Source organism: Mustela nigripes, chromosome 1 (assembly GCF_022355385.1).
Source record: "Mustela nigripes isolate SB6536 chromosome 1, MUSNIG.SB6536, whole genome shotgun sequence".
Classification (NCBI taxonomy): Eukaryota; Metazoa; Chordata; class Mammalia; order Carnivora; family Mustelidae; genus Mustela; species Mustela nigripes.
The window spans coordinates 120,603,921-120,675,143 of record NC_081557.1 but is presented as its reverse complement, the minus strand read 5'-3'; the positions used below and the strand labels follow the sequence as shown (position 1 = coordinate 120,675,143).

Here is a 71,223-nt window from a genome sequence, read left to right as displayed (position 1 = left end):
CTCCCAAAGGGAGGTAACAGTTCTAGAATTTGACAGTAATAATCAAAATAGCCAACCAGGTGAGTTAAATGACCCCTTGACATCTTTTATTTGCTCCATCTCTGACAGCATTATGGCTGAGTCTGGAAGTACTGGTCATTTGTCCCTATTAGATCAGCTACTATCCTCTTTCTGGGCAAAATCTTCAACCAATATTCAACTGCTACTTTACTACCCCAGCAGAAGGAAAGAAGACTTTTTCCTTGCCCAGTAAAAGCCCAGGCACTGAGAAACTGTCACAACTCAGCCAAAGAAAAGTCACTACATTTCAAACTTCTAGTCTATCCCAATGGACTTTTTGTTTATAATTACCCCTCTCAATTCCCTGCTTTTACTATAGATTGTCCCAAATTGCAATTCCTCTACTAGTCCCAAATAAGCCCATTTTCCTGATAAAATAAGTGGCTGTTTTACTTTTAAGGTCCACAGTATCAATGTTAATTCCTTACTTTGGGCAAATGTACCATGATTATATAAAATGTGAAAGTTGGGAGAAATTTGAGTGAGGAGACTGCAGGAACACTACCACCTCTGCAACTTTTCTGTAAATCTAAAATTATTCCAAAATTAAGTTACATTAGAAAGAAAAGGCTTGGGTAAGAAGTTTTCAGTTTAAAAAAAAAAAAAAAAACTCCCAAGAGAGTTCTATATGCTTCCTTCTTTTCTAACAATAAGTAACCACAAGTTATTGTCCTTTTGTTTTTACTTTTGCTGTTCAGATGCCCAGAGCCAAATTCTATGCTGGATTACATCAGCTGCTTTAGTCCTTAGAGCTCTCGTATTGTTTTCTTCATTTCCCTTTTTCCCTTTAATATAAGGAATAAAACCTAACCTTATAACATCTTTTGACTGATGTCATCACAAACCACTTCTAATCCTTTTAGGAAGGAGGCTTTCCATTAATTAGGGACCTAAAAATTGTCCAAAGGCAGGGAAGGAAGTGTGTGAAGGCTCAGGAAGTCATGGGTCATGATGAACAACTGAAGGGATCAGCCTCCTTTAGGCAGAAAAAAGACTCAGAGGAAAGATGATGGTTGTCGCCAAATAACTGAAAGATTGCCCTTGAAGAAAGCAGGGAAGACCATGTTTGTGTGGCACCAAAAGGCCAAACCCTAACCAATGGGGTACACATCACTAGAGGAAGACTTAGACTCAGCATAAGGAGGAACTAACAAAGCCAACCAGTGGGGGAGTAGTTAGAACCACTGCCCTACTCAAGGGTGTCTAGATTGTTTTAACAGGATCTCCTATTTTAGAAATCCTACTAAAATGCAATAGGTCTGATTCAATGGATAGCAAGACTCGAGTCTAGACTATCTGCTAGGAATTCCTCTTTGAATAGGTTAAACTATACCCCTGGGGATAAAAATATATGTTTATAAAAAATAAAAAATTATATTAAAAAAAATGAATAGGTTAAACTAGATCTCAAAAGTTTCTTCCAGCTCCATATTCTGAGGTGATAGAAAAGTAGTTCACACTACAGTTCTGTAATGTGGAGTGAAAAAACAGAACAGTGGGTGACATTCATTAAATGCTTACTCTGTGCTCGGAGCTAATGAGTGCATTTCGAACCCACTACCTCTTAACCTTTCAACAACTCTTCAAGCGGGCAACAGGAGAGCTTATGTCTTCCTGGCCATGCCTTTTCACACTGCTGTCATCTGTAGCAGCAGCATTTGTAAGCTAGCTGCATCATGATACCCCAAAGGCTGAGTCTAAATAGTTGTGTCAGTTGGAGAGAGGTACAGGTGAGTCAAGTGACCCATTTAATCAATAGCCATGGCCTCAGCAATCAGCTTAATAACCTGTTGAGAAGATGCCAGATCTAACTGTTCAGGAAGGAAATCTTGATGTTAGCACAGCTAGCTTCAATCATAACTTCCTTCTTTCTGTATTTGGGTTAATATTGTATATATATATATATATTGCAACACCCACTAGCTCTGTGACTCTGCGCCAGTCCCCTAACTTCTGTCCACCCCTCACACTCTCCAGAGGGGGGTCAGACAATTCTTCCTAGGATCCTGAATTCTAACATTATAGATGATAAATGGAGGTGAATACTTTCAATAGCACCCAAAAATCAAACGATGAGCCAAGGATCATCTAAATGTTTTATCTTGAGGTTTAAACTTTTATTTGTAAGTGCTTGTTTGCCCATAATTTTATTGTTATCCTTAATACCCACTGAGAAGCAGTTACCAATGTCCATTTTTAACATCTGCATATTGGGGATAGGGTCCTTGTCCAGTGATTCATCCCTTCTGACCCTGGTGGGTTACCACGTGGAACTAAAGATATCATCTCTTATCATACATACAAGGGAACACTGGAAACACAGTAGCATTGGCCCTGTGGAGAATCAGGACTTTGCGAAGGGACCTTGGTCCCCAAGATGAATAGCATGTAGGACAAAAATGAATGATGCTAAAGTTTCAAGGCAGAGAGTAGTAACAGTTATAATGATTTGTCCCAGAGACCCCAGATACTGTGTGGCATACAGAGATCAACCAGATACCAACCCTGTCCTCAATTACCAGCACTTCGTGAAGGAGAGAGAATAGAACCAATAAACAAAGCAAACTGGGCTACATGCAAAAATAGTGCTATGGCAGCAGAGGAGCGAAAAAAGAAAACGAATTCTGCCCAAAGAAGTTGGTCAGCTTTTTGAATAAAGTATCATAAGAACTTGCCCTTAGGGATGGTAAGAGTTCTATAGCTGAGGTTGGAGGGAGGGAGGAAAAAGGGGGTTCTAATCTAGAGGACAAGCTATAAATTAGGACACAGAAGCAGCAAAATTAAAACTGTGACTTTCTGTAAGACCAGGGAGAGAAAGCATACAGGACCTATGAAGGAAAAAGTAATCTGGAGGGCTTAGTGCTTGCTAAGGAAATCAGCCACACTTGAAGGGGTTGGGGAGATGTGAAGAGGTTGTCAGCCAGAGGGGAGAAATCACAACTGTATTTTAGGAAGACTGCTCCAGACACTGTGAAGAAGTCATAATCAGAAGAAGGAATTGAGGCAGGAAGCCCAGGTAGGAAGCCCATAGAAGAGTCCAAATCACATTATTAATGGACTCAATTAGAGGCAGGGCAGTGAAATTGGATATGGTTCATTACGGAGCTCTTTGGGATATTACCAGGGTTTGAGGTCCAGCTTTGAAGGTATTGATGACATTAAGCAAGAGTGGACACATTCGTGCAGCACCTCCCCTTCCCTTTTCTCCTAGCTATGTTCCACCACTTTCCCTCGTGTGCCACTCCCCTACCCATCAGTCTTTTCCACATGTGGTCCATTCCCAAGAGGCTGCTAGAGCCACGCTTCAAATGCATGTTCCCACTGGTTCAAGAACCTCAAGTGGTCCTCACTTCAACCTCTCAGATTCCTGGCAGAAAATGGAGAGGAAGGACTTCTGATTACAGTCAGAAGGGCTGTCCTATTTCATCCATGTTCTGTGCCCCCTTGGGCTTTGCTGACCGCTAAGGTACATTTTCCAACATATATGAATGACTGTCTGGGTCCTGCAACTGGTATTTCTTTATGTCATTTGCCTGACTCCCTTTTATTAGTCTACATTCCTCTTCCTCAAAATCCAGCCTGCAACTCACCTCCAGGAAACCTAGGATTAACATACAGATGACAATTATCAACTGGACATGCCCCACTTTTGGCTTCCTTTCTCCCCTCCCATCACTGAAGACCAGCAGCACTAGAGATTGCCCTTCTACCAAGAGAGACTTGTTCTACTCTCCCCAACCCGGCAGGAATCTCAGCTCCCTGAATCTCTCCCCAGCAGAACTCCGCATGCTACAGAGGCTTCCATTTCTCAAAGTCCCTGGTTTCCCCTTTATCTTCCACCTGTTCTCAGGGGCGACAGGAGACAGAATGTTCTAGGACGCCAGCCAAGGCTCCCACCTCAACTTCATTTCAACCTGACTGCCCAGAGAACTCGCAGGTCCCAGGATGACCTGCCATCCTTCCCACCAGCAACCTGCCAAAAATAGTGACGATGCCAAAGTTTCTTCAGCTAGAGGAAAGAGGATATTCAGCCACACAGAGAAAGATAAAAACTGTAGATAAAGGGATGAAGCGCTTGAAATCACTCAATGGCACAGCCATCTTTTAATTACCTCGGGAACAGGAGATAAGAATAATGGAAAGCTACAGATAATCCATTCAGTTAAAAAAAAAAAAAAAAAAAAAAAAAAAACCTTCCACATCAAATGTGCAATTTAAAGTTGATGCTTACAAGACACAAAAGAGGCCAGTGACAGGTTTTCAGGAAGTAAGTAAAATCCAAAGGACAGGAAAGACACAAAAACATTGTCAGTAAATGCTAAGGACGGGACACTGCAGTTATTAACCACAACTCTACACCCTTTCCCATTAATGGAAAGGCTAAATCTTTTCCAAGTGTGACAAGTGGCGTCTGATCACTCCCTAGGGATTCTCTGTTCTTTAGCCACTTAACAGTCAGAGTAAATTTTCTGTGGTTCCATTTAAAACATTATTCTCCAGGGGGTATTCTAGTTTACTTTGAACAGCCAGTGACAAATATCCCCAACCAAAAGCAAAAATGCTTAATTCAACCCACCATAGGAGGCAGAAAAGTCTGCCTAGCCCAGGTAACTTTGAGCTGGGGAGTGCCTTGCTTGGAGGCTGGCTCCAACTCCTACTGGGCTCTCTCACTTTTGCAGGTGGGAAGGATGAGTCTGAGGAGAGGCAAAGACGTGCCCGGGGTCACACAACTAATGAGCAGCAAGTCTGCACCAGGATCTGCACCAGATCTGGGTCTCTTAAATCTGAAATCACACCTAATTTAATATAGAAGTTTCCCCTTCATTTTCTGTTCCTCCTACAATAGCCAAGGATAGTCATGGACATGCACACCCAGACTCCCTTTCAGAAAAGACTGCTGGTCCAGTTGTGGGAAGTATGGTCAGCACACAGCCTACAGTTCTCAGTGCCTTCAGGGTCTGCCTCAGCGGTAGAAGTCCATGCCACCCAAGGTCACACCCTTCCCAGGGCAGCCTGAATCCACTAAATGAGGCAGGGTATAAAGACCAAGACATTTCTGCCTAACAGGGCCAATGCTGGTGGACAGGATTCACTCCAAAACTTCCAGTGAGCTTGTTAGGGTTTTATCAGACCTGCATCACACTGTGACTTCTTCCTCTGCCCAATCTGGCTTTCTTCCTTCTCTTTCACAGATGCTGGTTCCTAATAAATATCTCACACCCGGGACTCCTCTTCAGCCTCTCCTTCTGAAGCAGCCAAGCTGCCCCACCTGCCTCTCCCCGCAATGCCACACCCACACTCAACTGGCAACCACCTTGTCCTCGACTTTTATTCATCCTTGACTTGCCCACCCTAATTCTTGGCATGAGTTATAGGCCACCCATTCAGGGCAGGATTTCTTTTCCCACCCTTACCCCATGTCACTCCCTTCACCTTCAACTCTAGCTCTCGAGATTATGGTCTTCCTGCTTCCCCAGCCCACAATGCAGCACAAAAGAGAAGCCTAGGACAACTGGACAGTCTCTCTATAGGCCTATGCCCATTGACCCAAACCCATTCTGGGGCTTCCACTCACATGGGATGAGCCAGGCTCTGGGAGATGATCAGGTAGTTGTATGTAAGTAGGCAGGTGCCCCTGTGCCTTATGGTGAGAAGCTGTAGATCACTCATATGCTGATGGTTCTTTTAGCAGTTGTGGGGTTCACTTTAAGAGATGAGAAGTTTAAAAATTAAGCCAGGATTTTGGTGGAAAAACATAGGACTCTTGGGGTGCCAATGAAGTTTGACTATGTGGATAGGGTGACCATATACCCTGATTACCGGGAACATTTCTGATCTACGCCTGTCATCACAGTATAATTATTAGTAGTATTGTTTATCCACTCCCAAGTGTTTCTTTTTGGTGTTGCCTTTCGGTCTCAAGTGTCCCATAATGTGGTCACCCAGTACATAGGACATGTTGACTTCAGAGCAAGTCTGTCTGGCAGTCTGTTCCCTTCCCCAATGTTAGACACACTGGGAGAAAGGGATATGGTGGTGGTGTGGGTGGTAAGGGGAAAGAACATTGTCCCAGAGCAGACTTGGGTTTGAATGACCTCTGGGCCAGGCACCAGCTAGGGACCCTATGGATGAGTTCCTTACTCTGTTGCTTTCTCTGAAAAAACTGAAGTAATAAAATATGCTCAGTGTATTATACTTGGCTGTTGAGAGTACCAAGTGAAAAAATGGATAATGCTTTGAAACAATAAGGCCCCATTGGGATGTCAAAAATGGACAAAATACCAACACAATAAATATTTGGTGAATGAATGATCGATTGACTGGCAAGAGAGAAATGTTAAGTATAATGATTATCAATATGTGGTAATGTAAAGCAGCATTTTTTTAAGTCAGTGAGCCTCCTGTCAAGAGGTAGAGTCTACTTCCCCTTTCCTTGAATTGGGCTGGACTTAGGGACCCACTTCTAATGAAGAGATGGGCAAATGTGGCATTGTATGACTTCCAAGGCTAGGTCATAAAAAGTGCTTTAGCCTGGCTCTTCCTCTCTTGGGGTGCTCTTCAAGCCCAGCCACGATAATGGGAGAAAACCCAAGCAAAATTGAAGAGGCCAAGTCCTCAGCCCCAGTCTCGGTCCTAACAGAGAACATTAACATCCTTTGAGATAACTCCAGCTCCAGTCACTATCTGATGGCAACCTTGTGAGGTACCCCAAGTAGGAACCACCTCCGAAGTCCAGTTAACAATAAATGATTGTTTGGGGAAAGGAATGGAGGGAGGGAGGCAGGGAGAGAGGGAGGCAGGGAGGATAAGTGGGAGGGAGGGAGAGATATGAGAAAGAAAAGAAAAAGAGAAGAAGAAACGAAAAGGGAAAAAGAAAGAGAGGGAGGAAGAACAGGAGGGAGGGAGAAAGAAAGAAATGGGCCTGTGTTCTGAGTTGCCCCTCTTGAGGCAGACTGCCTCCCAAGAATGTGAGAAGGGCCATTGTAGGTTTGACTCTGCCTAAGCAGCTGGAAATTCTGGCCCAGACAATAGCTTCTAGGGGAGTGCCACTCAAGGCACTTGGTTTTCTGTAAGAGCCAATTATGACTGTCATCTCCACATTTATCTTAATCTTTGAAATTACTTTGTCAGGCACTACCACCTCTTGGGATAATGGTTCCATAAGCTTCTTCCCTATGAAACTCTTCCAGAACTGGAAAACAAATGCATATTCAATGGATCTACCACTCCTACCATTTCAGAACTTAAAATCACATTCACTCTTTTTTTTTAAATTAAATTAATTTATTTATTTTCAGAAACACGGTATTCATTATTTTTTTTTACCACACCCAGTGCTCCATGCAATCTGTGCCCTCTATAATACCCACCACCTGGTCCCCCAGCCTCCCACCCCCCTCCCCTCCGCCACTTCAGACCCCTCAGTTGTTTTTCAGAGTCCATAGTCTCTCATGATTCACCTCCCCTTCCAATTCACATTCACTCTTAAGCTTCACCTTTGCAAGTTAAAGAGTCTAGAATCTCTCATCACATCCCCTACTGGCAAAACAATTTGGCACCTGAAACATTCAAGGCCTGTGGAGTCCGTGCAAATTCCCAAAGAAATGGGGTATAACTTAGAAATGGATTTGTTAGTATGTGTATGGTTTTAAATGGCTTTGAAGACAGCATGTGGGTTTTTACTTTATTGAAAAGAATGAAATACAGGGACGTCTGGGTGGCTCAGTCATTAAGCCTTCAGCTCAGGTCATGATCCCAGGTGCTGGGATTGAGCCCCGCAACAGGCTCTGCTACCCACTCAATGGGGAGTCTGCTTTTCTGTCTCCCACTCTCCCTCCTACTCCCCCTGCTTGTGTTCCCTCTCTTGCTAACTCTCTGCCAAATAAATAAATAAAATCTTAAAAAAAAAAAAAAAGAATGAAACACATATTGAAGGACTAGAAAATAAATACATAATTCTCTGAACTCAATATTAAGATTCTTAGGTGCAATTTTTATTACATGTCAAAAACTAATTTTGTTCCTTGGGAATACAGCTTCACAATTATAATAGAAAGCACCCAGGGAGTGTTTGCACGCCATCATGCCACCCCTGCTCAAAACCTTTTGGAATTACTGTGTCATGACTTATAGGATAGAACCCACATTACTCAAGTGGCTGGTAGCCATCATCAGCCCCCTATTTTCTAACAAAACGTCAGTTGTGATAAATCCGATCTACTCACCAACTCCCATTGTGCAGCACTGTGTTGCCTTTCCCTGTTGTGTTTCCTAGCCCTGACCCACACAGCTGGAAATCCCCTTTCGTGTTTTTCTGAATTCTAACTATTTATGAGGATTGGTACTTTATGACTGCCTTCTTTCCTAGAGGTCTTCCAAAGATTAAAAATGGGATTTACATATTTTTTAATTACACAAAACTTATTCTAGCTTGCAATTACCATATGAAGTGTTTTATCCAAGAGCAATGTGTGTCAGATCAAATGTGGGATCTTAATGATCTTATTTTTTCCTGTATTTTTGAACACATTACTATTCCATTACCTGGAATTATTGTTACTCATCATCCCTCATCATTACTCATAACTGTTCCCAACTATACTAAAAATAATCATAATTTTTACATGGGCAAATGATGGAATTGTCAAGAAAGATGAACCAGTAGTGAGGAAATCACCATCCTTCAGTTTTTCTTACTGCTAAAAGAAATGTATTATCTTTCAAAGGGCATAAAAGTAGGCAGTACATACCATCTTTGTAGTCTGCATTTAGCCTTCACTGAAAACAAATGACAATTCAAATTTTTTCATTTTCTACTCTTAAAGGCAAAGAAAAGAAAATGCACAGGGGAAGACACTTCAAATAGACAACCAGAAGATGAAATTAAAAGAGACAGCAGCACTCTAGACTCTAATAATGATAGTAAAATTTATCCTTTAAGTGAAATCTCAGACAGCGAGTCCTCAGATGGCAGTATTCTAATTCTAATGATCTTTCTCAAATTTAAGAATCAACATATGAAAATGTATTTTTTTTAAGATTTCTTTATTTGAGATAGAAAGTGAGTGGAGGGAGGGGCAGAGGGGAGAGAAAGAATTTCCAGCAGATTCCCTGCTGAGCACAGAACCCAACATGCGTCTCCATCCTAGACCCCAAGATCATGACCCGAGCCAAAATCAAGAGTCCAATGCTTAACCAACTGAGCCACCCAGGTACCCCTGAATGATGTATTTTTAAAGACATGATGGGAATACAGTATTTTCATCCAGTTAGTCAATCATAGGAAGGACTTCTTCATGCAATAATTTGTGACAAGAATCTGGCCTATCCCATTTTGCTAAAAGGATATGTAATAGCATTGTTTCGTTTTCAATGACGTTTGTGCCTCAAAATTTACTTGCTATGAAGAGGTTTACCATGTTTTGATTCTTTTTAAAAATCTAATAAAGCTGTTTCTCACTATCCCTTTATTGTCACTTCTGTATTCACAGAATGACTTAAAAGATAAATAAGCCATTGAGCCTTCTTGATGATGACTATTTTTCCTTGTGTCTTGAGAGTTCAGGTCCTGCTAGAGCTCCACCTACCTTCTGAAACCTTCCCTTCTGTTCCAGCCCACCCTGAACTTTCCCTCTCCAGAATTAATGTTCCAAGAAGCTCCTCCATTGATCGAAGGAGAGTGCAGTGAAAAAAAGTCATAGCTTCAGGGTGCAACAGAATTGGATTTGAATTCTTGCTCTCACTACTTCCTATTTGTAGGAACTTAGGGAAGTTTCTTTGTGCCTCTGAACCTTGTTCTCTGAGTCTGAAAAGTAGAGGTTCTATTGCCTTCCTTGAATAGGTCTGCATTAGCTTGCTAGGGTTGCCGTAACAAAAATACCACAGACTGGCTACCTTAAAAAAGAGAAATTCATTGTCTCACAGTTCTGGAGGCTGAAAGTACAAGAGCAAGGTGGCAGCAAGGTTGGTTTCTCCTGAGGCCTCTCTCCTTGCCTTGTGTCTTCTCCCTGGGTCCTCACATGGCCTTTACTCCAAGGGCACGCAACTCCAATGTCTTTTCTTCTTCTTATGGGGACACCAGTCATGTTAGATCAAGGCTCCACCCTTACAACCTCATTTAACTTTAACTACCTCTTTAAAGGCCCTACCTCTAAATACGGTTACATTGTGGGTTAAGGTTTCGACATATAAACTCTGGAAAGACACACCCCATCCAGAGCAGGGTGCCATGAGAATTAGGGAATATGCCATATATTACATACCTGTTTGTCGTGTAAGCCCTGACCATTGGCTTTTCTTTTTTTGTAAGCTTTGACTTTGGAAGCATCTTCAGAAGATGGCTATCTCGAATAAACACATCACCAGCCGCATGAGTAGAGGAAGAGCCAGGCCACCTCCTGCAAATGAGGCTACTTTGTTTTAGATATCTAGGTTGCTTTCAATAACTGATCATTTAGGCCACTTGCTTTTTTCTCTTCTCTCACTTTAAATTCCCACTCATACTTTAAAATCACCAATAGACTTGAACCTGTAAAACCCTAGGCCCCCACCCTTTACCCCAATGAAAGCTGAACCCCAGGCCCCACTCTCTCTACCTATGACCTCATTTTGTGGCCCTGGGTATGCTATGAAATTTCCAGGTCCTATAAATAATAAACATCTGTTTTGGGGTTTTTTTTTTTAATTTTCCTGATGGTTATTGCTAAAGGGCATCTTGCAATCATAATAAGAACCACAAGGGCTGGTCCAGCCACAACAGTGGTTATTGATAGGCTCAGATTAGCACACAACACTGGTACACAGAAGATGCTCGATTTAAAAGTATCTAAAAATAAATAAGTAAGCAAATAAATAAATAAAGTATCTAATTTATATACAACATTTTCTTTACCCATTCTTCTAAGGATGGACATTTGGAGGGGTGTTATTTGCAATAGACAATATGGAAGTAACCTAAGTGTCCACCAATACATGAATGGGTTAAAAAAAAAAAAGATGTTGTATATATAAAGCAGAATGTTACTTAGCCGTAAAAAAAAAAGAATGCCATTTGTGGCAATATGGAGGACCTATAAAGTATTAATCTAAGTGAAATAAGTCAAACAGAGAAAGACTAATACCATATGATTTCACTTATAAATGGGACCTTTAAAAAAAATCAAATGAATGAAAAAAACACAAACACACACACACAAAATTGAACAAACAACAAAAAATACAGAAAACAAATTGGAGGTTGTCGGAGAAATGATTGGGGGATGAGCAAAATAGATAAAGAGGGTTAAGAGGTATAAACTTTCACTTACAAAATAAGTAAGTCACAGAGATGAAAGATAGAGAAAGGAAATAGAGTCAATAATATTATAATAACATTGCATGGTGACTACACTTATCATGGTGAGCAGTGAGTAGTATATAGAATTGCCAAACCAATATGGTGTGCACCTGAAGCTAGCATTACATGGTATGTTAATTATATTTCAATTAAAAAGAGGGGAGTATCTAATTATCATTAAAGTCTTTTGGCTTATAGGTCAATAAATTTTTTTCAAAATCTTTAAACAAGTTGAAGTTGTAATAACCATGGTTATTACAGAATCTATTTGTTAGACATTCTTGTGACACATTTTTCCCATTAACCTGCACTTGTTTCCTTATATGAATCTTTCCATGTTTGTCTCTCCTCACTCCCAGTGAGGAGAGTATAAAGTTCTGAATAGTGGGAATCATGCCTTCCACTCATTTGCTATATTAATGAATTTAACACTCTGCACACACTCAGTGCCTAATAAATGATATATCCTTGAACGTGCCTGATACATGGGTAAACACATAGTAGGTACTCAGAACATACTTGGTGATTGACTGTATCAGGGCATCAGGTTGTTTTCACATACAGGGTTCCAAGATACAGGAGATCCCCACATTTGGGGTCTGAAGAATGGGTTTAAGTCTGGACTTTGCTACTTACTAGCAAGTGACTTTAAGCATGTTACTTAACCTGACATTCCTTTGCTCACATGTAAAATGACAACAACAGTATGTATTTGGCATGGTTGCTTTCAAGTCTAAATGAGATAATGTCTATGAAATCACCCATCAAGGGATGCAGTGGGAGATCAGCAAATACTAGTCTAGTTTCTGAGAGCCTGTCTGAATGTGGATCCCTACGGAGGTGAGGGGCCCAAATAAATAAAACTATTGTGCTCCCATCAGCATTTTCAAACAGGTAAAACACAGTTCAGATGAAATTCAAAAGTAGGTTTGACGTGGAAAGATGGGTTGGAGATGTCCCAAAAAGGTAACAAGAGGAACACTTGGGCTAGGCACTGGCCTCAATCTTGGTGTCCTGGAATGTTAAACCTTCAGATTTTTCCAGCACTCAAGGGTATCCCTATTCCCACCAGAGAGACCCACACACACCCATGCACACTTACATACACATACATATACACACTCAACACACTCATATACATATAGGCAGGAAGATTTGTTCTATGGGGCCCTTACTCCATTTCCCATGCCCTCCATAGCCACTGGGGCCAAAGATGAGGGGTAACAGATTCATGTAAAGTCATTTAGATTCTCTCTTTTGGTTGATTCCTGATCTGGGGCAAGGAACTGCAAATAGTTCTGGAACATTTTGTGCCAGACCACACAGTGTTCAAAGATTAACAGCATTGGCTCAGAACATGAAGAACTCTCACTGGCCAAATTTGGAAGCAATCTGAGTATCCAAAAAGAAAAATTAATGTGAGTGTTTACAATACTTTGAGGTTGGGTTTGTTTGTTTTTTTTTAAGATATACATTCTAAAACACTCTTAAAGAAGAGGCGGGCGGTGTGTAAGAGAAGGAAAATAGCAGACAGCTCTTCAATAAGAATGCCATTTTAAAATAAAGAAGGAATGATAGACGGGCGCCTGGGTGGCTCAGTGGGTTAAGCCGCTGCCTTCGGCTCAGGTCATGATCTCAGAGTCCTGGGATCGAGTCCCACATCGGGCTCTCTGCTCAGTGGAGAGCCTGCTTCCCTCTCTCTCTCTCTGCCTGCCTCTCCATCTACTTGTGATTTCTCTGTCAAATAAATAAATAAATAAATATCTTTAAAAAAAAAAAAAAGATTCTTTAAAAAAAAAAAAAGAAGGAATGATAGAAAATTATTATTTTGCAACCTCCAAAATAATAACTGATTCAGGCAAATATCATCAAAAAATATCTGCTAAAACTTGTAAGGACACAGTCTCAAAGTTATCACCCCACATATTTCTTATTGATTTGAAGGTCAAAATGTATCATTACAATGGAAAGGCTTCACCAAGCCTTATTACTTATATTACTTATTATTACTTAGTACTTATTACTTATATATTACTTATGTTACTTATTACTATATTAACCCTGTAATCAAACTTGGTATCACCAGAAGTTGCCTCCTGATGTGATAAAATAAGAAGTGCACAGTATCACCTAGATAGCTATTCTACCAAAAAAAATATGTTTAATCTGGATCTAATCATGAAGAAACACCAGTCAAAACCGGAATCCAGGATATTGTATATGACAACTGGACACAATGTTTCAAAGCAATCGATATCAAGAAACACAAGAAGGCAGGATGACTGTTCTAAATTTTTAAATGACCAAAATATACAATATAAAAACTTTTATTGGATCCTTGATTTAAAAAAAAAAAAATTGTAGGGGCACCTGGATAGCTCAGTCAGTTAAGTATCCAACTCTCGATTTTGGCTCAGATCCTCATCTCAGGTCCTGGGATTGAGCCCCGTATCAGACTCTGTGCTTAGCATGGAGTCTGCTTCAGGATTCTCTCTACCTCTGCCCCTTCCCCTGCTCTCTCTTTCTCTATCTAAAATAAATAAATATTTTTTAAAATTACAAAGGAAAATGTTTGACTCTTGGGAAATTTTTAAATCTTTTTTTTTAATTTATTTATTTGACAGATAGATCACAAGTAGGCAGAGAGATAGGCAGAGAGAGGAAGGGAAGCAGGCTCCCTGCTGAACAGAGAGCCCAATGCGGGGCTCGATCCCAGGACGCCAGGACCATGACCCGAGCCGAAGGCAGAGGCCCCAACCCACTGAGCCACCCAGGCGCCCCGACTCTTGGGAAATTTTTAACATATGCCAGACTTCAAATGACGTTGTTTAATTACTGTTAATTTTCTTAGGTGCAATAAAGATATAGTTCAAAAGACCATCTCTCCCTTAGGAGATCATGCTGAAGGATTCAGGGGAGAAGTGTCATGGTATCTACAACATACTCTCAAATGGTTCAGCCAGCCACAGACCTCTCTGGCCAGACCACCTTGAATGTACCTGATTATAAATGTTTCACCCAAAAAGCAGTGTGTTTGTGTTTGGGGAAAGAGAAAGCACATGAACATGGAAAAATTCTAACAATTGATTAATTTGATAGAAGGCTTATTGTTCTGTTCTTTCCAATTTTCTATGGGTTTGAAATTTTTTTTAATAATAAACGAGATCAATAACCTCTTTCTTGGGTATTTGTAATTGGGATTTAGAAATGTTAAGTCATTCTAGGTTGGTCACTTAAACCTAAAAATTGAGTTGTTGTTGTTGTTGTTGTTGTTGTTGTTGTTGTTTTTAAGAAAAAAAAAATATAGGGGCAGCTGGGTGGCTCAGTGAGTAAAGCCTCTACCTTCATGGTCTCAGGGTACTGGGATTGAGCCCCGCATCAGGCTCTCTGCTCAGCTGGGAGCCTGCTTCTCCCTCTCTCTCTGCCTGCCTTTCTGCCTACTTGTGATCTCTCTCTCAAATAAATAAATAAAATCTTTTAAAAATAAAAAAAGAAAAAAGATTTAAAGGACAAGTCAACCCAGAAGCTGAGGGCAGCCACCTTCTACCACATGCTTGGAAAATCAGAGAAAACAAGCCCCAATCAAAAGATGAAAGAAAGAGATACCCAGAATGATGCTGAAAAGAGAGAGACCATGTAATCCTAAATGTAGAAAAGACAAAGATCCCTAGAGAGTTGCTCCTTGTTTCTGAAGCTTTGGTTCTTGGTCTCTGTACCCTAGAAAGCTAGTGGCAGTCCTTCCATCAGGTTCTTGGAAGTGTTTCTGTATCCAAAGTCCTCCTCTTTGTTAAAACCAATTTGAGTGAGGTTTTCTGGCACTTGTAACCAAGGTGTGTGTGTGTGTGTGTTTGTGTGTGTGTGTGGTGGGGAGGATGTGGTACAGTTTTATTTTAATTGAACATATTTTTTTGTTGTGATGGTAAAATACACATAACATGAATTTTACCACATACATAGCCTCCCCCACTATCAACATCCCCTACCAGAGTGATACCTTTGGCATAATCAATGAACCTACTACTCTGACACATCATAATTGTCCAAATTCCACAGTTGACTTTGAAGTTCGCTCTTGGTGTTGTATATTCTATGGGGTTAGACACATGTAAATGCTGTGCATCTGTTATTTTAGTATCATACAGAGTATCTTCACTGTCCTGAAATCCTTTGTGCTCCACCTGTTCATGCCTCCTCCTCCATCCCAACCCCTAACAACCACTGATCTTTTCACAGTCCCCACAGTTTTGCCTTTTCCAAAATGTCTTGTAGTTGAACTCATAAAGTAAATAGCCTTTTCAGATAGGCTTCTTACACTTAGTATTAGGCATTTAAGCTTCCTCCGTATCTTTTCATGGCTTGAATGCTTTTTTTTTTTTTAAGCACTGAGTAATATTCTGTAATATTGTCTGGATGTGCCACATCCATTCACCTACTGAAGGGCATCTTGGCTGCTTCAGGTTTTGGCAATTACGAATAAACTTGCTATAACCATCTGTATGCAGGTTTTTGTAAGGACAGGTGTTTCCTTTTTTTTTTTTTTTTTCAGATTTTATTTATTTGACAGAGAGAGATCACAAGTAGGCAGAGGCAGGCAGAGAGAGAGGAAGTGAAGCAGGCTCCCCACCAAGGAGAGAGCCCGATGCGGGGCTCGATCCCAGGACTCTGGGATCATGACCTGAGCTGAAAGCAGAGGCTTTAACCCACTGAGCCACACAGGCGCCCCGGGACAGATGTTTTCAGTTGCTTTGGAGAAATACCAAAGAACACGACTGTTGCATCATATGGTAAAAGTATATCTAGTTTTGTAAGAAACCGCCAACCTGTCTTCCAAATTGGCTGTATCATTTTGCATTCCCACCAGCAATGAATGAGAGTTCCTGTTGCTCCATGTCCTCACCAGCATTTGGTGATGTCAGTGTTCTGGATTTTGACCATTCCAGGAAGAATGTAGTGGCATCTCATTGTTGTTTTAGTCTGCATTTCATTGATGACATATGGTGTGGAACATCTTTTCATGTGCTTGTTTGCCATCTATATATCTTGGTGAGGTATCTATTGAAGTCTTTGGCTCATATTGTAATCAGGTTGTTTGTTACCTTATTGTTGAGTTTTAAGAGTTCTTCGTATGTTACAGGTAGTAGTCCTTTATCAAATGTGTCTTTTGCAAATATTTTCTTCCAGTCTGTTGCTTTTTTTCTCATTCTTGACATTGTCTTTTGCAGAAAAGAAACTTTTAGTTGTAATGAAGTCCAGCTTACCAGTTCTTTCTTTCATGGACTGTTCCTTTGTACCATAGCTAAAATGTCATCTACATATTGAAGGTCATCAAAGTTTTCTCCTTTGTTATTTTCTTGGAGTTTTATGGCTTTGTGTTTTACATTTAGGTCTACGATGGATTTTGAGTTAATTTTTGTGATGGGTGTAAGGTCTATGTCTGCATTTATTTTTTGCGTGCAAATGTCAAGTTATTCCAACACCGTTTGTTGAAAAGACTATCTTTGTTCCATTGTATTGCCTTTGCTTCCTTGTCAAAGATCAGTTGACTTATATCTATGTGGGTTTCCGGATGTATTTTTACTTTTGTTTTTATGCTTTTTTGGGGTATAGTCTATTTTTTTAGCATACTTTCCTTATGGAGTCAGAAAAATGACAGTGTTAATTTTGGGGGAAAATACCACTTTCTATTCCATAAGTTGTCTTTCCATCTCTGGAAATGATTGAGATAATTGTTTGTGTGATGAAACATTCATTTAGCAAATATTTCAGTATGAGAGGATACTATGTTGCTTGCAAAGACTCTGGATAGATCTTGAAGGTCTTCTCACCTAACCTTAAGTATTTTCTTCCCATTTTACTATGTAAATGTTACTGTAGCAGCATGAAACAAAATTGTAAAAGGAAGGAAAAATTACTATATCAATGATTTCCTTCTTCTTTCCTCCAATCGGTAACTATATCATTTATCCAGTTGTAATCATCTGGCCTTCCTTTGACTTCTCTCCTCAGAATATTGTTTATTAAGTTAAAACCCTCTGCAATCTATGAATATTTGGCACATATACTGCTTTGCATTAATCCTAAATGCCTTTTTCAAGCTTCAAGGGATCCTGCAGCCAGGATCCCATCTCAGTCTCCTCAGTGCCCAGCTCCTAGCATAGCGCCTGCCCCTGAGTCCATGCTTGTTGAATGAATGAACCAGAATATGTACAGTTATGTTGGCAGGGAGGGAATGGTCCATGTATGTTTAAACTGTGCATACACACAAAGCTATGGGGTGCAAATAAGCATGTTTCCACCCCAACCCTGAGCCCTGACTCAGAGCCCTCTGGTGCCTTTTGTCTCCAAGCAGCAAGGAATCCAAGCAGAAAATTCACTATTAATGCCTCAATAAAACATTCAGGTCCTGGATGCAGCCCCATGGAGGCCGTGTGGCAGCCTGGAATACAGATGTGCTACCTCAGGGGGGAGTCCCATTCTCATTTAGTCTTATCTGTCATTAGGATAGGAGCCTGAACTCCTGGGGCCTTGGCCTGGATAACTCTCACATTGGTGGGCAACGTGACAAAAGAAGGCAGAGTCAAGGTTTGGCAAGCACCAGTTAGCTTCTGAAAAATTTCCTCTCCTGGCGATCTGCTCTCAGTTATGTTATTATGTGACACAAGAAGTTAATCACCTACCTTTCCCTCAGAGAAACAATTTCATTATCCTAAGCGACCAAGGGGCTTTGGATTTTTTTTAGGCACTGTGCTCTTGTGATTCAACAAGATATAATTTGCAAGCAATTCTAATGGCACCCGCTCATGTGAATGCTGGCAAAAGCTCTTTGATTGTAATGATGGCAGACAGAGATGGAAGTACCAGCTGTGTGTGTGTGTGTGAGTGTGTGGCCAGCAGAGACCCTGGGTGGGCAGAGGGCATGCAGGAGGGAGAGGTTACAACAAGGTTCTTAGGAAATGTCTTTTAACTGATGCAGAAAAATTGGACTTGGAGATCCATTATTTTATTTTACAAAGGACTAAAATAATTTTCTTTCTCAAAAAAAAAAATCTATTTTGTGTTTTCCCCTTCCAGAGCCATGTAATGGCTTTGGAAAGATAGTCATCTTGCCTGAACAACAACACAATTTCATGAAATGGCATTCTACAATCCTTAAGCCAGGAACTGTTTGGAGAGAGGGAGGAAGAACGGGCCCTTCTCCAGTAGGCACAGGCTCAGACTGTGCCTGACTCTTAGGGCTCTGATAGTGGTGGTGAAGAGAGAGGTAAGTTGGTCTAGAAACTGGAAATGTCAAGAGATTAGGAGATTTTCATGTGGCATTATTTGCTTAAAAAAAATAGAAAGCTTTCAGTGTGATTGCTTGACTATTTCAATGGGGATTCTGAGGCTGCAGTCATCCACACAGAACCAGCCACATGGAGATGGACGAACACCTACTCAGAAAGACATTCTCCTGCTTTCTCCGATCACAAAGTATTTAGTGCCAGCCCTAGCTTCATACTCCCAAAAGACTGCCCTGAGCATATCACCCCTTGTGCAAAAATCTTCAATCTTTTCTGATTGTCAAGGTACCAGTTATTGAGGCCACCATTCAAGGCCTTCTGCTGTCTCTCCCAGTCTGCATGTGCAGCCCCTTCCCCTGCTTCTACAAAGACTCCCCGGCTCAGTCCCCCCAGCCTGCCCACCGTCTCCTATATTCCCCCGTCTTCACCTATCCGGATGTCAGCCATCTTTCAAGGCGCAGCTCAAATCTTCCCTGGTGGCCAGAGCTCTTGTGCCATTCCAGCCAGCGGGGTGTTCATCACCCTTCAATGCCCACGTGGCTTTTGCCGACACTGTTACAGCCTTATACAGTTCACCCTGGAACAATACAGATTTGAACTGTTCAGGTCCACTCATACATAGGTCCACTTATATGCAGGGTTTTTTTTTACAGTACAGTACCATAAGTATATTTCTCTCTTCTTTATGATTTTCTTAAAAATAGTTCCTTTTCCTATAGCTTACTCTATTGAAAGGAATACCGTATGTAATCCATATCACACATAAAATATGAGCTGTTTATGCTATTAGTAAGGCTTCTGGTCAACAGGAGGCGATCAGTAGTTTTGAGAGAGTTGGAAGTTACACGTGGATTTTCAATTCCATGAAGGGGGACAGTTGGCATCCCCACCCCCCATGTTGTTCAACGGTCAACTCTATATCCTTTTTAGTTCTTGCAGCTCATCTTCCAAGCTGGACTGTGAGCTCTCTGAGTGCTGGGATTTTTACTCTCTGTCATTCAGTCTCTTGTCTAAGACCCTGTGCCTTGTGTGTATCAACAAGGAACTGGTGCTCAACCAATGGTGTGTGGGACGGGTTGAGCTCAGAGTGCTTGGCACTGTGCTCAATCAGAGAGAAATAGAAGAGAATATAACTTGCTTCCCTTGGGTGGTTTACAGTCCTCCTGGACAGGCAAGATGTGACCCACCACCCCCAACCCTCCAACCTCACCTCACCAGAGAACTGTGGTGGCAGGGGGAGTCACAACACAAACAGCAAATCTGAATATAAGCAACTGTCCAGAAAAACGCCATGGAAGTGAAGTTCAGGAAAGGAAAAGGCCAATTTTTTTTAAGATTTTATTTATTTATTTGACAGAGAGAGATCACAAGTAGGCAGAGAGGCAGGCAGAGAGAGAGGAGGAGGCAGGCTCCCTGCTAAGCAGAGAGCCCGATGCCAGGCTCCATCCCAGGACCCTGGGATCATGACCTGAGCCAAAGGCAGAGGCTTTAACCCACTGAGCCACCCAGGTGTCCCAAAAAAGCCAATTTTTAACTAGTTATAAAAGCTAGTGGTATTTGAGGGGTGCCTGGGTGGCTCATTGGTTGAGTGTCCAGTGGCTGGCTCTTGGTTTTGGCTCAGGTCACGAACTCAGTGTCCTAGGATTGAACTGGAGTTGGGGGGTTTGGCTCTGCACTCAGTGGGGACTCGGTTTGAGGATTCTCTCTCTGCTCCCTTCCCTGCTCACACACACCCTCTCTCTCTCTCTCTCTCAGATAAATTAACAAAACTTTTTTTAAAAAAAGAGGTAGTTGTACTTGAGACAGTCTGGAGGGGTAATCATTATATTTTGTATTTGTGAGGTAACTTAGAGTTTTCAAAGTCTCTTCATTTCAATTAACTGTATAAATTTCACAGCACTGTTGTTAGGTATCACTATGCCCATTTTAAACATCCCCCCCCCACCACCGTTAGAGGTTGAATCAGGCTCTCCCCACAAAAAAAAAAAAAAAAAAAAAAAAATCATATGTTGAAATCCTAACCCCCAGTATTCAGAATGTGACCGTATTTGGAGATCAGGTTTTTCTAGGGGTGATTAAAGTTAAAGTCGCTAGGATGGGCCCTGATCCAATAGGGTTAGTGCCCTTGTAAGAAGAGGACATTAGGACACAGACACACACAGAGGGAAGACCATGGGGGACACAGGGAGAAAACAGCCACCTGCAAGCTGAAGAGAGAGGCCTCAGGAGGAACCAACCCTGCGGACACCTTGATTTTAGATTTCCAGCTTCCAGAACTGTGAAAAAATAAATGCCCACACCCCCACTCCAGTCCGTAGCACTTTGCAGTGACAGCTCTAGGGACAGCTCTCCCCCCTAATGCTCATACTCAGTCTTATTGAAGCCCTGCTGTCACTTTCCTGCCCACTCAGATCCTACTAGGAACCCTTGACATCTTAATTAACATTTCCTTCAAAACAGAAGATAAACAACACGGGCATCTTCTCCTTTTCACTGAGCGTCCATTTAACTTCCAATGTAATCTACAATTAGTACCGTATTGTGCGCTTTCTAATTCCTAAATTGTCTGGATTACAATCATAGATGCTGTCCAGGCCACCATTCATTAGCCTGTCTTGTCCTCCAGGACACCTCTCCAGGGCAAGGACATCCAGGCCCTTCCCTCACTCTCACCTCACCTAGCACAGCACTCGGCTGGACATTCTGAGTAGTTCAACCTATGCCAGTGAAGTATAATTGGTTGTTTGCCTTGAAATTATATTTGATTAACTCTTCATTTAAAACTTATCTCTTACTGATCACTAAAATTCAACTTTCCCTCAATAGCTCAAAAGCCCATTCATGATTGGAAGCAAAGTTGTGGAGAAATAGGAGTGCTTCTTCATTTTAAAAATCCATTTGTCCAGGGGTACCTGGACACCTGGTGCAGTCGGTGAAGCATCCAACTCTTGGTTTTGGCTCAGGTTGTGACCTCAGGGTCGTGAGACTGAGCCCCGTGTTGGGCTCCATGCTCAGCACGGAGTCTGCTTGAGTTTCTCTCTCCCTCTCCTTCTACTCCTCCCACCCCTCTCTCAAATAAATAAATTTTAAAAATCCATTTGTCCATTATGGACATTGGGGAGGGTATGTGCTATGAAGTGTGTAAACCTGGCGATTCAGAGACCTGTACCCCTGAGGCTAAAAATACATTATATGTTTATAAAAAATATATATATATTAATGAATCAAATCCAACTATGTATAAAATGCCCACTATGTATTAAATAAATACATAAACAAACAAAATCCATTTGTCCATAGCAACATTTTTCTAGATATGTCTCCAAAGAGAAAAGAAACAAAAGCAAATATAAACCACCCCCCAAAAATACACCAAAATACAAAGCTTTTGCACAACAGAGGAAATCATCAACAAATGAAAAGGCAACCTATTGAATGAATTGCTCAAGTATATTCAATAAGGGGTTAGTATCCAAAGTATATAAAGAACTTACACAACTCAACGCCAATAATAATAATAATAATAATCCAATTAAAAATAGAGAACCTGAATAGACAGTTTCCAAAGAAGGCTGATGGCCAACAGACACATGAAAAGATGCTCACTATCACTAATCATCAGGGAAATGCATTCAAAATCACAATGAGATAATACCTTACACTTATGAGAGTGTAAAAAGAGAATCAAAAAGAGAAATAACAAGGGTTAGTGAGGATGTGAAGAAAAAGGAACCCACATTGTTGGGAATGTAAACTGGTGTAGCCACTATGGAGAAGAGTACAGAGTTTCCTCAGAAAATTAAAGATAGAGTTACCCTATGATCCAGTAATTCCAGTACTGGGTATTTTACCAAAAAAAAAAAAAAACAAAAACACTAATTAAAAATACATATGCACCCTATGTTTGTTGCAGCATTATTTGCCATAGCCAAGATATGGAAGCAACCCAAGTGTCCATCCACAGATGAATGATTAAAGAAGATGTGGGATTTATATACAATAGAATATTACCCAGCCACAAAAAAACGATGAGATCTTGCCATTTGCAACAACGTGGCTGGAACTAGAGGGCATTATGCTAAGTGAAATAAGCCAGACAAAGACAAATACTATATGATTTCACTTATAAGTGGAATCTAAAAAAAACAAAGGAATAGACTTTAAAAAAGCAGAAACCTACCTATAAATACAGGGAACAAACTGGTGGTTGCCAGAGGAGTGTGGGGTTTATGGGGGATTGGCAAAATGGGTGAAGGGGAGTGGGAGGCACAAGCTTCCAGTTACACTATTGACTATTGTCAATGGTGTTGTAATAGCGCGGTGCGGTGACAGATGCCAGCGACACTTGTGAGCACAGCGTAACCTACAGAGCTGTCCAACCACATGTTGTACAAGTGAAACTAATGTAACATTGTGTGTCCACTGTCCTTTAGAAAAAAGAAAACGTAAATACTTGAAAGTTCTCTGTAGCAATGGGGACACTGTTTTTCTCTTTAGAAAAAAGTAATTAATTAACTAAAAGTCTGTTTGTGTTCAGATTGGCGGGGTTTTAAAATGTGAAGAGGGAAATAAGATGCCGGTTTCCCAGCTGGGACCCTGCTTGTGTGGTTACTAAGGAGACCAACTGGCTACAGGTACTATAATTAATCAGGGGATTCTGAACAGCCAAACACCTGATGGTGAGAGGCTCTTTACTTTGAGAGGGGAGACTTGCTGGGTGGGTGGAGGTTCCAGGAGTTCAGCTTGGGAGCCTAGCTACGACCGCCGTCTTGCCCTTATACTCCCTCTACTGAAATTTTCAGGTGGCTGTTTTAAAAGCCCCTAAAGCAGCCTCAAAACTTACCCATCTGAATGGAATGGAGTCTAATTCTTGCAGCCACCTTAGCTTGGGTGTCTCTCCTGCAAGAGGACAGCAAGCCAGCATGAGCAGAAGGGAATGACCGTGGCCTCCTGATCACTAGAGATAGGCTTACATCACCTTTCCTCTCCAACAATTTTAATGCATGTATACTGTCAGAAGAACAGAGGGCAGCTTGCTTCTCTAGGACCAGTTATCACACCCGAGGGAAGCCCATGGACCTGGAGGGGCCATGATCCGGGGGCAAAGTGCCCAGGCGAAAACGTTTACCTGACTGTGAGGACCATGTGGTTTGCACCCTTTCTACTTTGCTCTGGCTTTTCTGAGAGGCAAGGTTCTTATGCCCCCCACACAGCAATGGTTGTAAAGTCTCTTCCTAGACTCGCCCCTGCCCTTCCCCTGCATGCCTTATACAAGACAGCCTATCAGAATATGTGGCTTCATTTAACCCAAAGAGAACTCCCAAGTCATTTGGCAAATGACGAAAGAAAAGTTCAGAGAAGTGGTGGCTTTTAGCCCTTACTTTTCCTTTCCCTTAGCTGCACGGGGGAGAAAAGCACTTGGCTACCAAAACTGTGGGAATGACGAGGTGCTCAAAGGCAGGTATGTCATTTAAGATGATTTCCTTACTGGATGTAACAAAAAATCAAAATCAGTGGCTTAAACAAAAACATGGTAGATTAAAGATCAATGGCTCAGGGGCACCTGGGTGGCTCAATCATTTAAGCATCTGCCTGGCTCAGGTCTTGACCCCAGGGTCCTGGGATGGAGCCCCCGTGTCAGGCTCCCTGCTCAGCAGAGAGTCTGCTTCTCCCTCTCCCTCTGCCCCTCCCCCCAGCTCATGCCCGCTCTCTCTCACTCTCTCTCTCAAATAAATAAAATCTTGAAAACAATAGGAAAGTTATCAATTGCTCCAGCGAACAGCCCCTGTGTAGCCACCCCCTTGGTTCTGTAACTCTGTAGTCTCCACCCAGTTTGGGTCTGGACTGTCCTTGGGACCACCTTGAGCCAGTAAATGCAGCAAAAGCAATGGGGCGCCAGCTCTGAGCTTGAGTCTTAAGGGATACTACCTTGTCTCCTTGCCTGATTGTGCTTGCTTTGGTTTGCACCTCGGCCTGGCTATGAGACCATGCCAGACCAGCCTGTTGAAGAGATACGAGAGACACCTGAAGGTGAAGGATAAGACACATGGAGATCAAAGTGCCCCCAGCTGACTGCAGGTTCTCGGGGAAGCCAAATGGAGCCAAAAGAATCAGCCTGCTGACCCCGGCCTAAATTGCCAGTTTGCAATGTCACGAGCCAAATAAAGGATTTGCTGTTCAAGCCCCTGGCTTTGGTGTGACTTGTTAGGAAGCAAAGGTAACTGAACTCTGGCTGATATTTGAAATAGATACCTGAAGTTTCTCTCTTTAAAAAAAAAAAAGTTGGAGGTCAGAAATCCAGGATTGGCGTGGCATCTGCAGACTTATGAGGGACCCAGAATCACCCTGTCTTTACTCTTCATCATCTTTCGTTCATGGCTTTCATCCTCAAAGTTGTCTCATGACCAAGAGAGCTACTAGAGCTCCAGCCATCACATTCTTAATCTCAGCAGGCAGGTCGGAGGACAAAGAAGGGGCCCCTTCTAATGGAATTGGCCCCCTTTAGAAGAGCTTTCCTGGAAGCCCCACCCAATGACTAGCAGCTTGATTCTCACTGGCTACCTTGAGCTGGGAGGAAGGCTGAGACATGGAGCCTTTTAGCAGAACACGTTGCCCCCTAGAATAAAATCAAGGGTGCTGTTTAGTAAGGAAGGATAGAGGAATGAGTACCAGGAAGGCAACCAGGAATATCTGCCCCAGTATGCGTGAAATCAAGCTCCAAGCCTCAGATCCCCCCCACCCATACACCAGGATGTAAAACTGACTACAAGTCATGCTAATTTCTGAGTTCATAGTGATGGCTTTGACCTGTAATAATAAAGTGTAAGCTTCAGGCAATCAAGGTCTAAGTGGAAAATCATGGGTGTGTTGGTCTCCCGGACCGTTTTGCTGTGAATCCAGATGGCAGAGAAATGTTATTCTTAGAACTTGTTGCTCTTCCCTTGAAGCAGGTGCTTTCTTACTTGCTTACTTTCTATTTTTTTCTTTTTTTTTGATCGAGATGTAATTTACATAGCATTAAATTCACTATTTTAAAGGCCATAATTCAGTAGTTTTTAGTACATCCCCTACATTGTGCAACTCTCAGCACTATCTAATTCCAGAGCATTTCCACCACCCCCCTCCTAGAAAAACAACAACAACAACAAAAACCAACCCAATTTTGGGTTAGCAGTCAAGCAGTCAAAGCAGATGAATTCTTTCATCCTTCCCCGCTGATCTCAGGTCCATGAAAGAGCCAGACTTGCGCCACAAGAGGGTACCTGAGCTCCTTGTACAACATGGGCTCAAATCTTGGGATTCTGTAATATTTTTGCATCTTTTTGGGAGGGCCGAGGAGAAAGTCATGTTGCAATTTTCCTGGGACAAAGAGAAGCACAGCATAACCTGGGGACGCTGGGGACCTAAGCATCGCCTTCCTGGGCTGACCGTGATCTACCTCCCCACGGGGAAGGGAAGGGGGATCGGTCCTGAGAGGTGCGGGCATCTTCAACAGCATCTGAGACTCCAAGGGAGATGACAGCAGCTTTTAAAGTACTCTGTTGTGACACTAGATGTTGACAGGGGATTTTTAGATTTGGTGGGTATTATTTAATGTGAAAAGGGTGAAGGGGGTGCAGAACTCATTTATTAAAGGTCTCATATGTTCCAAATACTAATAGAATCTCATTTTTCTCCCCACAATGGTCCTGGGAGGTATCACACCCATTTTACAGAAGGAGGACCCGAGGTTCCCCAAGAGAAGTAACTTGTTCTGACAGTAGAGACAGAATTTCAGACACTTCCTTCTGAGTGTAAAGGCTCAGAGTTTTACATTGTGTCATGCTGTGAGCACCTGCGAAAGTGCCTCCTGGCATGACCCATGGCAGGTAAGATCCTCTCCCCTGAGTGGCCTAGTTGCTGCCGCCTGGGTAGGGACAGTGGAAGGGGCTTGGCTTAGCTCAGTTCTGGGCTTCCCTGTGCCGGGGGGAGCTTGGCATGAGATTCCTCTCCTTCTGCCCTGTCCCTCTTCTTTACTCCTCAGTCTAAAAGGTTGTTCAAGGAGACTCCAGGATTGGGGTCCACCTCGTCACTTTCACCAGGAGCCTTTTTTTCTGACTGACTTGCCAGAGCTCCCCATCAGTCCTCACCGTGCCTCTGGAAGCAAAGGGAAAGCAGCTGGGGGATCCTGGCAGAAGAGAGTCCAGGTAAAGCAGGCTTGAGAATGGATGGGGGGGGGCAGTCACAGGTCTGAGCACAGAGCCAGGGTTGGGGTGGGGGGAGCAGGGAGCAGCCAGGAAGGATTGTAGGTTCTGCTGCTCGCTTGATTAAGGGGGTCAGCGTGTGTATGTGTCATCGAGGTGGGCAGGGAAGGGGAGGGCTGTGCGTGGGGTGGGGGGAGGATATATATACGCTGGTGTGGCTGATACGGCAGAAACGAGCCTCCCAGCCGAAGGAGCCAGGCTACCCACAGCTCTCAGGTAGGCAGCTGCATGCGAACCCCAGCCCCAAGACAAACAGCTGGGAGCCCCGGGAAGGAGCACAGCAGCCAGGGGCTCTTTCCTCACCCTCTCTCCTTTGTCCAGGGTGGATGCTGCTGGCCTCCTGGAAAATTATTTCTCCATTCCTCTTACTTTCAGTGCTCAGCCAAGGGGTGGGAGGGGGGACGGCTGAGGTTTTTATCCTGAAGAGAGAGATGCAGAAGAGCTGAACTTGGAGATGAGAAAAAGTTTTGATTCCCCGGTTGTGGCCCTGACTATGTCGTTGTTATCTGCTGGGAAAAGGTGGATGCAGGAGTGAGATGAGGGGAGGAGCAGGCACTGGGGCAGGGGGCTTGTGCGTGATTCCTGTGCGTGGCTGACTTCCTTTCTTCCCTTGCCTCTGAGTGCAGAGTGCGTTCAGGCTGGTTTTCAGCATACCCCTGAACTTGATTTGGAATGGGATTTTTCCGTCCTACGGGAACCCTTCTCCCTTACGCACTGAATAGAAATTGCTGGTAATGCTGTGGGGAAAGTGGGACCCGGGGCGTCACGCTCGACCGGTACAGCGCGGAACGCGGCCACTGTGTGTGAGACCCACGTAGATTTCCGCAGGGATGACCTTGGACGTCCAGACCCTGAATTATGTGGTGGTTTCTTCTTTTTCTTTGCATGTTTCTCCTCCTGCCCATCTCTCCCACTTAAAGGTCTCTGCTGAGTCCTGCTGAATATGACGTTCAGAAGTCATCCAAACTCTCGCTCTTTCTCAGCCTTCTTTTCTGTCTCCTTTGTGCGTCTCTCTCCCTCTCTCTCTCTCATATACACACACACACACACACAAATACTCTCTCACTCTCTCTCTCTATCTCTCTGCATATCTTGCTTCCCCTCCCTTCATTACCCATGCTTTCTTCCCCACATTTCACTCTGAACACGGGTAAGTTCTGGGGGAATTTCAAGTGAAGCAGGATGATTCGGGAGATGGACTATTTAAAGCAAGCTGCTTTGGACTTGAATACCCTGATCCTAGGCTTAAACATCTGTGTTTCGCTTCCTCGAGCAGCCCATAATTGCCCCAATTATAACCAATAACATTGTTCGGCAGACTAACAAAAGATGAGCTTTGCATGGCATTCGCCAGCAAGCCTAAACCGGAGTTTTCAACATAGATGGGGGGGGGGGGGAGTAACTGCCTGGCTTCTTATCAAAACCTCCCAAAGAAATTGCTGCTCTTTCTCACTGCCTGTGGGTAGCTGCCGCACGCACACTCCTTTTTCCCATTTATAAAGTGAGGCAGGGAAATAGTCAATACACTTCCACTGATGCTGTGATACCTTGAACAGAAAGGATCAGTGTTCCTCTGGGCTTGCTGAGTCCTCTGCAGGCGAGGGTGCCTGGAGAGACCGTCCTCAACCACCATCTCAGTAAAAGGAGCAGCTTCCACCCGCCCATGTGTGCTGCCCCGTCGAGGGTCCTATGCTGCAGCCTGGGGTCTAGGGGTGCAGTTCTGTTCTCCGTGCCCCTGCTTCAGCAGCTGAAGGCTGAAGGTACTCAGGGATTCAGAGAATGCGGGAGATCTTGCATTGTCAATGAAGGGAGTCATTGCAGGATTAGGCTCAAACCTGTGCTCTCTGGAGCCGATGACAGGAGCTGTCACAAAGCCATTCTGCATTCAATCAATCCGTTATTTATCATCCACACTCCACCAGGCAGGAGAGGCGGGGGGGGGGGGGGTGTTCTGGTGGATTCAACAGAGGTGATGATAACAACCCTTTATGCTCATGCAACGATTTACGTCTTCGCGCTTTTGCACCCATTATCCCCAGCAAACAGCCCGGTGAGCTGGTGTCATTGTCTCCGCGTTGCAGGTGGTGAAACTGAAGCTGAGAGCTCGGCTCCGCACCGTGTCTGGGAGTCTGAGCCCTGGGAGGACTGAGTCCAGCCTTCCTGGCTTCTGCACACCACCCCCTCTGGGCCAAGGGTGCTCACCAGTTAATGGGGGCGAGGGTCAGACAACACAAACACAGTGAAACAATTAGAGGACAACGCAAGGTTGGGTGTAATTAAGTCCTAAATTGCATGGTCCAGACAGCGAGTGCTGGGGGAATTTGGAAGAAGGGGCACTTGCTCCCGGATTCCGGAGATTCGAACTGGGCAGTCAAGGAGGGTTGAGGCTTTGGGGAGGGAGGTGGCAGCCAGGACAAAGCCACAAAAGGAGGGCAAGGGAATCAGCCTTGATTGAAACCTACTGTGTGCCAGGAAGGGAACTAAACTTGTCCACATGTTTATTTTATGCTAACACCCCCTCCCCAATGCACACACATCCAGGCATGGTAGAGGTGTGAAGGTTACGGTGAGTGTTCTATGCTTTTATCAACAGGGTTCAATGAGCTCCACTCCATAGCCCCACGGCTCCTGAAGCCCAGGACAGAAATTTTGCAACTGCATCTGGGGGGAGCTACTCATCAGACATTGTAGGAAGGGAATGGGCCCTTCTCAGGAAACAGGAGTCCTTCCGACAGCATCTTGGAGCGGTTTCAATGGCTGAGAACTCATTAAGCAAATTGGATTTTCTCGACGCTTTTATTTCAACGCGCATAGGTGCTCCCACTCTCTATTCTGAGGGTTTCTTACTAACCACAGACCTTGAGATCTGGGGCACACCCATTTTGGGGGCAAGCCGATTTTCTGGGCATCTCCCTAGATAGGCTCCAATCACGTTTGGTCTTGACAGTCTGTGATCTTGTGGTTTTTCAACTGTTAGCTGCTCCCTCAGCATTGCAGAAACGAGGCCTGCCCAGCTCTGAAGGGCCTGGTGTGGCAGATGAAGTGAAAGGTTTGCTCCCCAGGAGTCTAAGTCTGGGTGAAAATGTCAGTGAATCATAGAGCCAAGGCTCAGAGCCAAGCTCCGCTCTTCCCACACTCATCCTGTGCTTCCTCCTCACCCCCATCCTCATTCATCATTTCATTCGTTCAGCCAAGAAGCACATGTGACACTCATGATAGGAGGCTTGTAGTGCTAAGTGTCAGAATGTCCTCAGCTTCGTAGGAACTCACATCCCTGCAGCTGAGCGCTAACTGAACGAGTTTAGGCCCACGGTCTCCCAAAGGGGTGTGGATGCCCCCCGTGATCCGCTGGGCTTTGGGAAACGGAAGCCTTGTTTTCTGTTATCTTTCCTAATTGGCACTTTAGTGGGTTTTAGAATGTATATAACTTACGAGTCAGTTGGGAATGTGTGCTCACAACTGTTTGATTGCTGGGGGCAGAAGGCTAAAGAAGTCTGGAGAGTGCTGTTCTGGATTCATGGCTCTTTGGCTTATGGGTATTTTCTAATCTTTATGAAAGAACATTCAGTGATTTTAATATAAAAGTAAATGAAAGCTTTTAAACATCCATTTAAATTATTTTGACCGGGGGCACCTGGGTGGCTCAGTGGGTTAAGCCGCTGCCTTCAGCTCAGGTCCTGGGATAGAGCCTCACATCGGGCTCTCTGCTCAGCAGGGAGCCTGCCTCCTCCTCCTCTCTCTCTCTGCCTGCCTCTCTGCCTATTTCTGATCTGTCTGTCAAATAAATAAAAATCTTTAAAAAAAAAAATTATTTTGACCGCCTATGTGGAACCATGGGCCAGAATCAGGAAGATCAAAGTTCAGAGGGACCCCTTTCCAGCTTTGAGGCAGCCCTGACAAGAAATATGTCTGTGGTGCCTCTCCAGGTCCTCACCGGAGCCCGGGCTGCTGCCCTGAGGCCACTTCCTCAGGAAACCCTCATCTTCCCTTCCTCTTCCCTCCCCCCTTCTTGCTTCCCCTTCCCAGGACAGCACACATATCCGGCCACTTAACAAATTAAAAATACTAACCATCTCACCCAACTGCCCCTTTCTGGAGAAGGGGAAGCTGAGGCCCGGAGAAAGAAAGGGCCTTGCTCCAGATCCCACAGGGAAACAGAGAGCAGAGGCTGGAGCCCAGGACTCTCTCGTTTCTAAGCCCAGGGCTCTGGCTCATTCATTGCTCACCAGCACCAACCCTATTTGGTCTGTTGTAGGGGGTGCAGGACACGCTTTGCCCTCCACCTCCTCTATGCTCGCTCCCTCTTCGCAGGTGGAAATTCAGAGCAGAAGGAGGACCTTTTTGAATGTAAGTGAAAGGAGAAAAGGCCACTAAAGAGGCCTCCCTCAGTAACAGCTGGTGAACTAGCAAAATCCCATGTAGGATTCCTGTCTAAGATGAGTCAAAGAAATGAGGCGTGTGGAAGACACACCCCTGTGCCTATGGGCAATAAGAAACTCCTTTGGGAAGGACAGGCAATAATAAGGACGTTGCAATAGGTGAGAGGGAGCCCAGAGCTCAGGATAAAGGGGGATCGTTAGGATGAACTCGCCTACCCAGAAACAGACAGCAGCAGAGATCCTGAGTGGCCTAGTGAGAGCAGGAGCTCGGGGATCAGATGGGCTTGAGGCTCCCCTCTGCCACTCTGAGTCATTACTCCTCTGTCTTCTCAACTGTAAAATGGGGATAATAGCACTTACCCCACAGGATGGAGCTTACAAAGCAATTAGCCCAGCACTGGCTCATCATACATACTCTAAATATGAGAGTAAGGTGATGACGGTTGAAGACAGAGATTGGCCCAGGGAGATCCCTCCAGAACTGGCCAACCGTTCTGAAGCAGAAGCAGTATGTAGAGTTTATGGTTTTCCAGAACACGCCGTTTGACGTCAGCACGTCAGAGTTTGAGTTCTGGCTCTGCTATTTATAAGCTAGATGGTCTTAGCCCAGTTGCTTAACCCCTATGAACTTACGTTCCTCTCAAAAAGAAGTATGGTCTTAACCCTTGGTTCGAGGATTGTAGAAGAATATAAAAATCTTTTGTGACTTGTAAAGAATAATATCTACACACAGGGTTGCTGAAAAGAACAGAGACCATGTACATGCCTCTAGAAGGAAGGCTGTCCCTCCCCCCTTCTCCACTAAAAGCACCAAACTTAAACAGGCTTTCTCAGAGGCCATAAGATGAAACTCAATTAACTTCCAGCTTCATACGTAATCCTCCAAACAGATAAGCAACTAATTATATTGCCCTGGGAAGCAAGATTACATGCAAATAGATTAAGGCTAAAACACAGTGGTATTTTATCTCCATAAGCAACAAGGCACAATTAAATTTATGAGGTGTCGTTACCAAAATAAGAGGTAATTAAACATTTCTTTATTCAATAAGAGATGTCCAGATTATAGCAGCACCACATGAAAGGGTTAGCTGAGTGTATTTCGCTTGGTTCACCAAGTGAAATACAAGCCAGGTGAAATTCATACATATTCTGGGCAGTTCTATTTACTGATGGTCGTTTTCTTGCAATAAACCACCTCCACCGCCTGTCCTGATCCCCATTTTGCAGTTGAGAAGACAAACACTTGCAGGTAAAATAACTCACCCAGAATCACACCGAGGGTAAAGATTAAATGTATATTTATTTATATTTATGAATATATTAATCATGAATCAATATATTAATCATGAATCAATTAGCTACCCACCCCTCACCTTACTTGGCATTAACTGATACACAGAGCTACAAGAAAAAGCACATCGATTTCGTGGAGATTTCTTAAAAATGAAAAACTTCTACTGAGCTTCCAGAATTCAACCTAGAACACAATGGTACTCGGTGTTGTGAGAAGTACCAAAAAAACAAAATACAGTCCGCTCTGTGAGGATAATTAGATTTATTTTGAGCTTTCACTTATATTGGCCTCACCAAAATATGACAGCCTTGGAGATAGACCTTGGAGATAGTCCCATTTTAAGGATTCTTGGAATTGCTGAGAATAAAGAGCTTTGTGTATGAATGGGTTTTAAACAAGAGATGGAGTCACTTGTTCAGAGTGAGGGGTGGGGGGACAGAGAGGGTAGGGAGGTTGGAGCCTGAAAGACAGGTGTCCCATGAACCCGCCGGGAAGGCCAAACTAATGCCAAGTAGATTCAAGAAGGTTTGCCAAGTGCCAGACCAAGGACAGCTCATGTTTTATATGCGGGAAAGCTACCAGACGCATTTTACATGCTAAATGTCCCAGGAGCTCATCTTCTTTCTTCACCTCACCCTAAAAACCCATTTACCCAGAATATGAGATAACAAACATCAGTCAGTCCACTGGGCATTTCCTGAATGTGCAAGTAGCCGCGGTTAATGAGGTTCATGAAAAACCTCAACCGGAGAGCATTTCATTAACAGCTGTCACAACTTATCAGCTCAGCCTATGCAAACATTATGTATTGCAATTGTGTATGAGGAAGAAACCCGTCCCTCTTCTCCTAGCCTTCCCTTTCCTCTGCGACATGCAGACACTGCCACCATGTGCCCAGAGAGGGCACAGCCATGCCATTCTGGACAAACGTTACAAAAATGTCTCCCAAAGAGAAGGATTGAAATTTAGTAGGATAAGAAATGGTAAGGCAAGTCTCAAATTAAACAAAAGACATAGGCAGTCCTCCGTTTAAGACTCGTGTTTATATGGCGGCTGTTTGAAATTCAAGACACATTTTCTCTTCAAAAGGACCTGTGTGATGAGGTTCTATAGCTTGTGTACCAACACCTATTTGACCTGCAAACTTCACATAGGACACTACTCCAACCGTGCCTCACAGCACTTTGTAACCAGGCTTCTGCTGGAGCGTGCGTGGGGCTCAGGATGAGAATGGCATCTTGCCTCACTCTGGAAGACCCTGTTCCCACCCCAACCCCCTCAAACTCAACACTCACCTAAGAGACATGCTGTCAGCCCCACAGATCCTGAAGCCCCACAGATCCTGTGCCATTAGATTCCTGGGCCCTGTGAGGCCGAGGCTCCTGGACACTCCTCAACTCTCCGTGAGCTAGGGAGAAAAAGAATGCTCCTGAGATACTTAGCAAACATTCTGAGCACATCTTAAGTGCCAGAAATACATGGAACTATAGAACATGGTCTCTGCCCTTCAGAAGTCACCATCCAGTGGGACAGACAGACACAGAAGTCCAAGCTTACAGTACAATGTCACAAGTGCCATGCAAGGGACGATGACAATATCATACAGTGAAGGCTATGCTTTGAGCTCTTCCTTTTATAACTTTTTATTCAGGACTGGTTATGTGCCAAGGGCTGGCACAAACAGCCTATAAACACCAACTGCCTACAAACACCAACACGTTCATGACCGTGTGAGACAAGTACTGTGATTGTGCAAGTTTTACGGATGAGAAGCTGAGGGGTTGAGTTACGATATGGGATCTGGACCCAGTCGGTCTGTAGTGAGGAGCAGATGAGAAAATGCGAATCACAGCTCAGGGACACAGGTCTGTTGTGCCTGGTTGACAGGTCCCTGAGGCTTTCTTCCTTCCCACTGTGATGTGTTGCTTCCCCATGCCTTGAAGCAGAGGAAATTCATTCAACTCCATCCAGGGGTCGGAGCTGGCTTCCCAGAGGGGATAATTCTTGAGGTGTGTACCAATATGAGTGGGAGACAGGTATTCTGGGCAGAAGGAAGAACATGTGCCAAGGTCCAAAGGCATTAAAAACAGGATAGAAATGGGAACTCTCCATGTTTCACTAGGACCAGAGGGGATGCCAGTGTGAACAACAGGAGACAAAGTTAGAAAATTGGGGCAGGAGCAGTACGCAGTCCCAGTGGGGTTTCAGTATGAAGTGACATCATCAGATCTGGAGATGTCTTGGTGGGAGGCCAGATCATTAGCTGGACTAATTAGAAGGTCATCACAATAACCAAGATAGGAAGTCTCAACTAAGGCACTGGCCCTTGGAATAGAGAAGAAAATGCATATGAGAGGTTTCTTTGTATCAGGGTTTGTCTTCATTGTTCATTAGCCCTGGAGCCCCATTATCTGGAGGGTAGAGTCCAAATCCTTTGGATGGCAAACAAGGGCCAGTTCCATCTGAGCGAAACTTCTCTTTCCACAAGGAGCTTCCCTTAGGCCGTGAAAGCAGGTGGCCCTGGGACACCAGCGCACTCACCACCCCCTCACAGGCTGTGGTCCTAACACAGCCTTTCCAAAGGCTGTTTCCTGGTCCTCTCACATGCCCTCTTCTTTCTCCTCTTGGCAAACTGTTACTCATTCAAAACCCATCTCAAATGTCCCCTCATGGACTTAACAAACACGACTGAGTATCTTTTCATGGACAACCTCTTGTTATGAGCTACTTGGATGACACAGAACAAGGCCAGTGGTGAATTCAACTGCAAGACCCCCTTCCTTCTCTTGACATGCTCCATTCCACGCCCATCTTCCACCGGGGATTCTCAGACTTTAGCATGTATCTGGATGTCCTGAGGATCCTGCTAAAAAAGCAGCTCCAACTTTTCAGGAGTTAGGTCCAGGGTTAGGTTGAGGGTTAGGACCCTACATTCTGGTCCCTTGTGATGCTAAAGCTGGTCTGTAGGCTGCATTTAACAAACAAGGCTTATTTCTCAGTAGAGTCTGATGAAAAAGCAATAAGACAATAATTTTTATTTTTCTAGGCCGGGCTCTTTGTTGGAGGTCAAATTTATGCACAGTGAAATGCACAGGATTTAAATGTACAATTCCATGGGATTCAGCAAATGTACAGACCCCTGTGACCCATACCTCAGTCAAGAACATTCGCAACGTTCCCAGAAAGTTCCTTTGCTCCCCTTTCCACTTAATCCTCCAAGTAAAGCTGTTTCTACAGGGACACAAACCGATGCAGTCCAAGGAAATAGCTTTCTGATTCAGGAGGCTTGATCACAGAGTAAATTTAAAGAGAAGCAGGAAAAACTGTACATCTCTCAGGCAATCCCACATAAAGAATGTCAATGACTGATCTAACTAATGATGGTTGGAGCTATTATCTTCATGTCTTGGTTCATTTTTCAATAAAGAACCACACATACCCAGACCTGTGTTTTGCATGGACGAGCGTGGTGAGCACAGAGTCCCTGGGATCAGGAAGCTAGCTCACACCTCGCCCAGGAAACAGACAAAGGGCCCAGAGTGGGGAGGCTTCTGGGAAGAGCAAATTCTGGCACGCCGGTCATCCCTGGCTGAGACAGAAGGCTGGTGGGGGGAGAGACAAACAAAGTACACAAGTCATTCATAAATCTCACTCTCGCACGGCACTTTGCAAACCTTCCCTTACGGATCTCATGTCTTTGCAACCGCCCTGTGCCAAGACAGGTACCGCCATTCCCCTTTCATAGGTATGAAAACTGAAGCTTGGAGAGACCATCTAAGGTCCCACATTGGTAAGTGGCAAAGTGAGGCCTTTAGCTCCCTGGAAACGCTTACGCAGGTTGAAGCCAGCTATGTGGCAAGGATCACAAGGGTGCTCTCCTTAGAGGCCCAGACACTAGCCTCTGCCCCAAGGGGCAGGCTCCCTGTATCCTCCATGACCCATATCCTTCTGGGAGGGGAAACTTGGGCTCTGGTGCTATCTCCTCTGGTGCGTCCCCCCATGTGAGGCCCCCACAGAATAGCTCTTCTAATGGCCGCCCACCCTCCCTTGTGTTTTGGCATTTTAGCCCCCGGCTTCCTGCTCCTGCACCATGAAAATCCTGCTTTGTGACCTCCTGCTGCTCAGCCTCATCTCCAGTGTGTCCAGCAGCTGCCAGAAGGACTGTCTGACCTGCCGAGAGAAGCTCCGCCCGGCTCTCGACAGCTTCAGCCTTGAGGTAGGCCCTGGAGCATCCCCCTCTTCTCCTCTCTCCTTCCTCCAGACCCAGAATGAGAAGTTCCGGCCTTGCCCAGAGTTCACGTGACTCGCCTGGTGTCACGTGGTCAGCAGGCCCCAGAAGCCGGGCCTCCGCATCTTCTAAGTGCACACCCTGACATCTTTCCACTTCTCCACATTCATATAAAGGCCTGCGTGTGCTGCTATTTTGTTCCCATTATTAAAATAATGCACACTCATGTTGGAGGTTTTGGCAAATTCAGAGAAGCCTATAAGAAAGAGAATTACCTTTAATCCCACCTGTCAGAGAAAGAACCCTAGTTTTTTCACTTGCTATATTATACCAGCATAATTTCCCCCACGTTATTTTACTTTAAGTTCTTTCTTACTATGAATACGGCTTAGTTTGTTTAACTCTTCCCCTCCCGTTGAACATGTACGTTGACCTTCATTTTTGGTATTATAGGTAATTCTACAATGAATCCTAAATGTTTCCTCATACTTTAAGGTTTGAATTTGAGATGCTAATCTGGCATTAGATTTCTTTTCACTAAATAAATTGCTTTCTCAATGCTTTCATGTCAGTCTAAATAGTTATTCCTCTATGACATTCAGTATAACTCAATTATTTTTTCTTGGTAGTCAGACTTCTTTCTTTTTTTTTTTTTAAAGATTTTTTATTTGTTTATTTGACAGACAGAGATTACAAGTAGACAGAGAAGCAGGCAGAGAGAGAGAGAGGGAAGCAGGCTCCCTGCTGAGCAGAGAGCCCGATGCGGGACTCTATCCCAGGACCCTGGGATCATGACCTGAGCCGAAGGCAGCGGCTTAACCCACTGAGCCACCCAGGCGCCCCAAGTCAGACTTCTTTCAAAAGATGTTGTATTTGGGGGCGCCTAGGTGGCTGAGTCTTTAAGCATCTGCGTTTGGCTCAGGTCATGATCCCAAGGTCCTGAGATCGAGCCCTGCATCAGGGTCCCTGGTCAGCGGGGTAGCCTGCTTCTCCCTCTCCCTCTCCCCTGCTTGTATTCCCTCTCTTACTGTTTCTCTGTCAAATAAATAAATAAAATCTTTTTTAAAAAAGATGTCATATTTCAAACGTTTCAATCTTTTTTTACTTTGATTTCTTTATTCATTACTTTTTTAAATTTCTTTTTTATTTATTTTCAGCATAACAGTATTCATTATTTTTGCATCACACCCAGTGCTCCATGCAATCCGTGCCCTCTATAATACCCACCACCTGGTACCCCGACCTCCCACCCCCTGCCCCTTCAAAACCCTCAGATTGTTTTTCAGAGTTCATAGTCTCTCATGGTTCACCTCCCCTTCCAATTTCCCCCAACTCCCTTCTCCTCTCTATCTCCCCATGTCCTCCATGCTATTTGTTATGCTCCACAAATAAGTGAAACCGTATGATAATTGACTCTCTCTGCTTGACTTATTTCACTCAGCATAATCTCTACCAGTCCCGTCCATGTTGCTACAAAAGTTGGGTATTCGTCCTTTCTGATGGAGGCATAATACTCCATAGTGTATATGGACCACATCTTCCTTATCCATTCGTCCGTTGAAGGGCATCTTGGTTCTTTCCACAGTTTGGCGACCGTAGCCATTGCTGCTATAAACATTGGGGTACAGATGGCCCTTCTTTTCACTACATCTGTATCTTTGGGGTAAATATCCAGTAGTGCAATTGCAGGATCATAGGGTAGCTCTATTTTTAATTTCTTAAGGAACCTACACACTGTTTTCCAAACTGGCTGCACCAACTTGCATTCCCACCAGCAGTGTAAGAGGGCTCCCCTATCTCCACATCCTCTCCAACACTTGCTCATTTTGGCCATTCTAACTGGTATAAGGTGGTATCTCAATGTGGTTTTAATTTGAATCTCCCTGAGGGCTAGTGATGATGAACATTTTTTCATGTGTCTGATAGCCATTTGTATGTCTTCATTGGAGAAATGTCTGTTCATATCTTCTGCCCATTTTTTGATATGATTGTCTGTTTTGTGTGTGTTGAGTTTGAGGAATTCTTTATAGATCCTGGATATCAACCTTTTGTCTGTACTGTCATTTGCAAATATCTTCTCTCATTCCGTGGGTTGCCTCTTTGTTTTCTTGACTGTTTTTTTGTTTTTGTTTTTGTTTTTTTTGCTGTGCAGAAACTTTTGATTTTGATGAAGTCCCGAAAGTTCATCTTCACTTTTGTTTCCTTTGCCTTTGGAGACATATCTTGAAAGAAGTTGCTGTGGCTGATATTGAAGAGATTACTGCCTATGTTCTCCTCTAGGATTCTGATGGATTCCTATCTCACATTGAGGTCTTTTATCCATTTTGAGTTTATCTTTGTGTACAGTGTAAGAGAATGGTCGAGTTTCATTCTTCTACAGATAGCTGCCCAGTTTTCCCAGCACCATTTATTGAAGAGACTGTCTTTTTTCCACTGTATATTTTTTCCTGTTTGGTCGAAGATTATTTGACCATAGAGTTGAGGGACCATTATCTGGGCTCTCTACTCTGTTCCACTGGTCTATGTGTCTGTTTTTATGCCAGTACCATGCTGTCTTGGTGATCACAGCTTTGTAGTAAAACTTGAAATCAGGTAACGTGATGCCCCCCATTTTATTTTTGTTTTTCAACATTTCCTTAGCGATTCAGGGTCTCTTCTGATTCCATACAAATTTTTGGATTCTTTGCTCCAGCTCTTTGAAGAATACCGGTGGAATTTTGATCGGAATGGCATTAAAAGTATAGATTGCTCTAGGCAGTATAGACATTTTAACAATGTTTATTCTTCCGATCCAAAAGCATGGAATGGTCTTCCAACTTTTTGTGTCTTCTTCAATTTCTTTCATGAGTGTTCTGTAGTTCCTCGAGTACAGATCCTTTACCTCTTTGGTTAGGTTTATTCCCAGGTATCTTATGGTTCTTGGTGCTATAGTAAATAGAATCAATTCTCTAATTTCCCTTTCTGTATTTTCATTATTAGTGTATAAGAAAGCCATTGATTTCTGTACATTGACTTTGTATCCTGTCACATTGCTGAATTGTATCTATGAAAGACCCACAGCAAATATCATCCTCAATGGGAAAAAACTTGCAGCCTTCCCATTGAGATCAGGAACACGACAAGGATGCCCACTCTCACCACTCTTGTTCAACATAGTATTAGAAGTCCTAGCAACAGCAATCAGACAACAAAGAGAAATAAAAGGTATCCAAATTGGTAATGAAGAAGTCAAACTCTCTCTCTTCACAGGTAACATAATTCTTTATATGGAAAACCCAAAAGACTCCACCCCCAAACTACTAGAACTCATACAACAATCTTTATTTTTTTAAGATTTATTTTTTAAAAGATGTTTTTATTTATTCATTTGAGAGGGAGAGCATGAGTGCAAGCAGGTAGAAGGTCAGAGGGAAAAGCAGAAGCAGACTCCCAGCTGAGCTGGGAGCCCCAGTGCACGGTTCAATCCCAGGACCCCGGGATCAACACCTGAGCCCAAGGCAGCCACTTAACTGATTGAGCCACCGAGGCGTCCCTCAAACTCCTCAGCCTTTAAAAACAACCAAAAGTAATGACAGTCCCTTAAGGCAAGTGTGCAAACATAGACCATACCTTCACATGGGCTAGCTCACCAATAATGAGCAGATGCAGCCCCTACAGACCCAAACACCAAGCTCTTCCCACACCTGCTCTGTGGTTTTTGAGCCTATTTTCTGAACAGTAATAACTACCATGTCATGAAGAGCATCCCCAGATAACCCATCCAAAGTTTCTACCTCCTTCTCATTCATCTATTGTGGTTTTTCTGAGCATTTACTGTATGCCGAGACCAGAGCCAGGCCAAGGGATCCAAAGGTAAGCAGATGGATGGAGTTTGCAAGCGGTGGGAAAGAAGATCCCACAATCCCTCCAAGAGGGATTAATTATTGGGTGCAGGGGAAGCACAGAGCAGTAGCCCCCATCCTAGACTTTTGGGACTTTTAGAGGAACAGACATGTCTAAGGAGACCTAAGGAGTGGGAGCAAAGAGGCAGGGGGAGTGCTCCAGGGGGAGGAGGGAGGCAGGGAGCACCCAAGCAAATGCATGCATAGCCCGGAAGCAAGTGGCATGTAAGGAACTGAGAAAACAGTTTGGGGGAACACAGAAGACCCACAGGCCTTTGCTTTGCAGCTCAGAGAGGTTTAAAAGTGCATCTACAAACCACTTTTCTCTGGTCTTAGTAAACAGAGCAGACAATTTACTTCACGTGTAAACCAGTGACCAGTTGATAATCTGATAATCACCACCCTGCTCAATTCTCAATTTGCCATCTAGACGAGACAGGAAGCTATGCACAATTCTGAGTCCTCTTTTTCTACTTCCTGTTGGGCTCCTGTTCTTCTCCCCACTCCGTAAACACAAGTGACCCCCAAGATTCTCTCTCTCCTCCCTCATCCAATACTCCTACTTCAAAACTCAGATTAAACTTCACCTGTGAGAATACTGTGCTGATTCTCCACCTGCCCCCAATACTGCCAGCCCCTTGCTCCTTTGAACCCTCACAGACACCTGTGTCTGCTAGTCTCTCACCAAAAGGTATGAGCGTCCTTTTCTGATTGTGCTGGGGATCCACAGTGCGCGGCACAGAGCCTGACACAGAGCCATGGAAATTGTAAGACTACCAGACCCTTAGTCTCCTAATGGGTCAATACCTTGCAGACGCAAGAGAACCTGGAGTGTGTTTCCATCCCTCCCTACCATCTTAAATCTCTGGGGTCCAGACAACACTGATAGATACTTCTTTGAAACAGGCCAGATAATGGCCAGTTAGAGCCTCACGGTGAGGGATAAATCCTTCAAAGTGCCTGCTGACCCTCAGAGGACCTGACTGCCTGATTGTTTTGTTTCTAGTTTGTATTCGCTTTTAACCTACTTTTAAAAGTTTGGTGAGATGCCTAGAATGTTGGCAACCACATCTCATTTCCAAATCTTGCAAGCCTTTTCCAACTCTGTGAATTATGGGGGCTGGGGGCACTTAGATGTTTCAGCAAGGATCACCTTCCCAATCCCTCCACTAAATTATGTAATACTGAGTGATTCCCAGGACCCCTGACATCCTTGGCTTTATCAAGAAGTTCCATGTTTCTCGCTCCAGATCAATGGTCCAAGTATGGCTGGCTTTTTGTTAGACTATCATTCTGGTCAGTAAATGACTCATACACCCAAACCCATTGCAATGTCTTGGGCATCCTTCCTCCTCATTATAAATGGTGCTTACGCCATCAGCTTATGTTGAAACAATTAGACTCGCTGAGTTGTTTTAGAGACAAATGAGAAGGTAACCCTCAAGGTCTGGGAAATTAATTTACAACTTCCTGAAACTTGATTAATAGCAAAAGAAACAAACTTCTAGTGCTTTCTATCCTTCAATACCTGAAAACTCTTACTAGTTGATTTGCAGTGGGAGTTCATAATATGTTTTTCTCTTGCACTATTCATCTGCTTGCCTGCTAGTGTTAGCCCTCAGACATTTTAGCAGAACCTCCTACAGCAAGTGGCTCGCAAATATCTCTTGGTCAGAAGTGATTTGATTCTTTAGGGGCAGAAATTTGGCAATCTCGATGAGCCCCTTCTTTTCCTTCCAATGGGCTCACGTGCCTCTGTTTCCCTAATGTTCGATCCCAGACATCCAATGGCCCTTTGCTCAGTTTCCTCACAAACCCAGCTTTACAGATCAATTTGGCACCAATCTGAGACTTTCCAGATGCTCATCCACGCTCTGGCTTAATATAGCAATGTCATCCATGTGGGCTGGGAAATGTGTCCAGCTCACTTACTAGATCATTAACCAATCTTTGAAAAGAGGCTTGTGGGTCCCTTAGACCGGAGGGTTAGGCATTAAGCTCATTTGTCCATCTGCTGCTACAAATGCTGTTGTGAATTTGGCTTCCTCGCATTTGCCCAAAACCTTCTCCTAAATCAAGAGTTGAGATGATTTTGTTCGCATCTAATTCTTCTAACAGTATGTTGAGTCTCTGTATAGCCCATGCATCTGGTTTGATCATAGATTTGCATTTTCTCTGATTGACACCTAATCTAATTACCATCTGGGCTTAGCAACCCGGGGGCTCACAGAAGATCTAATAGCCTCTAGGCTTAGCAACCTCCAACTGTTCTTGTAAATGGACGGAGCAGAATCATTCCACAAGCATTTGGGGCTCCTATTTTGTGGGCAGTGGACCAAGTCTGCTCAAAGTCCATGTGAGCTCCAAAGTTTTACCCTTCTGCCGGCTTTCCCTGTGCTCCCCGTGCCTTCCTGCTCTCCCCTTGACCCTGTGGAGTAGGACTCCTCCCACTCACCACTGCGGACACTTTAGGCTGTGTAATTACAGGGGGCTGACCCGCACAGTGTAGACTGTTTGCCAGCATCCCCGGCCTCTGCTCGTTGGCTAACAGTAGCATATCCCTTCCCCCACCCACCGTATAACAACCATAAATGTCTCCAGACATTGCCAAATGTCCCCTGGGGACAAAATTGCCCCCACTAGACACCCAGGGCTTTAGAGTAATCAGCCAGTAGGACGATGATCTGAAAGCGTACAAGTTGGTTCTACCTGCTTTTCTTCAAAGTATTTCAGGAGCAAGCTAAATACAGACCCAAGCAACCCTCCCTCTGAAGGAGACTCCGACCACTGTATTGCGGGATGATCCCTTCCTCCTCAGGGCAAGTTCCAAAGTAGGATTTCTCAAAGTACAGTCCAGCCTCAGACTCACCTGGGTGTTTGCTAAAAATGCAGATTCCTGGGCCCCACCCTGGACTTACTAGATGAGCATCTCCAGGAGTATAGGTTAAGGATCTGCGATCTAACAAACCAGCAGCAAGTCTTGAAGAACCCCCAGGTTTGTAGCTACCTTTGTGTTCAGGTCTGCCCTCCCCACCTACGGAAGCTGCTTCCCATTCATTCTTTCGTACCCAGTGACACTGTGGGTGTGAAAAAGGGATTTCTCTACATAACTCTGCTGAGTTGGCACTGATACTAGTTCTGTCAGCACCTCTGAGGAAAGTCGAAATGGAAAAGGCATGCTCACGACTTGTGTCTCAGCAGAGACCACTGTCACTACCTCTGGCTAGCCGGGGGCGCTCCACAGGGCTGCACCTTAGAAATCTTATTGGAGAAGAAGAGTGGCACTCCCACTGGCTTCTGTCTCTTTCTCCTCTCTGGTCTGGCAGAAAACGAGCATTTTTCCCATCAGAGCTTTATGTTTTAGTCTTGCAAAAACGTTACTCTTATACTCATGTGCACTGATTTGCCTTGCAAGGGCACAGAGCTCATGGAATAGGAGGTGTCCTGGGTTGGAACTCAAGACATTTGGGTTCTTGTTCAGGTAATATCTTGTCTAACAGTGTAGTTTGGGACACATTACTGAACCTCATCATAACATGAGAACATGGACTATGTCAGTGGTTTCCAAACCTACACAGATAGCCCAGAATTACCTGAGCTTTGTAAAAATAAGTTTTAAACCCTTGTTCTAATTCCTCAGGAATATAACTGGCTCTTGAATTCTGTCTTTTTTTTTTTTTAATTAACACATAATGCATTATTTGCTTCAGGGATACAGGTCTTTGAATCATCCGTCTTACACAATTCTCAGCACTCTCCCTAGCACATACTCTCCCCAACGTCCAAAACTCTGAGGGGCACCCTGGTGGCTCAGTTTGTTAAGCATCTGACTCTTGATTTCAGCTCAGGTCATGATCTCAGGGTCATGGGATCAAGCCCCACCTGACATCAGGCTCCACGCTCAGCAGGGAGTCTGCTAGTCTCCCTTTCCTTCTGCCCACCACCACTCCCACTCTCTCTCTCACTCTCAAATAAATAAATTCTGAGAGAATTTGAATTCACACCCAGACCAAGCAGAAGAGCAGACTTAAGGGGGAGACTGTATATCACATAATTAAATTTACCTGCTAGTAAGAAGGACCTAAAGTGACAGTGGCTTAAATAAGACGGAGATTTGGTTCCCCGTGAGGAAGTTGGGAGGTAGACAATTCAGGGCCAGTATGACAGCTCTGCCAAAATGTCCAGGTTCCTTCTCTTTCTACTTTACTTTATATGGGTGCCCCTGTCACAGGGCTTCCATCCCCTGAGTCACTTCATGACATCAAAACAGCCAATTGAGCACCAGCCAAAATGCCCACATTCTAAGCAGGAGCCTGGAGGAAGGGAAAAAAGAAGGAGAAAAGGATGCTCTCCCCAGGTAAGTCAGCCTTCTGCTTTCCCGGAAGCCATGCCTGGTCACTTCCAGGTATATGTCAGCGGTCGCCTCTGGCTACAAAGGTGTTTGAGAAACTTATGTGTGGTCTTCAGGAAGAAAGCAAGCGTTCTGTTAAGAAGGAAGAGGGGAGATGGGTATGGAACAAACAACTGGCAGTCTCTGCCCCAGAAGGGAATTTTTTTAAATTTTTTATTTATTTATTTGACAGACAGAGATCACAAGTAGGCAGATAGGCAAGCAGAGAGAATAGGAAACAGGCTCCCCGCTGAGCAGAGAGCCCAATTTGGGGCTCGATTCCAGGGATCAGGGATCATGACCTGAGCCGAAGGCAGAGGCTTAACCCACTGAGCCACTCAGGTGCCCCCAGAAGGGAATTCTTAACAAATTGCATTTAAAGTGCTAATCAGACACTTTGGTGGACGTACCAGACAGGGATCAGGGAAGTGTCTGGAGTTCAATAGATGTCAGGTGGGCACCTGGGTGGCTCCGTGGGTTAAGCCGTAGCCTTCGGCTCAGGTCATGATCTCAGGGTCCTGGGATCGAGTCCCACATTGGGCTCTCTGCTCAGCAGGGAGCCTGCTTCCCTCTCTCTCTCTGCCTGCCTCTCAGTCTACTTGTGATCTCTCTCTGTAAAATGAATAAATAGATGTCAGGTGCTGGACGTACAGACCTGGGATCCCCTGAAAGAAATGACCAAAATCACAGCAATGAACAGTCACCAAGGGGCAGATTGTAAAGAGAGATGAAAAGGATCTTAAAGATAGAGTCTTAGGAATACAGGAAGAAAGAGCACAAACAGTCTGAGAGGTGAATGCAGTGCAGAGAAATTTCAGCAGGGTATGGTCTGCATTGCCAAAGGCAGCACAGTCTGAGAATGAGGGCTAATTTTATCTGGTGACTGAATTCACTGGTGGTCTTGGAGAAGGAGGTTAGTGGAAGATGAGGGCGGGAGCAGATTGCAAGGAGATGAGGCAAAATGGAAGATGCTGAGAGGGAGGCATGAGTGCAGACCACATCTTGGAGAAGCTTGGCAGGGATGAAAGAGGGTCAGGGTCAGGGGCGGTAAAGAGTTGCAGGAGAAGTAGGACTGGAGGAGCCATTTTGAGGGGTTTGGTGGGACAGTTGTAAGGTGTATGATTTTGCTGCAGGCACATTGCACTCCTTGGTTAGGGATCAGGTTGGAAACTTGGCCCACATTGGCATCTATGCCACTCTGAACACCAGGGTTAGGGTTTCGCTCCCCAGATAGGGGGTACCAGCCACACACACCAGTCCTGATGTCCCACAGCTATCCAGACAGAGTAGTAACTCTTGATGCCCTGTAAGCCAGGTAAGAGCTCCAAGATTTGATGAAGAGCTCCATGGCTGTCCATGACAGCAAGGTCAAGTTGAAGTGGGATTTTTCATCTGGCTGAGAACAGAAACACAGAGAAGCATTTGGGGTGAAGCCAAAACAGCAATATTAAAAGAACTTGGAGGTTAGATGCTTCCAAAAGACCTAATCAGAGATAGGAATACGGGAGGCAGGGCCAAGGTCAAGACCATTCAGGAGGGGCATGGAAACATCATGGTCAGCCCCTTGGTCTAGACTAGAAGTGGGAGACACTTGCAGAGACAGAGCAGCACTAGAAGTTGCCAGGGGCCAGGCAGGTCCACTTAATAGCATCTGTTGGCACCCCCCCTCCCCAGCTAAACCTTAATGCCAACCTGCCTACCTTCCAAAGTGTCTTGAGCCTCGTTTTCCATAACTGAAACCCAGGTAATGATAACTAGTGTATGTGGGCTGAAAAGTGAACAACACAGGGTTCACCTTAACGTGGTGATCTTAAAATAGCCATGCAGATTTAAGTACATGCTTTGACATCCGCACCTTCTTAAATCAACTGGCCTCTCTCAAGCCTGATAAGAGAACAAAATAAAATCCTTTTTTATGGGTGACCCTTGTGAGTTGTGCTTGGCTCCAAAAACTTAGCTAGGGCTCTAACTGGTGTAGCTGGGGGCACTCATTCTGCATTGACTTTCTGTGTCACCTGGGTAAATTAATCTCACCTCTCTGAGCCCTGAGTTTCTTCATTTGTGAAATGACAGAGCTGAGGCAGATAGTTTTCTGTATCTCTGCAACTCTGAAATTCTATGAACCTAAGTAACGCCATGTGAACGCGCTACACAGTCCTTAATAAAGAGATGCTTCAGAATCACTTGCATTGGTACTGGTGCGGATTTTGTACCCAAAGGAAGGGCTTTATCTCATTGCCTTGGACTAAGAGACATTCCCAATCCTTCTTTCTCCCACCTCTGTCTTTGCAGGTGTGCATCCTTGAGTGTGAAGGGAAGGTCTTCAGAAGCCCTCTCTGGACTCCATGCACCAAGGTCATGGCCAAGGGCTCTTGGCAGCTCAGCCCTGCTGACCCAGAGCACGTGGCAGCTGCCCTTTACCAGCCAAGCGCCTCCGAGATGGAGCTGAAGCGTATGCCTCGCATTAGGAGCCTCATCCCAGCCCAGAAAGAGACAGAGCCCGGCATGGATGAGGCTGGAGACATGGAGCAGAAGCCGCTGCAGAAGAGGTTTGGGGGTTTCACCGGGGCCCGGAAGTCGGCCCGGAAGTTGGCCAACCAGAAGCGGTTCAGTGAGTTTATGAGGCAGTACCTGGTCCTGAGCATGCAGTCCAGCCAGCGCCGGCGCACCCTGAATCAGAATGGTCATGTGTAGCCGGAAGGGGAGCCCCTCCCAGCTGCACCGCGTCCCCTTCAACCCATGAGTGAGTTGGGTGTGAATGAGCTGGGGGTAAAAAGAAACCTTATATACCCAACTGTCTTAGCCTTCCTCCCATGCCTGGAAGCACGTTAGCCCCCAAATACGTACACACACTGCATACTGCCTCAAGGTGTTCGGCTCCTGGGAGGGGGGGGGAGGTTTATATTCACCTCCCTCCCCACCGTCCCACCCGCCTCCTACCCACCCCTTCTCTAGGGAGTAAAGATTTCCTTAGCATTGTTCCTTAAGGCTGACCACTGCCATTTAGAGATTGGTTACCATGGGGATAATAGTAGCATGTTAAGATAACTAATTCCTCTATAGCTCTCCAGGAGCTCAGTTACTATGGGGACAGTTAAGTGGACTAATCTGCCTATCCAGTTGCCATAGCAACCATTCAGTTCACCTTTCTTCAGAGACCATCTCTAAGAACCTATCGCTGGACCTACCCCCAGCCATTTGCGGTCTGATTTCTGTGGCCGTGATGTTGCTATTTCACCTTCGAAGACAGATTAGCTTTCTTCTACCCTACCCCCTGTATCTCAAGGGGGCTGGATTCCACGGAAACCACTGCCCTTTCCCACTTTGCACCTGGAAAGGAGTTCTCGTTAGGACGAGGAGTTACACCTTCAGCTTTTCTCTCTTCCACTCCTCATTTGTCCATCCTGCCACCTTGCCAGTGTCCCTGAGGTCAGTGACAACATCACTGAGCAAGGTGTAGAGAATGTGGCCCACCTGACCAAGTAGTTTTAGAACAGAGACTAGGAGATCGTCATCTTTCTTCACTTCACTTCTTCCCCAGGGGCCATTTGTGTTTATTTTTGTTTGCTTCCTGGCTTGCTTTTACTCTTCTCTCCCTCCTGTCCTTCCCCCACCCCACCCCCCGCCCCACACCATGGGAATGCTCATACACGCCCTGTATTACAAATCAGATAAAAAACATCAAAACTCCTAATTTATTGCCCAGTCTTACAAACTCCACTTTCCCCAGCCCATCAACCTGTACAGAACGTCAAGTGGCATAGGAAACTAGCTCAGTAGAATTTTCTGAAAAATCTAAGAAAATCCCACCCATCAAACATGTGTGCTTAATTCATATATGGGAATCTGATTATCTACAGAGCCTCATACCTCTTCTTTAACTGTCTAGAAATTACCCTAATGGAAAAAACTAATCAGTTGGTCAAACACATTCCCCAAACATTACCCAAGAGGGACTTTTCCCTGACTCCGGGCATTAAAAAAAAGAAAAAAGCCTACATATGCTGTTTTATTTTGCTTCCCATATGTCAAAGGTAGCCAGATCAATAATACTCTTTAAAGCGTATTAATAAAAATGTTAATCTTTGGCACCCACAATTCAGCATAGGGACAGCCAACATAGCTCTTTGCAGGTAAGTTGGTTTGCAGAAGGCCCATTGCCAAATACAGACATCGGTATTAAGTTGTGAGGAGAAGGCGGCCATGTGTATTTTAGCAGAATGACTAATCTCCAAAGGCCCTGAATTAATCCGCACCGTTTTTGAAGTCATACTCTTGGATCCTTAACAAGCATCCTCTTTCTTCCTAAGCCATATTTGCACAGTACCTAACACAGTATATCCTTCAGAAGGGGCATGGATTGAATTCTATCAAAGCTAAGACATTCTTTCTTCTTAAAGTGGCTCTTAAGGAACACTGAGGCTCTTGTCTAATTCCGAACCACAATTATTTTCTTTACCTAAAGACAGTTTAAAACCAGTCACATTAACAGTAATCAATTTTTTTAAAAAGAGAGAGAGAGAGATTTCAGCTCCTATTCAGACAATTGATTTTGCTAGTTTTCTATTAAACTTCCAGCTGAGAGGCAGTGAAACGTAACTGGTAACTAGCTTTTGTCTGCTGCTTTGCTAAAGATACAAAGTTCTTGACGGAACCATTGGAAACGTTAACCAGCTCATCTGGGTCTATCATTGATTTCTCTCCTTCTTCTTTCTGCAACCGTCTCTCTGTTTCCTTTTTTTGCACACATTCATGGTGGCTGAGTTCCAATAGGAATATGTACTTACGAGTCCACACCAGGCAGCTTAAACCCTGTTTTCATTCACCTACACACACACCCCAACCAGCCCTACACATGCCCAAGATCACGCACACCCCAACCAGCCCTACACATGACCAAGATGTCTCCTTCGTGGGGGATCCTGATGCTGGGCTATTCTGGACTTCTGAGATAACCCAACGCCAATCTATACTTGGAAGGCTGCAGGAAGTGGGGCCTCCTAACACCGAAATGGGATAAAGAACCCTACTCAGAGGGTGTAATGATGTGTTAGGAAGAAGGGACATTGACATGCAGGTCCAGTCCTAGACAGAACTGTGCAAGGGGGTGTCTAGTTCCTGTCCCTTTCCCTGTCCCTTTTCTACTCTATCCTCTGCCCCACACCGTGGCCCTTCCTGACAGTGGAAAGTGAGCAAATTCATTCACAGTGAGGAACTGGTGAAATCTGGTTTACAGAGACAGGTAAGAGCTATAAATGAGGACACTATTTAGCCTCAAGAAATGAAATTACTGCACATGGATTCCAAAAACCAGGGATCAGAGAGCTGTTTCTGGACATAGGGCCTCTGCTATGCCTTTCAAGTCCCAGCTCACAGAGCTTCTTTGTGAGTCCTGCCTGTACACTTGAGGCCAGAAAAATCAGGTATATAGAGGAAGTTAGGGAACCCTACTTGCTGCTTTGAAAGCTCTTTATTTGGTTGATAAGCTTTTCATTGCCTCCTTGCTATTGCTCAGGCAAATAGTATTGAAAGGTCAGAGAAATTACTGGGTTTGTCATTTTAATCATTTCTGTCTCCCCAGGTGTCCAAGTGATCCCCAAAACAGCATGTCTCCAGCCCCAGACCTGCCAGTTGGGAATCAGGACTCCTTTCCCAAGGCACTGAGGCAGGCTTTGCCTCCTGGTCCCCATTCCCGCCCCCAGGGCGGAGAACCTCCACATCCAACCCCCTACTCCCCCGCCCCCGCCCATGGCATGTTTCATGACAACCTTGTTGTTACATCAGAGTGTATTTTTGTAATTCCTCCAGCTAACATATAAATGACCCCATCTTTCCTTCTCACTCCCCTTTCTTCTTCTAGGGGTGGGTCAAAGGAATAGGAAATCAAGCCTGGGGTTTTGACTTGTCACTGCCATAACTTGTTTGTAAAAGAGTTGTTCTTTTGGACGGTTTGTTTTAAACAGATATTTCTCCATTAAACATCTTCTGAGCAAATGGTTAATAAACTGGCTGGCTGTTTTTAAGTGAGGTAACTGAGAAGCCCAGACTCCAAACACGCCATCAGAGCTGCCTCTCTTGGGAAAGAGAGGCAAAAAGTACATGGCCCTGCTTGATATAAAGCATGATGGGGCAAGAACACAGGAGCCTAAATGCCCTGACTGCTCTGCGTCTCGGGATCCAAGTGCGGGATCGGCACCACTGATGGGGCAGCACCCCATTTCTGACTCAGGAGGGATTTGCATTTTTAACAAGTACCAGGTGATGCAGATCTTGCTGGTTTGGGGCCACTGGGTGGAGACACAAGGAAAGAGGCAGAGCTTAGAAGAGCTTGCTGGTATCATTTTTATCTCCCAACATGTTAAGGTATTGTCAGGCGAAGAAACACACACAGACAGGGTAAGCAAGGAGAGTCAAACATCTACCGTGTAGACCAAGCGATGGGAAACCAGTAAGGGAGAGTAAGGAGCTCTTCCAGGAAGCTGGGGAGTCCTGATAAGGGGGGTTACTACTGGAACCGAGGGAGAACAGTAGCTCCATCCCCCCACACCGGGCCCTGTGGCCATTCAGACACTGTGTGCTGCAGGAATGGCCTGGAGATGCAATACCCCAACTTCTCTCTCCCCTGGCCCTTCAAACTCCAGTCTGGTCTCACCTGTTGGTCAAACCCAACTGGAAGCTGGCAAGTTTAGAGTGAGTGCATGCAGCCATCAAGGTGAGCCTGGGAGGTGCCAATGCAGCATGTGCAGCAGGAAGTCACCACCGATGTACAGGGGCTTGGGCAAACTGCAGCTCAGTAATGGATTCTACTGGGACTTTTCTGGGCAGTGGTAGGGCAAGGAAAAGGGGGCAGAAAGAAGCCCTCTGCTCTACCACAAGGTAAGGGGGAAAAGGCCAGAAGAGCACCCCCATACCAGGTTTACCAGCTGCTGGGGCTTGAGTGACATAATCCAGCGCTAGGGTCCGGGGGCACATCACTCTCACCGTCAGGCCCTGTTAAGGGTCCCTAGGTCCCACTCCCAGAAACGCTTGGGTCCTGGAAGCTACATACAGCCGTCCCCGTACAGCAAGAATGGGATGTTACTTTCTGCTTCCCACCCAGACCAGCTTTATTTAGCCCTTTGGGCCATCACTGGACACGGGATCGATGAACTTAGGGAGTGCCCCGTGTTGCTCCCTGTGGTTAGAACCCATCCCATAAGCAGAATATGACTTTTTCCAAAGTCATCAACAAGCTCAGGAACACAACACAGCCAAGAACATATTCTCCACTGTCCTGTAGTACAAGCAGTACAGAAAAAGGACTACTGCCTGAGCTTCCAATCTTAGTGCCTTTATTTCCCAGTCTATGACCTTGGGTAAGTTCTTTAGCCTCTGTGCCTTCCTCTTCTCATCTGTAAAATGGAAATAATGGAAGCACCTCTTTCATTGGGCTATTCAGGTAAGCACTTGGTTATTCACACAAGCACTTGGCCTGGTCGCCTCCCCGGTAATGGTCCCTGTTATTGTGAGCTAATGAATGTGTACGCTTGGTCCAAATGCCATCATTTGTTTACCACCAACAGAATTCTTATCCTTTATAGAGGGAGGGGGCAGAGGGACAGGCACACATTAAATCAGACAATGTACCATTTTATTCCTTATAAAATATATTTCATATTGTTGCTGTAAAAACATTACATTTCACATTTTTTAAAAAAATTTTTTTAACAGTAAAAATAATACTTGGAAGACAGCTGGGGGAAAAGGCGCCAATAAGACAAATTCACAGATGGGATTTATCTCCCTCTTCTTTTTTTTTTTCTCTTTTGGCCCCTGGTAAGGTCAGAACCTGGGAGGACCCGAAGGTAACAGGACAGATTTCTTCAAACAAATGAAAGTTTTCCAAATCGAAATTAATAATGTCCTCCAAGGCGTCACGCTACAGGCCTACTACCACAATGTGGATATAGCACAAGAACGCACTCTGAAATTACAAAACTGCTTTCACAGCCAGCTTAAAAGCCACGTAATTAAATCCAAGCCATTTTCCTCACCAGTCAGGCCATGAGCTTTGCCCCTGTGATCTTCACTGGACCACAGACATCGTCCACGGGACTCAGCACTGAATGAGTACAGTGCAGCTTCCGTATCATTAAGGCTGTCCAAAGCAGGCACCACAGACTCCAAAAGTAATTCCAAGAAATACTCGGAAGAGGGGTAACATCCCTGGAATAAATGGTTTCCCCAAATCACTTCTTTGGAAATCAGTCCTGTCAGTTCCAACTGCACATCTGTGGAACCTTCCCTCCTGTCAGAGTCTGCGGCCCCCAGGTGGGCTGGGAAGTAGGGAGAAACACAGAGATGAAGAAAACAGGCATAGTCGCTGATCGGCTCACAAGCCACCCCCAACCTCTGGGAAGAAACAGCTGGGGCAACCCCAAGGACAGACCCCATGCCAAGGACCAACACCACAGCCACAAGATGGAGGAGTGGGAGGACAGAGGCTGGAGGCGGCCACCACCACCGAAAAGGAGAGAGGAGATGACAGGGACAGGAAAGGCTACACCAAAAGAAAACGTTAAAACACAAATATCAAACAAACAAACAAAAAACCCTCAGTTTTTAAACTGTTTCATCCATTTTTTTTCTTTCTCTCTTCCTTTGCTGCCTCGGGTACCCACGTCAGGAGAAGCCTACCTTACTTAGAGGAAATCTTTACATCCAGTTATAGCTCCACGATCCAAACTGAGGGGGAAAAGGAAAACAGCTTTTCTAAAGACTCAGCAAGAGCTGTGATGAAGGACGGGAGGGTGGGGCGGGGAGACTGCTCCGGCAGAGTCCTCGAGTGTCAAACGCTCCCTCCCCTCACTGGTAAGATCTGAAGATGGACACCGAGGGGAGGGAATGGAAGCGAGGGGTCAGGACAAGCAACAACCTGCTGTCAGCTTTTAATTCTCAGGGAGGTGGAAGGGACAGGAAGGAGAACCCTGGGCCGCCTCTTGCTGGCCTGGTCTCGGGCTTTAGGGATAGATTCCACATACCTTTTTTTTTTTTTTAAACTAAATTATAAAAACATACCCCATCACCACCAAAGACATCCCATAGATGTCTTTCCCTCCATCACCAAAGCCGGGCCACTCTCACTCATCACACCATCCTGCCTCTAAAGGTTGGCGTGTTTGCTAACACTCAGGGTGTCACAGATTGTCAAGTGCCCGCACAATTCCCACACGAAGTGGCCCAAGGAGCCTCGAAAGCCAGGGAGTTGCACCAGGGAGAAGAGGACAGCCTCATGACACCCAGGGGATGGACGCTGCTGCCGAGCCACGGGACAGGGGCCTTGGTGGGATTCCTGAGCCCCTCACCTCTGGGATGCAGGAGCAGCGCTGATGCCCCAGGGCAGGTGGCACCAGGTGGCCTGCTCTTGCAGGCCTGAGGAACTCCCAAACAAATCTTCAAAGAAAGTGGAACTCCCAAACAAAACGTACCCTCCCCTGAGGGCTAAGCATGTCTGATCTCAATTAAGCACAGGTGGGAGGGCACTGAACTCCTCACCTACATCTCCCTTCACATGAACCACAATAGCTTTGCTAATTTGCAAACCCCAATGCAGGCTCCTCTCAGTCCCTCAGGGCTCCAGAAACCGCAAGTGCTAAAGCCCAGAAGCTGCTAATCTGACCCCATCTCACCAGAGTTCCTCAGGGCTCCTTCCCTCTCCCCAGTGCAGGCAAGAAATGGTGCTCAGCAGATAACCGGAGGTGGTTACTCGGGATCAAACCTACCTTCCCATCATCACAGGGATTAGAAGGACATAGATAAAAATCCAGAAGCTGCGGTCACTGATGGGAGAGATGTCCTTCCTACTTGTCACTTCACGAGGGAAACTGGATTCTCCTGGAAGAATGATCTGGAACCTGCCAACTCCCTCTCCATCTCTGGGATAAGCCGCCGCCTACCTTTCTAGCTCTTCTTGTCTCTTCCCTCTCCCCCCACACCACCCCTAACCGCAGCCTTGGGAGGAAACAGGACAATCCCTGGGAAAACCAGACAGAGGAACCTGTGCAGGGCATGCCAAAGGGGGCCTCCTCCCCCAGCGGAAGGGAACTTTAATCAGATAAAAGGCTCTGAATGCACGGGGCAAAGAACACAAAGTGTTTCAGAGGTGTCATGTCCATAACTGGAGGCAGGAACGTCAAGAGGGAGTTCATTTACTCAGATAACAGCAGAGGGCATTCACAGATCCTGCAACCCTCCAGCTCTTCCTCAAGGAAAGAGGGGGAAATGGTCAAGGTAGTTAGTGTTTAACTGCCACATTTTCGAAAAGTGAATTCATATAGCCTTTTGGCTCAGCTATCTGGGGACAGTCTTTAAAAACCTACTAGTCTGGGCTTTGAGAAGAAGCCATACAGTATCTGTTGGGAAACAACCCAACAGCTGAGGGACCCCAGGTTCAAATCGTTGTCATCAAGAAAGGGTTTTCCTTTTACTTCCATGGAAGCCACTCGGTGAGAACAGGCTCTCCCTTCTCCCAGATTTGGGGGGAGAAGAGGGGCCAGCTGCACCTTAAAAAGTGCACAGATTCCCCCCCACCCCCATTCTCCCCACCCTACCCATGACAGGTCCTGCTCTTGGACTCATCAGCCAGAACTTTTTTTTAAGACAAGTAAATCCATCTTGCTCACAGTCCCTTCAGGAAGAGCTGAGAAAGCAGAGACTTCACCAACTCAGCAGGAAATGGAATGAGCTGTTCTGTCTTTTGAGACATGCAAACTAATCCCCTAGAGAGAGACGTGGAAAGAAAGGGTAATTAATTCTTTGGTCTCTGGTTCACTGCAGAATACCCTTGGTCAGTTTTGGCTCTCTCCTATTTTGGCGTGGGGGTTATTTTCCTTTCTTCTTTTAAAAACGAAAATGTTCCCAAAAAGGGTGAGGGGGGTGGGAAATGTTTTAACAACTGAACCTTAGCCAACAGAGCCCAAACTCCCAATGTCCACTCTTCATCTTTTAGGTTTCCGCCGAGGGCTTGTGACGGAGCTGTCTTTTGTCATCTGGCTGCCATTTGGGGCAGGGCACGAAGAGGACAGGCCGGTGGGACAGGTTCAGTCCAGGAAGCGCTGGCAGGCCTTCTTCCAGCGGCAGGCGGTGCACCACTGGTCCCGGTGCTCGATGCCATACACTTTCCGGCACTTCTTAGCCTCCCCGCGGGCTTTCCTGTCACAAAAGAGTCAGGAGGGTATAGACACGCCCTCCTGGTTAAGACCTGGGGCACAGCTGGAGGAGCAAAAGCCTCTCCCCACCCAAGTGAGTCCCTGGGCCACCTCCCCCACTGCAGGGAATAAACCCCGAACCTCAGAGACTCAGGCGGTGGGCTTGCAGCAGGCAGGGTGGGGACGGATGCCAGGAGGGTGGCCTCGGGAGCCAACGGGCTCACTCACCTGGCACTGCTCGGGGCCCGGGGTGGAGAAGTAACAATCAGGTGAGATTTCACTGCCGGTGGTGGCTGCTGGGGCTCGCTGAAGCTTAGCGACCGGCTCCGGACCTGGGCGCAGAAGAGAGAGGCCGTCAGCACAGGCCGGGACAGGAGGGCAGGACTGAAAGGGGAGAGAACCATGCCACTGGGCCATCCGTCACACCTGCCGAGCCCTTCTTGAATGCCTTCTCTGGTAAGATACTCTAGGTGGAGGTGGACAGGGGCCTGGCAGGGAGGGGTGCAGGCAGAGTGAGGGGTGGGCCTTCAAGCCACGCTTTCCACACAGCAGGCGCCTTGGACAGGCAAGTCCCCTGACCTGGCCACCCGGTGGGCTGCTCCTGAGCTGACTTCCATGGAGTCACATGTGGAGAACAAAGGAGGGCCCAGAATGCCTCTGGACCTTCAGGCACTCAGGTTCCACAGTGTCTCCGAGGAGACACTGTAGACTACGACCCACCAGGGGTGGCTCAGAAGGACTTCGGGTTGATTTTAATTCAGCAACCTAAGGCCATGGCCCACCGCATGCAGGGCCCCAACGAGCTCCCATCTTCTGTCTTGCCTACCCTCATCCTCTCCAGCTTCTCCACATTCTCTACCTCCTTCTCCTCTGCCCACTAAAACCTTAACACGCACCCACAGATTCCCAAGGTTCAGCAGGGCACTGACCCCAGACTGCTTAATCTGGGTTCTCTGCACACACCCGCCTTGCGCCTCCTAAGAGGGGCTGTGAGCCACTGGGGAGTGCAAAGCAAGGGGAGAGTGCATGAAGGCCTTCAAGAAGTTTGGGTGCTGGAGGCTCATGGTGGAGGGAATGGCCTCAGGCTTGCTCTGGGGTCCCCAGGGGGTGCCCATGGGCTCAGAGACAAGCATACTCACCGGAGAGAGGGAGGAGGCCGTGGAGGGAGCGGCAGCCCAGCTAATACTGGTGTAGATGTGTGGCGACACAGGGATCTGGAAGGACGGCAGGGCCTATTGGAGACAAGAACGGGTCAGGCTTGGGCCACCTGGGCAGAGCTCGAGTCCACCTGCACTCCCTGTAACCTCCCGGGCCACAGCAGAGCATGGGCCTCCAAGCGGACAATACCAGGATGCACCTTGAACCCTCTGCCCAAGAAACAGGGAGAGCGCGCGCGCAACAAGCCCAAGTCTGCGAGCTATTCTCCTTAGTCCCAGGCTCCAAGTGTTTTGTTGGACTTGTTCTCTCAGAGTGGGTCTTTGTCCAGCCTCGGACTGAATCATCAGCGTGAACTAGCGTCTCCGCCTGCTCACCTCTCAAGAACATGGTACAGGCAGGCGCCCAGAAGAAGTCCGCACGCCTCCTGACTCCATGTGGTAGTGCCACACTAAGCTTATGGTGTCCCTGGGCAGCCACTGGAAGGAGCAACACGCTGCCAGGCGCCCAGGTTTAGGTCTGCTCGTAAAAGCCCCAGCCACCCTCTCAAGGTCCCAGCTCGACGGTCAGCCAGCTGTGCAAAGGGCCCCCTGACCTTGGCCACATGTGAACTAGCCCAGCAGCCACTCGTTCTAATGAGGAGAGCTGGCCCATCGTGTAAAGGCTTTCTGATTGAAAGCATGGCTTTTTAACTACTAACTTGTAAGTCAGCCTAGAGTCTGATAAAACCAAGCTGTAGGCAGAAAAGAATTTTTTTAGTGGCACAAAGCAAGCTGTGCATTCACCTAGTACCAGCTATGTGTTGTAAAGGTCACCATACGTGTCACCTCTCTGTGACAACGTGCCCACCCACATAGGCACAACAGCTTGGTTCTTCCTGAACCCAGGAATCTCTCCTGCCTCTCATAAGGTACTCTATTTATTATAATTAATTAGACTTATCATTTCTCTCTCCAGCTAAACCATGCACTTCACAAGGTCTGGGACAATGTTATTCTTTTTGAAAAACTAAGCCCAATGCTTGACACACAGCAGGTATTCAAAAAAAAAAAAAAAAAAATGGAATCCAGACCGTTTGTTAACATCATGCCATTTTAGGAGCTAGGGATTTACTACAGGAAGTCCAACTACATGACTCCATCCCCTTGTATAACTAGTGATATAACAACTCCCCAATTCAAGTCCATCGACCTGGCTACTCAGGCATTCAGCCAGATTTCGGGTCATAGTCACGAGAGCCACCAATGGAGAGCTCTGGAATTCCCACATTTACTGAGTGTGAAGTCATTTTCCTTTGCTTCTTTGTAGTAGCTAGAGATTGGCCATTTAGACAAAGGCCTCTGCCTTCGACCCTGGTGGTCAGTGTTCTGTGATGAGACTGGCCAGTGACAAGTCAGACACAGAACAGCTTCCCAGCCACGAGGCCGAGCTCCCCGTGTGCCCCAGCCCCACACCTGGTACGCATGGTCAGCCTGAATGTGCCAGAAGGAGCCAGGAGCTGACTTGCTGAGAGCACCAGAGGGCAGGTAAGACTCCAGGCCTGGGTGTTCTGGGCCTGAGGACTGGGTTTTTACAGGAGGTGGTGGAAGGAGTGCGAGGGGTGGGCTGGTCATGCCAGGGGTAGGAGCTGGCTCGGCTGTGGTGGCACCAGCAGCAGCAGCTTCCTCCTTCATCTGCACCTCTGTGTAGTAGAAATCTTCCTCCCGCTTGAACTGGTCTGAGTCCACGGTGTCTCTGTGAGGGAGGGAGACATGGGGATGGTCACTTCAGACACAGCAGCCCAAGAGGGAGGAATGCCTGCTCAGGCAGACCCAACCAAGTCAGGGAAGGAGCCCCACTGCTGATGGGGCATCCCAGAGGAGTGCGTCCTGTTCTTCCTGACATATAAGGCTCCCCCTCTTGCAGAACACGTAGACACCTCTCGTCCTGCAACAGTCAGTCATCTGGCTCTGCCAGGGGCCTCTCTGGGCCCCTGGCCCCTGCATGTGGTCACACTCTGTCCTCAAAGGAAGGGCTATGGGTCTGCTTCCACTGCTATGAGCAGGCCAGGCTTCTGAAAGTCAGAGCTAAGGGAACCCCGGCTCCCTGGCGGGAAGCAGTTGTGGAGCCCACAGTGAAGTCTCACCAAATTACCCAATCTCTACCCAGACCTAAAACTGCCTGCTTCCTAAGGTGAGGCAGGAAGACACGTCCACGAGATGGACAGAGCTCCCTCCCCAGAAGAGCATCACCATTCACTGTGAGAGGAGGACCTTTCCTTCCCGGCCAAGATCTCTTTCCATCAGGCTATTCTGCCAGACAGAAGGGCGAGGTACAGGCACCAGGTGCTGTTCTCAGCAATGGTCTTGGAACTATTATTGGCTGTGGGTCATGGGGAACTGGAAAGGCAGAGGAATCCCTGAGTGCGTCCCCAAGCAAGCAGGCCAACACCTACCCCAGGTGGAGGGCCTTGACATGTCGTTTGATGCCCACGATCGAGCGCAGAACTTTGCCACAGTTTGGCCATAGGCACTTGTACATCACCTTCACGGAGTTCTAGGAGAAAGGGAGATGGGAGCGTCGGGAGAGGCCCCTCATCCTCAGCCTGTGGGGATGTCGGCCGCCCTCAAACAGAACCCAGCAAAAGGCTTTAGGGAAGGGATTCTCTGGTACCAGAGACCGGACAGGCAGAGGCAGACAGCCAGGAGGCAGTAGATGGTCCTGGGGTCAGCAGCAGCACTGAGTCTGGGGGGTTGGGGGGTGGGTAGTGGCAGTAAGACCCCCACTAGTGGCCCGGCACACAAGTCCTGTAGGAGGGCCACGTACAAGGCAGGGATCACAGCAGGGGTGAGAAGGGGTAGGTGTGAAATAGGAGGAGTGTGGCCCTGCAGGCATCACAAGGGAACACAGGAGCAAAGGGAAATGAAAAGGGGCCTGCGCCTGAGACCGGAGGACCTGTGGGGCCCCGCCCCTCCACAGCCAGCCCCCAGCTGCGGTCTGCCCCACGCCCCACCACATACCTTTCTTTTGCGTGGAGCGGGTTCATCCAACAGGAAAGCATCCGGGTCAGTCTCAAACCCATTATCAGTCTGGGGAGAACCAAAGGCATCCCCCAAATACTTGGGGCTGGCCTGGGGGTGGGGAGGCGAGGGAGTAGAAATGCCACTGCCAGCGCTCCAGTGCCCACTGGTGGTGCTGCTGCCGCTGTCAGACACATCGCCACTCTCCTTCCACGGGTCACCGGCAGCTCGCGCAGCTGACCAGAGAGAAGACAGACGGCGGTCACTCGTGATGCCCGGGCCGGGCCTCTGGCCCAGTTCTGTCTATGCCAGATTCCAACCAACAGCCCGTGTCGGAGACCATGAAATTCGAGTCTGGAGTCTGGGTTCCTGAATCCAATTCCAGGCTCTGGCTCTGCCACTCCATGGGGGACAGAGGGGATCCCCCAAAACCTCTCTTTTCTGAGCTTCCATGAAGTTGCCCTGTTCTGTTGCTAGTGTCCATTTCCTACCCAAGCCACACTGGTAATCATTAACCAACAGACACACAGCAACTTTGTTTTACAGATTATTAATAGAAAGATCTAATTAAAATGTCTCACTTTGTATGTGTAAAAAAAAAAAAGAAAGAAAGAAAAACAAGCAGGGGAGGAGCAGGAGCTGGGGTGTGGGGAGGGAAATGCCCTCCTGCACTAGGGCCTAGAAGGGTAGGTGACAACTTGCACAGACAAGTGTCCCTCGTCTCCCTGGGGACCCTTTCCCAGCAGCAGAGTCAGATGGAAAGGCCGACTTGAGGGCTCCTTGGCCAGGCTTTCTGGAAAAGCACCTTTTGATTATGAAAATCCAGGCAAGGACATCAAAACCTGCATGTGGAAGACAATCCTGCCAGCTCTTAGAGCCACAGAAGTTCGACATTTACCAAAGGTGGCCACAGCCCTGGGACTCCCCTGCTCACCGGTAAATCCCACAGCTGGAGAAGGGAAAACCAACTCTGAGAGTAACTCAGAATGATCACCAACTCACAGGGAGGCCCTTCCAGCCCACACAACCCCTGCATCTGCCGACCTGCTCCCAGCACTGAGTCTGCCTAGGGACACAGGCGAAATTCTCAGTCTCTACATGGCCTGGAAATCACAAGAGAAGCAGGGGAAAGGCTGGAAAGGCTGTGACATGTGTAGGTACACAGGCCACGTCCCCCAAAGCCCCAGCTGCCAACACAGGCAGGTGTCCTACGGAGCTGCCCAACCTTGGGCTCTGAGATCAACTACCACACCTCCTGGGGCCAGGTCAAAAATCCTACTGCTCTTCGCTCATCCTGCTCCAGATTCTCAAAGGCTTGTAGGCTCATCCAGACATCTGAAATAGACTCTCAGCATTATGTGTTTCCAATACAGGCTCTCCTCCATGTAAGAAGAATCCCACCCAAACAGAATGGGAGGAGGAACTCTTCCTTCCCTAAGTATTGCTGTTAAATCGCAAAGCTAGGACTTCTTAACCCCGGTTTCAACACATACACGTAAGGGCTTAGCACAGAGTAGACCTTCAGGGCGCCTGGGTGGCAATCCATTAAGTGTCTGACTCTCGGTTTCAGCTTAGGTCATGATCTCAGGTTTCAGGGATCAAGCCCCACATCGGGCTTCAGGCTCAACAGGGAGTCTGCCTGAGATTCTCTGTCTCCCTCTTCCTTAGCCCCTCCCCACCCCCAAGCTCACTCTCTTTCTCGCTCTGTAAAATAAGTAAATCATAAGGCAAAGAAAAAAAACAGGGTAGCCCTCTGGGGAAGAACTCAGGAGCCACCAACAGGCCAATGGGTCCAGGGCCCACACATATCTACTCAGGAAACCTACGAAGGAAAGAAGGGTCAGGGAGTGGAACACTACGTTAGGTGAGATCAGAGCTCTAGCGAGAAAGGGTAGGTCCAACAGCCGCCAGCCACACAATACAGCTGCCTTCCCCAGAGGAATCGTTCAAATGGCTCAAATGCTGAAAACTGGCCAACTGACTTACAAAGGAAGAAAAATAAAAAACAAAACATTTAATATCATAAATTGATCTATAAGTTGTAAGACAAACATAAATGACTCTTCTATAGATCAGTAAGATCTTCTAGGGCAAGGTTAACAGAATATTCTATCCCATAAAAACAAAGTGCTCTGCCGCAAATACACAGTGATGAGGGTTTACAGTGAGTTTCTAAGAGAGAGTTGTCATTTCCTTGGTTCTTCACACACACACACACACACACAGCCAGCTCTAATACAGACAACAGAGAAAATAATACAGACAACAGAGAAAACAGGTGGTTTCTGTGCAAACAGTACCCGTGACCCCAGCAAGGTACAGACCTCACCTTGCAGAAGACAGCAGTATCATTAGCTGCCAAGAAAGCCTTACTTTTCTCCACTAACTTCGACCACAGGATCCAAAAATATACTGTCATGGGGAAAAATCTTTAACAGACAATTAAAAATGCTGGTCAAACAGGGACCTAAGAAATGAGGATCAGGTGTATCATCAGTCAGGGGTGCATATGTTGGTGCACCACACACCCTGATGGGACCTGGAGTCACTGATTTTCTTTCCCTTTATGACACTTTCTGACCTTCCTGCAGTTGACAAACCTCCTGGATCTCCTAAGCTTGTACATGTCCTGAACATGTAAAATTGACTCCTTTCCTCCCCATTCTGCTTGTGCAGCAACCAAGCACTAACAGAGCAGGTGTGCAAAGCTGATTTGCGCCACTCGTGCTGGCTGACGGCCACGACTCACTCCGGCAGCCTCAGCACTGACCACAGGCTCCAGATGAAGAATAAGCCAGCCTCGTTGCTCCTTTAAATTTACCTTCATCCAGGGCATTTCCTTATGAGGAACACCTGCAAAGCCCACTTTCCTCCTGGCATGTGCTCCGAGCAAACACGTATGTTCCCCTAAGCTTCTAAGCAGCTCGCAATTCAGTTAGATGTCCCCAATGGAGACAAAGTTATTCCCTGGGAGTAAGTTAGGCCAGCCCTATAATGAATTTCGAAAAGAACTTCAGGTTCACTACCGGTCTTGTCAAACGACTAGCATTCAGCAACCCTTCTTCCTCCCGTGTTACCGATAGTGTATTTTAGGCATCAAGGCAGAAGGTTTTCTTTTAATTGAAAAATTTTTTGCTGTGAAGTCGTACTATTGCTTTGCATTAAGCAATTCGATTAGTTCGACTTCAGCTCGTGCATTCCGGGTCCTTGGCCTATAGGCCCGCACTGATTTACAAGGCTGAAGTAGGCACTTGGAACAGGGGCGTGAATCTTCTGAGGCCACTAGGGGACCATTTGGTAAGCTTCCCCTTCGTGAACTAAATATTCCTCGACTGGCCTTGTTCAGGCCCCTACCAAAGTGCCTCGCTCACTTACTCCCATAGAAGAACTTACTCGAGCGGCCAGTGTGGCTCAGCCTTGGGCTCAATCATCTTCACAATGCACCAGGAAACTCCTCCCCAGCTGAGGAAGCTGAAGAAAAAGAATGGAAGCAGCTAACTCAATATCACTCAGCCAGTCTGAGGAGCCAGTGAGGAGACACCCTGGCAATCCTACTGCCAGGCAATGGGCTGGTCCAAGCAGAGGCAGCGAGGGGTGGGTTTGCGCCACACCCAGTAGCCGCCAGGGGGCCCCCTTCCTCACCTGAGAAGTTGGCCTCAGCCCCAGGAGGGCTCTGCACGACGGGGCTGCAGGACAGGGACGTCAGCACCATGGCCGCCATCATCTCATCCATTTCCACCGCGTCTGACTTCCTGGATTCAAGTGGGTGAGTGCCAAAGGTTACTTCCTGACACAGCAGGGTGCGTGATGGGTTCACACTTCTGGACTGTCCCCTCCATGCCCCCACTCCAATCAGTCAGTGTGCATGCTAAATAAAGCATGAAGGTCTCTCCTCATTCTTCATGAAAAATACCCATGCACAATTGCATATCTACTGTCAGTCAACCCCGGTGCAAGCAAGTCGGTCCCAGGCCACTGTGGACACTGGGAGGCATCTGCATTCTCCCCTAAATTCATGTCAGACCTCTCAATGGGACTTAAAGTCGGGAACTTTATTTGGGAGAAAAAAGAGCGGACATCATAAAATCAACCACGGGCATAAAAGATGCCTGCTGGAATTCAAAAGCACCAAAACTACCTTCCTTTCCCCATCTTCTATTTAAATTAAAGAGGGAGCAATTATACTAACCAGTTCCTTTCCCCTCCCCTGAGAAAAATGATGACATTTCTGACAGCTTCTGAACCTAGTACACAAGCCAATGAGCAAGGACACCGGAAACACTAAAATAAATCTCCTGGTGCAAATCTCAATGCTTTTGCCAGTGGAGTTCTGTAAAATTCTACGTACAATTTCTTAAAAACCCATATAAAGTTACATTATGTGGAAGTAAACTCAAGAGTTGTCTATAGATTACTGCTGAAGTATGAAAAGTTACTCTGAAATAAATTTCTAGGTGGCTCAACTATTTCAAAGGTTTGTATGAATTCCTTCTTCACTGTTCAGATCCACAGAAATATGTGACTGGGTCTGAAGCAGTTAAACCAGGACTAGTAATAGATTAAACAAATTAGTGTCCCCTTTTTGTGCGATCTCTGAATATTTATTTCCAAAGAAGAAGAGCAAAACAATTTCTTTGTCAACTGAATTCACAATCCACAACTACTGCTCTGGTCTGGTCTGAGGACCCAGATGTATGGTATCAGTGGTAGCCACAAACACAGAAGGAGGGGTGGAACCGGACCTAACTGCTTGCACAACCTCTAGAGAAGGCAATCTCCACTGGCAGATTTTCCTTCTTGGTCTTAGAAGATCAAATGTGCACTTGAGTTCCTAATACAGAAATTAGAAGCTATACATATAGTCTCAGGGAAAACTGTATCATACAATTCTAAAGCAATACATTCTTCACCCATCAATGGTTTTGAGTATCTAAGCCAGGGGTCAGCAATCAGTGGGCTGTGGGCCAAATGCTCCACTGCCTGTTTTTACGTGGCTCGCAAGCAAAGAATGGCACAATTTTTATATAGCTTCAAAAAATCAAAAGAATTCTCTTGATATGTGACACATGGAAATTACATAAAATGACACTCTGAGTGTCCATAAGTGACGCTTTATTGGGGCATGACCATGCCTCATGTTTACGTATCATCTATGGCCACACTGACACGGCCACAGCAGAGCTGAGCAGGTGGGACCAAGACTATTTAGCTCATTAAGCAACATGATTTTCTGCCTGGCCCACTCAGAACAAGTCTGCAGACTCCTGACCGAAACCATTTTTTCTTGTCTTTCATCATGAAAAACTACTAATTTTAATTTAAGGATGAAAAGGGGCCATAATAGCCCTTAGCCACAACTGAAGATGTACCACCCATACTCGAGTTACAGAAGGAAAAATGCTGTTCTGGAGTTGTTGTTGTTTTTTCAAGGATGCCCCCCTCTCTGTATCCCATTTGTCCCATATCTTGACAACTAGACACCCAAAACTTTCACATTCCTTCTCCATCACAAGCAAGCCCACAACCCCAAACCCCACCACCCACAAAACTTTCAGAGCCCAGAGCCCAGGTGCTCCCACACAAACCTCTTTGGGACATCAATGTTTCTGGAGACAGGCCTATAGGCTGGTACTGGGGTTCCTGGCTCCAGAGGAGGTGCCTGGGGCACAGAGCCCTGGGCCTCGGCCAGCCACACCTCCTCCGCCTTACAGCAGATTTGTAGCTTCTGATCCGAAAGCCAGACCGTCACCTTATCCTCTGCCCAACTATGCTGCTCCACCAGTCCTGTGCACTCCTGCCCCCCATACCACACATAAACCTGCAGGGAAGAAAAAGAGCAACGGGTGGTCAGTATGCAGTGGTTCTGCCACCACTCACCCCCAGTGCTAAGAGCCAGGATCTACCTGCTACAGACTGCATCTCTGACTCATTTTTAATGCAAGCAGCTGTTCCCAGGTAGTTGCTTCCCACCTGAGCACTCAAATGGGCCACAGTGATCAGTTTCTCCCCAAACGGATCCTTATACAAACTCTCTAGAGAGAGCAAATGTGCCAGTTTCTGGACTTTTCTCTGATCTTGGAATATGTTTACAATTAAAGTTAAGATATGAACATCTTGGGATGCCTGGGTGGCTCAGTTGGTTAAGCAGCTGCCTTCGGCTCAGGTCATGATCCCAGGGCGCTGGGAGGAGTCCCATATCGGGCTCCTTGCTCGGCAGGGAGCCTGCTTCTCCCTCTGCCTCTGCCTGCCTCTCTGTCTGCCTGTGCTCACTCGCTCTCTCTCCCTCTATCTCTGACAAATACATAAATAAAATCTTAAAAAAAAAAAAAAAAGATATTAACATCTTAAAATAGACTCTTACAATCATAACATGTTTTCTGTAAGTTCCATGGTAACCAGAGAGAAAAAACCTCTAGTAGATACACAAAAGAGATAGAGAAAAGAATCAAAGCATAGACTACAAAAAAAACAAAATCAACAACTCACAAGGGAAGACAGCAAGAAAGGACAAAAGAACAATGGAACTAGAAAACAATCAGAGAACAAATAACAAAAGAGGAAGTCCTTACCTATCAAAAATTACTTTAAATGTAAATGGATTAAACTCTTAACCAAATGAACTTTTGGAATATGTATCCATCCTTCTGATGACTTGCTCTGTCTTGCCCTCAAAGTCCTATGGATCTGCTGCCTGTATGTATCCCCAACTATGACCTTGAACTGATCAACCCTGCATTTTTCCCTTCAAAGAATTCTAAGTCTACCTGGGGACAAGTTGGTAGGGATGGAGAAGTGGGCCAACCACTCTCAAGGGATGCCTAGCAGTTGGCAGGTCACCTTCTATCATGGGAAGAGAGCCCTGGACAACACAAGCACCAGCAGGAGAGAGAAGGTAGAGTCTCTATTTCTGGGCCCTTGAGAAGGCAATGCACACAGACCTAGTGATCACATCAGGTACAGGGGATGACTGGGCCCTGCCACAAGGTGAGGGACCACCAGAAAAGGAAACACAAACACCGTTCTGACTAAACACATTTGCCTCCTGAAAATGTCTAAAGGGAATTCAAAGATGCAGTATTATCTGTCTCTTACAAGCCTAAGATTCTTGTTTTGTCAAGCTGGAAATGGAGGGAGACTGAGAAAAAGAGCCCTTGCTGTGCTCTGAATTGAGGCTTTGAGTAGGCCTGACTCCAAAACAACAAATGCCAGACAGCACTGTCATGGAGGAGCCCTGGGTCTACTAATGATGGCTCATTCTGGGGCACCTGGGTGGCTCAGTGGGTTAAAGCCTCTGCCTTCGGCTCAGGTCATGATCCCAAGATCCTGGAATTGAGCCCCACATCAGGCTCATTGCTCAGCAGGGTGCCTGCTTCCTCTCTCCTCTCTCTCCTCTCTCTCTCTCTCTCTCTCTCTCTGCCGGCCTCTCTGCTTACTTGTGGTCTCTGCCTGTCAAATAAATAAATAAAATCTTAAAAAAAAAAAAAATGATGGCTCATTCTCTAGGGAAGCCTACTGCCCAGGGGCCCACAGGGCTGCAAGTAAAATGTCTGTGCACGAACTGGTGCCTGGGAGTTTCTGGTCTGCCACTCAGGGCACTACTGGCAGCCCCAAGGAGATCACACACCTGGTCCACCTGGGGGTTCAACCTACCTTCTGCCCAGGCTGAAAGGCCACTTGCTGGAGGCCTGAGGTGCCGGGACCCTTGAGGATTTCCTTGGGCTGCTCCTGGCAGGAAGTGTCCTTGGAGGCCAGGAAGGACTGGGGAGCCGCCCCTTCCAGCAGCTCGGTCTGAGGCTCTGAGGGTGGGGCAGTCCCGGGGGGCCCCAACACGCGGGCTCCCAGGAGGGACCGCTTCCCAAGGCGCCGGGACAGCACACTGGCCATTCTGCTGCCTTTCCTGAGGAGGCAAAGGTGACAGAGGGTCCTTTATTCATTATCTGGAGGAATCAGGAAGCTCTCCGTACAACCCCTTGCATGCAGCAGGCATCTGCAAGCATCTGTTAAAGTAGATGAAACAGTTTAAAGCAGCTTCTCCAGTTCCTTTTCTTTTTACACAAGTAACAGCCATTCCCAGTGGGACATTTAGAAAATACTAATAAGCACAAAGAAAAAGAAATTACTCAAGATGCCGCCTCCCAGAGATCCCCGATCTTCCTACAGAACGTTCCACGCCTTCTTCAATATATACATTTACATTCTTCTATTTCTACAAAAAGGAGATAATCGTTAGGTAAACTGAATTCTCACTAAAAAGCTTCTGTAGGTTTTACCCTATCACTGAACATTATTCAATAAAAACAACAAAAACAAAACCACACTATATTTTCTTAAGCAGGTGCATCACTGCTAACTTAACAAACCCTTTATTGTCCCTGAGGCCTGAGTCCTCTATGCTGCTGTCTCATCTGCTCTGCCTGCAGGAGCATCGTCTGAGCTCAACCTCCGCAGACACACACCAACGATGCTTCCTTAGGTCAGGTTCCTATATACGGCATCGCTAAGTCAGAGCACAAGCACATCTGTCAGAGACTTGCAGACTCTCCAGCTTAGCTGGCTTCAAAGTTGCAAAGAGCCACAGAAATGAGATGCTAACTCTCCTCCTTTTACACTTGAAGAAACTAACACCGAGAGCTTAAGAGACTTGTTCACAGTAAGAAAAGTGGATGGTACTACAGCCTGAAGGAGATCTGGTTTCCTGACTACAATCTGGCTCTCCTCACTGATACAGAGTGGCCTGAAGACTCTCTCCAACAGCACCTGGCGTCAGGCTACTAATGCACTAAGGGGTGACAGAATCGTAGGACCACAGCCCAGATCCAGACCAAGGAAGACTATTCCAGGCTTTGGTGGGTTCATCCCACCATAAACAGGAGCTGTTGTGAAAACCAGCACGTGTCATTTCAGGATACTCTGAGGCATCCCTGTACCCCCAATTATCAAACTGTAGAAAGCGGGGAACTGAGTAGCACTTGCCTTCCACACACTAGAGAGGGAAAAGCTAGGAAGGAGATTGAAAGGATATTTCATTAGCCAACACCCTCCTGCCTGAGAGGAGGGGTTCTAAACACCCAGGCACTCAGTCAGCCCCAGGGCTGGGTGGGACCCTCAGGGGTTCTTAGTGCTGGCCACTCCTTCACCTTGATCCATCTACACCACTCCAAAAAACAAGAACTCTAGCTTCCAGATCCCTCAGTGATCTGTATCAGTCAACAGGCTGACTCGGGAAATCCTTCCCCTGACCTGCAGCCTCCCTGCTAAGGGAGGGAAAACACAGAGCTGCCCTCAGGCCACCTGGGCAGGACCCACTCGGAGCCTGTGGGTCCTCACCTACAAGTCACAACACTAATGTTCCCCTCACCAGCACCTTGGAGGAGCACATGAGAACACCGCTGTATAAGATCTTTACAACCTGCCAAGTGGGACAGAAATTCAAAGTAATGTTATTAGAACGAACTCCACTCTAGTTCCAGATTCAGGGAAATGAACATTTTGTTTTTGTTTTTTAAAGATTTTATTTATTTGATAGAGAGATCATAAGTAGGTAGAGAGGCAGGTGGGGTGGGGGGGAAGCAGGCTCCGCGATGAACAGAGAGCCCAACGTGGGGCTCCATCCCAGGACCCTGAGACTGTGACCCGAGCCACCCAGGCGCCCCGAAATGAACATTTTGGACACAGACTTCCACATAATTCTGTAAGAGACTTAACTTTCATATTCTTAAAAAGATGACAAATGGTCCCTTTTTTTCCCACTGGGGGTAACAAGTCCTAACTCCCAGGTCATCTGGACAGCTCATCTCTGAACACCTCTTGTACATAAGACCTTACTTTCACACCTAATGGGGACAGGCAGTTCCAGCTTTGCACTGAGCACAGGGTCTGCTTCGATTCTCTCCCTTCCTCTATCCCTTCCCCTACTCATGCTCTAAATAAATAAATAAATCTTTAATGTAAATATTGAGGGAAAATGTTTGGCTCATTTTTAGAAATATATTTTACAAACTTCAGAGAGCATGGTATCAGAATCAGATGGAATCAGATAGCATGGTATCATCGCCATGATTTCCCTAGAAAGCAAAAAACAAGAAAAGGTTACAGTCACCAGCATCCTATAGAGTTCCTGTTTAGTTGTCTGGTGACTTCACATCCAGGAACACTACTGGGAAGCTTTAACACACAAAAGAAGAAAAATTTAAGGAGAAAATTCTTTACCATTTAAAAAAAAAAAAATGATATATCCAAGCTCACACAGTTTCAGAGAGCAGTCACCCACCTTCATCCTTGGAGCCTCAAGCCAGAAACAAGAACCTGTCACTTTCAGGTTAATTTCAGAGGGCTCCTAAAAGCTAGAGGCGAAACCGCAATGCCACTTGGAGACATCAGATGGCAGCAGCCATCTGGGGAAAGAAAAAAAAAAATACCCAACCCTTTCCTTAACCAAAAAAAAATACAGTGGCCACCCCCACTTTCCACAGCAGGAAGTTTGAGGTTTCTACCACTGAAAATGAAGAAAGGATAGTATTTCCAAAATTCCTGGGCTTCCAGTCTTCAGATGGGGCCTGAAATATTTGGCTAACAGACTCTGACAATGTTTTTCTAAGCCTTTTTCTTTTTAAATTTAAAGAATACTTTTCCCTTGGTTTGTGAACGCTTTGCTGGATCTGTGCAAACTGGTGAACTTGTCCACTCCCAGCTCATCCTCACGTGATTTTGCTTGCATTCTCTGGCCTTTCTCCTTTAACTGGCCCAATTCCACTGAAATGCATTTTATTATCTGATTTATTTATAGGATG

At 45.9% G+C, this 71,223-nt stretch overlaps 2 protein-coding genes across 7 annotated transcripts in view; one reads left to right on the top strand and one right to left on the bottom strand.

Annotated features, from left to right (window-relative positions):
- Positions 1-26,671: 26,671 nt before the first annotated feature.
- Positions 26,672-51,057, top strand: PNOC (prepronociceptin). Of its 2 annotated transcripts, none has more exons than XM_059393473.1 (4): positions 26,672-26,861; positions 36,661-36,810; positions 47,386-47,836; positions 50,675-51,057. In XM_059393473.1, exons 2-3 carry the CDS (start codon positions 36,685-36,687, stop codon positions 47,785-47,787), a joined length of 528 nt encoding a protein of 175 aa, XP_059249456.1. In that variant the 5' UTR covers positions 26,672-26,861; positions 36,661-36,684; the 3' UTR covers positions 47,788-47,836; positions 50,675-51,057. The 2 variants fall into 2 exon arrangements, with proteins under 2 accessions (XP_059249456.1, XP_059249448.1); XM_059393465.1 differs by lacking the exon at positions 26,672-26,861 and adding an exon at positions 27,053-27,134.
- A 1,649-nt stretch (positions 51,058-52,706) lies between these two features.
- The window catches only part of ZNF395 (zinc finger protein 395), a 44,513-nt gene continuing 25,996 nt past the window's right edge, over positions 52,707-71,223 (bottom strand). For 3 of the 5 annotated variants that reach the window (XM_059372611.1, XM_059372594.1, XM_059372583.1), the window contains exons 2-10: positions 68,084-68,330; positions 66,019-66,251; positions 64,076-64,185; positions 60,434-60,669; positions 59,869-59,969; positions 58,889-59,168; positions 57,419-57,511; positions 56,508-56,611; positions 52,707-56,283 (exon numbers count right to left, since the gene is read on the bottom strand). In XM_059372611.1, coding sequence (XP_059228594.1) covers positions 56,172-56,283; positions 56,508-56,611; positions 57,419-57,511; positions 58,889-59,168; positions 59,869-59,969; positions 60,434-60,669; positions 64,076-64,185; positions 66,019-66,251; positions 68,084-68,317 — 1,503 coding nt within the window. In that variant the 5' untranslated portion in view covers positions 68,318-68,330 and the 3' untranslated portion in view covers positions 52,707-56,171. Of the gene's footprint in view, positions 56,284-56,507; positions 56,612-57,418; positions 57,512-58,888; positions 59,169-59,868; positions 59,970-60,433; positions 60,670-64,075; positions 64,186-66,018; positions 66,252-68,083; positions 68,331-68,553; positions 68,640-71,223 lie in introns of those variants that run through there. The other 2 variants (XM_059372602.1, XM_059372620.1) reach the window with 2 other exon arrangements.

Coding starts and splice junctions, on each gene's coding strand:
- PNOC (XM_059393473.1), top strand. CDS start 36,685: ATGAAAATCCTGCTTTGTGACCTCCTGCTGCTCAGCCTCATCTCCAGT. Junction 36,811..47,385: donor TCGACAGCTTCAGCCTTGAG/GTAGGCCCTGGA, acceptor CTGTCTTTGCAG/GTGTGCATCCTTGAGTGTGA.